Source organism: Triplophysa rosa, unplaced genomic scaffold (assembly GCF_024868665.1).
Source record: "Triplophysa rosa unplaced genomic scaffold, Trosa_1v2 scaffold85_ERROPOS632958, whole genome shotgun sequence".
NCBI classification, from domain to species: Eukaryota; Metazoa; Chordata; class Actinopteri; order Cypriniformes; family Nemacheilidae; genus Triplophysa; species Triplophysa rosa.
This window is the reverse complement of record NW_026634872.1, coordinates 115040-186109: the sequence shown is the minus strand read 5'-3', so window position 1 is coordinate 186109 and position 71070 is coordinate 115040. Positions and strand designations below refer to the sequence as shown.

General features: G+C 38.5%; 5 protein-coding genes, 2 long non-coding RNA genes and 1 pseudogene across 20 annotated transcripts in view; 6 read left to right on the top strand and 2 right to left on the bottom strand.

The window, feature by feature from the left end:
- The first annotated feature begins 5034 nt into the window (after positions 1-5034).
- LOC130551275 (UDP-GlcNAc:betaGal beta-1,3-N-acetylglucosaminyltransferase 7-like) lies at positions 5035-8706 on the top strand. 5 transcript variants are annotated; one of them, XM_057328832.1, is made up of 3 exons: positions 5035-5089; positions 6871-6981; positions 7219-8706. In XM_057328832.1, exon 3 carries the CDS (start codon positions 7220-7222, stop codon positions 8423-8425), a length of 1206 nt encoding a protein of 401 aa, XP_057184815.1. In that variant the 5' UTR covers positions 5035-5089; positions 6871-6981; position 7219; the 3' UTR covers positions 8426-8706. The 5 variants fall into 5 exon arrangements, with proteins under 5 accessions (XP_057184815.1, XP_057184816.1, XP_057184814.1 ...); XM_057328833.1 differs by lacking the exon at positions 5035-5089 and adding an exon at positions 5906-6293; XM_057328831.1 differs by lacking the exon at positions 5035-5089 and adding an exon at positions 5906-6390.
- Positions 8707-19276: 10570 nt separating this feature from the next.
- LOC130551274 (UDP-GlcNAc:betaGal beta-1,3-N-acetylglucosaminyltransferase 7-like) lies at positions 19277-22254 on the top strand. Of its 2 annotated transcripts, XM_057328828.1 has the most exons (4): positions 19277-19292; positions 19506-19631; positions 20394-20527; positions 20828-22254. In XM_057328828.1, exon 4 carries the CDS (start codon positions 20830-20832, stop codon positions 21967-21969), a length of 1140 nt encoding a protein of 379 aa, XP_057184811.1. In that variant the 5' UTR covers positions 19277-19292; positions 19506-19631; positions 20394-20527; positions 20828-20829; the 3' UTR covers positions 21970-22254. The 2 variants fall into 2 exon arrangements, with proteins under 2 accessions (XP_057184811.1, XP_057184810.1); XM_057328827.1 differs by lacking the exon at positions 19277-19292 and having other exon boundaries at positions 20763-22254.
- Positions 22255-24762: 2508 nt separating this feature from the next.
- Positions 24763-41520, top strand: LOC130551270 (UDP-GlcNAc:betaGal beta-1,3-N-acetylglucosaminyltransferase 7-like). The gene is made up of 3 exons (XM_057328823.1): positions 24763-24771; positions 34425-34722; positions 41255-41520. Exons 1-3 carry the CDS (start codon positions 24763-24765, stop codon positions 41518-41520), a joined length of 573 nt encoding a protein of 190 aa, XP_057184806.1.
- A 1292-nt stretch (positions 41521-42812) lies between these two features.
- Positions 42813-44875, top strand: LOC130551276 (UDP-GlcNAc:betaGal beta-1,3-N-acetylglucosaminyltransferase 7-like; annotated as a pseudogene).
- A 5802-nt stretch (positions 44876-50677) lies between these two features.
- LOC130551272 (uncharacterized) lies at positions 50678-51484 on the bottom strand. Its single transcript, XR_008962570.1, has 3 exons — positions 51282-51484; positions 51120-51186; positions 50678-51035 (listed from the first exon to the last, which is right to left on the bottom strand). It is a non-coding gene; the product is annotated as an uncharacterized LOC130551272 (long non-coding RNA).
- A 24-nt stretch (positions 51485-51508) lies between these two features.
- Positions 51509-56290, top strand: si:dkey-23k10.5 (GTPase IMAP family member 8). 2 transcript variants are annotated; one of them, XM_057328824.1, is made up of 5 exons: positions 51509-53028; positions 53187-53846; positions 53956-54660; positions 54770-55438; positions 55553-56290. In XM_057328824.1, exons 1-5 carry the CDS (start codon positions 52995-52997, stop codon positions 55729-55731), a joined length of 2247 nt encoding a protein of 748 aa, XP_057184807.1. In that variant the 5' UTR covers positions 51509-52994; the 3' UTR covers positions 55732-56290. The 2 variants fall into 2 exon arrangements, with proteins under 2 accessions (XP_057184807.1, XP_057184808.1); XM_057328825.1 differs by having other exon boundaries at positions 51510-53028; positions 54773-55438; positions 55553-56287.
- A 4082-nt stretch (positions 56291-60372) lies between these two features.
- Positions 60373-68564, top strand: LOC130551277 (NACHT, LRR and PYD domains-containing protein 12-like). Of its 8 annotated transcripts, none has more exons than XM_057328837.1 (16): positions 60385-60589; positions 60820-60902; positions 61071-61127; positions 61530-61619; positions 62144-62242; positions 62396-62485; positions 62810-62908; positions 63256-63330; positions 63456-65222; positions 65729-65902; positions 66051-66224; positions 66405-66578; positions 66657-66830; positions 66919-67092; positions 67185-67358; positions 67460-68564. In XM_057328837.1, the coding sequence occupies exons 3-16, from the start codon at positions 61078-61080 to the stop codon at positions 67638-67640; spliced, it is 3495 nt and encodes a 1164-aa protein (XP_057184820.1). In that variant the 5' UTR covers positions 60385-60589; positions 60820-60902; positions 61071-61077; the 3' UTR covers positions 67641-68564. The 8 variants fall into 8 exon arrangements, with proteins under 8 accessions (XP_057184823.1, XP_057184820.1, XP_057184821.1 ...); XM_057328836.1 differs by having other exon boundaries at positions 60386-60589; positions 60820-60869; XM_057328835.1 differs by having other exon boundaries at positions 60386-60589; positions 60820-60924.
- Positions 68565-69390: 826 nt separating this feature from the next.
- Positions 69391-71070, bottom strand: part of LOC130551269 (uncharacterized) — a 1917-nt gene continuing 237 nt past the window's right edge. Inside the window, exons 2-3 of the long non-coding RNA XR_008962569.1 lie at positions 70531-70610; positions 69391-69644 (exon numbers count right to left, since the gene is read on the bottom strand). This is a non-coding gene — a long non-coding RNA (uncharacterized LOC130551269). The remainder of the gene's footprint in view (positions 69645-70530; positions 70611-71070) is intronic.

The window sequence follows — 71070 nt, the reverse complement described above, 5'->3', positions numbered from 1 at the left end:
AACACTTTTTGCAAAACACAACACACAATTCTCTATGTAACACACACAAATCTTACAGGAAGTATATTGATTTCATTTTTCAAACACAACCAATCAAAATACCACACTAATTCATCAGTGCTAACACTCATTGCTTTACTTAACATCAACCAATCATGACTTTAGAAGTCAAATTATAGGTTTTGAACAATGGATGCAAACAATGCAGACAGAGTAAGGGGAGTTGGAGGGAGAGCCAGAGGACGAGGTAGAGTTCGAATTAGAGGACGAGTCGGAAGAAGAGGAGGAAGACGAGGAACAAGAAGTGTGGTCTTGAATGAGATCAGGGCTACAGTCATTGATCATGTGATAAACCACGGTTTACTGTAACAACAAGAGAGGCTGTACAGAGAGTCCAGCCCAATTTGAGTCGATTTACAATGGCAGGTATAATTCGAACCTTTAGAAATGAGAACAGGTATGTAACAATCTACTGTTATGTACACATGATCTAATGTACACAAACAGTAGGCTATAATACATCTATTTTACAGTAGTACCCTTGCATTCATTTACTACGATGCACTGCATTGGTCACAGTCTGGTGAGGTATCAAACTGTACAACAGAAGACATTCTGACCATATATTGTATAAAGTAGTATATTATGTTACAGTTTATGGCACATACTCACACTGTTCCTGAATCTTCTACAGAGTGGAAAGGCGAAGGTTTCATGTTCACTGAAGAGCAAGAGACGGCTATCGTGAATTTGGTTTTGGCCAATAATGCTTTTAGAATTCGTGAAATATACGCAACCATATGCTTACTGTAATGATGCCACAATTTTTGCGAACATAAATGCTGTGAGTCCCTCAACAATACATTGTGTCCTCCAGAATTTTTTTTTCCGTACCGTGTACAGTAATACTGTATTCACAACCAGCAAAAACATAAATAAACACAAGAAATAAAAAGTTTGGCTTTTGTTTTTACAGTGAATTTTAAACATCTCTCTGCCAATTTCTTTCAATCTTGTACAGAAATGTACAGAGGAGCTCATGAACTAAGAGCTTTAGGTTTTGAATAACTGTGTGTACATGATATATCCCAAAATATAACATTACGGTAAAAGTGTTTGCAACAGAAGACAAATGTTTGCTTTTGAAATGTGTTTGTGACAGGGCCAGATTAACACTTCACTGTACCCGGGGCAACAATATTCAAGGGCCCCATCATCACGACCCCAGGATCACCATAATCTGCAGGCAAAATACATAATAAATTACAGTAATACAGTAAATATACTCAATATTTCAATAACTAACTGTCATCAAGTGCATTTTGATGTACAGATGTGCAAATGCTCATAGAACTACAAATGCACCACAGTGTTCTCTTGTCAAGGCCATTCACTCATGATGTTATGAAAACAAAACGCATTGGCATCAGTATAATATGGCAAAATTGACCCACTACATAGAGAGTTAAGGAAGTGTCCTCCATTTTCACAAAAAAATAAATAAGAAACCACTTTCAAAGCATCCAATATTTATTTAACAACACCTACTCCCAACACAAATGTATTGAATTGATAGAGCCATCACAGAAGAAGTCCACAGACAAGACACAAACAAAAATCCATAATCTCCTAGAATCAAGTAGCATTTTGGTCCTCAGTTCATTTTAAACAGAAATCACCCTGTCACCTCAGAATTCAACAGGACAATCAAGTTATAGTGCAATATAAACATTTTGAAATCTGCTGTTTTCTCTCAACAACAATAAACAATTTACAGCATTTTCATGGAGCCACCACAAGGAAAAAATAAATAAAATGCAGTATCATCTGCTCCTAAACTCATTTGAACTTGTTTTAAAACAGAAAACAACCTGTCACATCACAGTTCAACAAGACAGGCAAGGGTTAAACATTTTAGTGCAAGATAAACATTTGGAAATCTGTCAATTTCTCTCAATTAGACAAGACAAAAAGAAATGCTACATAATCTGGCAATGAAGCAGATCGTTGGTGAGGGAGCGTGTCCTACTCCCAAGTCCGGACTCCCTCACCGATGCAAGACACTTGGCAGCCCGATTCTGGAAAGCTGCAGGCCCTCGGAAGATCACCTCTTCACGGAGCGGCTCTGTAACCGGCCCCCACAGTGCAGGATCCACAGGGAGTAGAGGCGTTGAGGTACAGGGGCTGCTCGCAGACTCGACGAGCGGCTCAGATGGCGGTGAGACTCGACCATCACCGCTTCCCTCAACGGTCGCACTCGCAGCAGAATCCGGGCCGTCGGTTGAAGATGCTGCCGGGGCTCTTCGCTCTCGGGGCTGTGAACATTAGCTAGCGCCGGCAGTTAAGAAATGTCCTGGCTAGCTGAGCTGTCCTCGTTGACGGATGCTGCCTTAGCAGAACAGTTGCTAACGTTTACTAGCGTGAAGAAATTCCCTATTTTCGGTATATATTTTAAATTTTCTGCGTTCCTGATATCCTTCTCCTTTTTTAATTTCCATTTAGCGCTCCCACTTAGCTTCTCCATGTTTGCATTTTTTGAGTTGTGTTGTGTAGCGGCGCTTGCCGTCACGCGACCGGCTCAGTGCACATTGATTGGCGCCACCGCCCTGGGCCCTTTAGAGGTCGTGGGCCCCTGGGCAATTGCCCAGTTGCCCATATGGTTAATCCGGCCCTGGTTTGTGATATATTTAATGTAGTGCTTCATTTTGAAAGAGATGTGAGGCATTTTGCATTTTGTGTGTGCAATTCTTGGATTTGTGTGTAAAGTTTTGAAAAAAAGAGGCAACTTTTTGAAAATGTGTGTAAGCAGTTGAAAAAAACTGTAAGATGCTTAAGGCATATAATGTACGAGATAAACTGGAGGATGCTGTGAAAGAACCAGGAAAAGCAGTAATGACTGTGACCACTGTGGTTGTGTCTATTGCAGAGGCAGTAGACGATGATTTATTGTTGAGAAATACTTCTCATCAATGTAGTAAGTTGGAGAATTCAGTTATTCTCCATGTCTCGTAGTTAACAAACCTGATGGATCTTGTCGTTTTTGTACGGATTACCATAAGATAAATGCTGTAACCGTTCCTGATTGTTATCCTCTTCCTCGAATGGAAGATTGTGTCGATATCCTCTGTTCCGCTAAATTTGTGAGTAAGCTTGACTTGTTAAAGGGGTACTGGCAGGTTCATTAATGCGGCGAATAAAAGTGAAAATGATAGCGCACTTAGCAGCGTTGTTCCTGAGGCTGATCTACCGCAGGAAAGGTAGCCGTAAGCGTGATGACGTGTGTGACGGAGGACGGTGTGTGACGCGAGCTTCTGGCTTGTTGCTCTCGAACACGCTCCAGAGAATTCCGGAGAAGTAATGGCATTTGAAACGGTTTGCAAACATTTTCAGAAAAGCCACTCTAAGCGTGTGGGCACAACGGAAACGGATGATTCCGATGACTTCGCGTTGATAACACGCCTGATGCACCCGAAACACTCATCAGAGACCTTGCGCAATCTACTCAGACCTGCAGTCTGAATCTGCTGTTGTGGAAAGGAACCCACATTTTTCCCGTGACGAATCTGGAACTTTTATTAGCAACCATATATTTCCATGAACTCTGATTAATGTTACTTGCTGTTGTGTTAAAAACTGAAATTCTCAAATTGTATCCTGAATTACTTCCTTATTTATGGGCACATGCACTGACCGTTGATCATTATTATTATTTTGTTTTTTTTGGGAGGGGAAAATCTTGTGAAATTCTTTCATAATGATTAAATGAATATGAGAATTTAACTTTGTTTGTTTCATATACAGTATACATATTATCTGTTTTGTATGTAACCAGTGGCATAGAGCTATCTGGGAAAAATAATTTTGACAGTTCTTGCTGTCTGGCGCCCGAACATAAAGTGAAGTAATATATACTGTATATTTTTTGTTAAATATAATACCTGGGTGTAGCCACCGTTACAATGTAATGGCATTCGGATTGCGAAAAGCACCTGCCACATTCCAAAGGTTAATCCAAACTGTTTTAGCTGGAATACCTAACTGTAATGCTTATTTGGACGATCTGGTGATCTTTTGTGACAATTGGACAGAGCATATGACATTACTTCACGCAGTGTTCGAACGTTTGAAGAGTGCTTCTTTGACTCTAAATTCAGCCAAATGTGTATTCGGTCAAGCTACTGTTACAGGTTGGGCAGGGAGAAATAAATCCTGTTGAAGCAAAAGTTGTGGCTACTGCTGATATTCCTATACCTACTACAAGACGAGAATTAAGACAATTTCTTGGTATGGTCGGATACTACAGAAACTTTTGTAAGAATTTTTCTACTGTTGTAACTCGTCTAACTAATCTTCTTAGTCCAAAGCGCACATTTGCGTAGACTGAAGAATGTCAGTTTGCATTTGAGAGTGCTAAGGCTCTACTGTATAATACACCTGTTCTGGTTGCTCCGAACTTTAAATGTCCTTTCAAATTGGAGGTTGATGTGAGTGATGTAGGTGCGGGAGCATTTTACTTCAAGAAGGTGAGGATGGGATAGATCACCCGGTCTCCTTTTTCTCTCATAAGTTCACGAAAAGTCAAGTGAATTATTTTACCATTGAGAAAGAAACTTTGGCGTTGTTATTCTCTTTGAAGTATATCTGGGTGAATTTACCTACAGTTGTTTATACCGATCATAACCCCATTGTTTTTCTTTCCCATATGTACAACGCAAACCAACGACTTATGTGTTGGGCTTTGTTTGTACAAGGATATACAAATCTTTTTTGATGAAAGGAAATAAATTCATACTTGATATCATGCGTTGTTTTACTTATTATATAACTGTTTTTATCTTAGATGGTTGTGAATAAAAAAATCATATAGCACGATTTTGAGTGTTATTGGTGGTTTTGCATGGGGTCTCTGGTTAAGACGGTTGGCTAATGTCATTGTAAGTCCAGATATTTCAATCTTTTCTAGAATGTGGGTGTCTTTTACTTTTCTGTAAAGCTGCATTTCCAGTAAGGTAAGATCTCAGCACATACGCTTCTGGCCAGTTACGAATACATGTCTTACTTTAGATGTAGCATCTGAGACTCGCAGACTGTAAGTATATCCATGTGATTTATAATAGTTTTTACAAATGTTAGATTCAATTTGTGTTAAACAACTAAGTTAATTCCCATGAGAAAATAACATACACAGCTGTTTTAAGAGATCCAGTTGATCTTAGATGTTGTTACACCATGTTAAACACTGTTTTACTTACAAAGGGAAACAGATTAATATTGTTTCCCTTTCTGTTGTATTACTTTATTTATTGCTTTTATTAAATCTACTAATCTATTTAAATCTGTGTAGGATTAAATCTAGTTAAGGACACTTTCAAGTACATTTAGAAATATCTGTATTTTATGAGTGTTTTTATTTTGGTAAAGTTGTAGTTCACTACATTATAAAGCATATATCATACTTTTTACTCATCAACATTTCATGAATAAAAGTTTCTTTCTACCTTTTAATGCTGAAGTACATTCAAATTTAGTAGTTTCTTTTTCAAAGTATTTTTACCTTTAAAAGTGGGAAAGTACTAGATTTAAAAAATGGACAGGGCTTGACGCCGGCTGCACCGGGCCGGCTCCCGGCTGCACCGGACTAGGCACGACACTGGACACAACACTGGACGCCGGACTGGAAGCCGGCTGGGACGCCGGACTGGAAGCCGGCTGGGACTCTGATCGATCCCCGGCATACAGCCATATCGCATCAAAGTCCAGCGGTCTCAGCGACCTCATCTCCGCACGCGAGAGTGGCTCCCTGAGACCGGCGTTGAACAGCTTCACCAACTCCTCCTCCCCGAACACAGTCTCCTCTGCAACTTCGAGGAACCGGCCCGCGTAATCATCTACGTCTACGGTTCCCTGGCGAATGCCACAGAGGAGACGAGCCTGGTGGGAGCGAACAGTGTCCATGCTGCCTGCTGGGTTCATAAGTGGCTCGTGTATTCTGTCACGGAATACGTGGAGAGAAGAACCCAGATGCAGGCAGGCAGTGAAGGGGTTAACAAAAACAAGACTAATTTAAACAAAGAACCAAAACACTGCACAAACAAAACACCCACGATGGGGATAACAAAACTAAAAAAATACAAACAAAACAAAAGACTTCCCACGAAGGGGAAAAACAAAAACAAGGACAACAAAAAACTAAACTAAAAGACACGACCAAACATCTAACATCAAAACACGAAAGGGTAAACCACAAAACTCACAGACGACGGGCAAGGCTGGGAACAGGAACACTGGACAAGGTGGATAGCACAAAACAGTCAATACTCAACGTAACAGTACACAGACCAAACGTAATACATGAGCACAGGACAAGGAAACAAGAGGGCATTAAATAGGGTAAGACAAACGAGGGATAATAACAAAGGGCAGGTGAGGGTAATGAAACACAGCCGGGAAACAATACAGGAAACGAGAGGGGCGGGGCCAATGACGAGACACTGGAGAGAACGCATATTATTGTCAAAAGGACAACAATATGTTTCTCTCCACACATAACCAAAGACTTTGTCATGGCTCTGCCTCAGGAGCAGGAAATCCAAGACTAGGTGAGGCAGAACCATGACAATCACAGTATAGAGAGCTAAGTTTTTTTTTTTTTTGAACGAGTAGAAAAGAGATAGAAGTCAGTTAGTGACTTCTAGCTATAGGCTACTGCGTTTTTTTACAAGAAAAAAACATTAAGTAAAAGTAAACCTACTTCACTGCTATATATCTCTGATTTAAATCTACTAATGTGTATAATATTATGTATTAACATTTTTGCTATGCCTTTTGCCTTTGAAAGCAAATTACCTTCTTTGATCTTTTTCTTTACAGACTGTAAAGAGTCTTCACTGGAGATCAGCTGTGTGTTTCTTCTGATTTTGAAGTTCCAGGAAATCGTTCAAATAAAAAGACTACATATAAGGATTACGGCTTTAAATACAGGTGATATGTTTATTTAACAATTACCTGTTTAGATACTCTAAAAATGTACATTAAAAATAATACTTTTTTGTAAGTGCCCTTTTTCTGAAATGATAAAATACAGTAATTCTGCAAAATGGACATTTTTATCAAAAATATTACAAAGTAACGCATTCACGTTTTTTTATTAATATTTTTATTTTTTTATCAAATAACAAAGGGTGGGCAGGAATTGACATATTTGCATTTTTTATCCAGAATGTACACCAACAAACAGCGTCAGGTTTATCACTGCATTGGTCTCATGTTCTTCTTGTCGGTAGTGATGTTTACTATCATCCAGATTGAACACATCAGCTTACAAAAGGCCTCGGAGCCGGAGAGAATTGAAAGACAGACGCGAATGGAGAAAGAAATAGACCTGCAAAATAAGAGCACCCACTCCGTTTCTGTAAACTTCAGTACGGAGATCATGCAAAGAATGGAATTGCTCGCAGAACATCCCAAAGAATCCACAACATGGGATATCATCAGCTCCAACTGCAGCGCCAGCCTCAGTTTCTTATCCACAGAATGGTTCACAAGTCTTAACTCCGATTTTAAGCAATTTCTGCTCTACCGGCATTGCCGATACTTTCCTATCCTCATGAATCACCCAGTCAAGTGTGCCGGAGATGTGGACTTGTTGATGGTCATCAAGTCTGTGATAACACAATATGATCGCAGAGAGGTGATAAGACAAACTTGGGGCAAAGAGCAGACTATCAATGGGAAAAATATCAAGATCCTTTTCCTTCTTGGGACATCTTCCAATGAAGGAGAGAGAGCCAACCATCAAAAACTTCTGGAATATGAGAATTACATTTATCAGGACATTCTTCAGTGGGACTTCATGGATAGCTTCTTCAACCTCACCCTAAAGGAGATTCACTTCCTGAAATGGTTCTCCATGTACTGCAGAAACACAAGCTACATCTTCAAAGGAGATGATGACGTGTTTGTCAACGTTCCCAACATCTTGGAGTATCTGGAGGCAAGCAAAGACTTGAAAGACCTTTTTGTGGGTGATGTTCTTTTTAAAGCCTATCCCATTCGTAATAAGATGAGCAAGTACTACATCCCTGAAGTCTTGTATGAAAAGAACTACTACCCACCGTATGCTGGTGGAGGTGGTTTCCTGATGAATGGTCCCCTTGCGCGTAAACTCTACGGAGCATGTGAAACTCTGGAACTTTATCCCATCGATGATGTGTTTCTTGGGATGTGTCTAGAAGTGCTTCAGGTAAAACCAGTTCAGCACAATGCATTCAAAACCTTTGGGATTGTTAGGAATGAAAACAGTAAGATGAATAGGGAGCCATGCTTTTTTAGGGACATGATAGTGGTACACAAACTGCTCCCACCAGATCTGATCAACATATGGAGTCTGATCTATAGTGACTTAGATTGTTCAAAGAAAATTTGAACAAATTTTGTAGTGAAAGACTGTGATTAATCATGAATAATAATTTTTAACGTAAAGTGGTATGCCTTAACATTTTCAACTGTCTTTGTCATTTGAGCATAAACAGGGCTACAAACTGGTAAATAGGCTTTCTAAATCCTCCAACAATCCATTTTGCTTTTGTTTGTGCAATTTCTCAAGGTTTACAAATGTCTTCATATGTGACTACTGCTCTGTATCCAAGTCATGGCCACGAGGTGGTGTGACACTATCTCTTGTTTGCTTTAAATAAATAATGTGATTTTAAGTAACACATTGTCTCTGAGTTTGTTCATTCCTCCTTTCCCTGTTACCAAAATCAATGATATCAGCAGTGCTCTAGGACTACCAAAAGTTGTCTTTAACAGCTGAAAATCCACTTAAGATATTATCTAAGCTACTTCAATGTGCTTCTTTTGTAAAGTTTATCAACACAGTTGCACAGATATGGTTGAACTCGATTTCATCTTTCTCAGCGGGACTACAACTTAGTATTTTCATTTTATAATTACTTCTCTTTTATCTCAGTTTTGTAGTCTTCATGATGATCTGAGCACATTCCTTGGAATTTCTAAAAGTGATAGACTAATGCTATTGTAATTTCAACAATGAAGAAGTTCAGTATCTGAAACCTATGACTTTTCCGATAACTGAAAAGTGGAGCTGTATTTCCAGAAAGGTGAGCTTTCAGCAGTTTACTGTAATTACACACATTCTTGTGCACTCAGATTTCAATGGCTTATCAGATGTTATGAGACTCCAGGCTACGTGTGATTTACTCTATTTAAGAATACCTTTTACCAGTGCTTATAATGTTACAAATCACACCGTACCTCAACTCAAAATTTTGTAGTGACTTGTTCCATCTAAACTTTTCAGGTGGCACAATTGTCAATTATCACCTATGCCAAGAGTCTGTTGCTTAAAATTTGCAGATTTTTCAGAACTGAGCCAATTGAAAATTTCACATGCAACAAGTCATTAGAAATTTTTGAATTGGAAAGGTTTGAAATTTTCTATATTTGTAATATTTGTTAAAGGGACAGTTCACCCACAAATTCTGTCATTTACTCACCCTTGAGTTTTTCCAAATCTGTAGACCACCTTTGACTACCAGGGAAAATGACAATAGTAGTCAAACGTGCCAAACTGTGCCCCAATGTTTGCTTTTCCTACATTCTTCAAAATTTCTTCTTTGGTGTTCAACAGAACAAAAAAATGTATAAAGCAATTTTTTCTACTAAGGTAGTCAATAATGGCCGCGAGAACTGTTCAGTTACAAGCATTCTTCAAAATATCTTTCTCTGTGTTCATCAGAACAAAGAAATTCATACAGATTTGTAACAACTTGAGAATGAGTAAATTATGACATTTTAATTTTGGGGTGAACTGTTCCTGTTCCAAACAGTTGTTTGTCCAAAGATAAGGTTATGTCTACGAAATTATAACAATAAAAACCAACAATTTGTAATCCCTGGCTTACTACCATGACATTGTGTCATACTGTACGGTATATGTGGTGTATAAGGGTTAATGTTAGTCAAGATACTGTACAATGTAAAGATTACTGGTTAACATACACAAGTGTAAAAGTGGTTTAAGGCTTGACACTGTTTTACTCCTACAGTGGCCTTTAATGGATTGTATTATTTTTCTTTCTGTTTTCTTACTTTTATTTCCTTAAAAATTTAACTATTTTTAAAATCAGTTTTAATCCACTAACTTGTAAACTGTATGCTTGGCTGTTCATTATTATTTTTGTTATGCATTTTTTGTTACTTTTGCCTTTGAAGCACATTGCCTGAAAGCCACAAGTATGTGAAGATGTGCAGTAACCAGTAAAACCAGTTTGACCCCTATATTTTTTATCAGAAATGCACTTTTAAATGCTGAAATGTACACTGTGAATTTTTTTGTGTCGTTTCAAACCATGGACAGGGTTTCCTGATTTTGCCGAGTGGTTGATGTCCTCAGGGCAACATTATGTTGACCCTGGGGTAACATTTCAAACACCCAATCAGATTTCAGAAATAAATTTACAGTTTATTTTAAATTTAATTTTACCACAAGGGTTAGTTGCTTCTAGACCATTGTTTTTCAATTAAAATTTTCCTCTGATTTTAGGGTTTAGTTATGGTCAGGGTTGGGGTGGGTTAAGGTTTTATTTATAAAAATGTTGTCCTTGGGTCAACAAAATACGTCCTTTGAAAATATGCCCTGTGAAACCCCATATATTACAATATTTTTTTGTGATTTATATTTCATCCTACACAATGTAAAGAACATTCAGTGAAAACATTACCTTGACATCTTTAATATTGGCCAAGTAAGGCAAATGTCAAATTCATCATAGTGAAATTAATGTTGAAATCAAACTTTGATCATGGTTAGATTATGAGACAGTCTCGTTTTCACAAGCCGGGTCATATTTTTCCCAGCTGTGGATTTTTGGTCTGTGCTTAGTTTTTTTACAGACTGAAATCTGTACTGGAGGTATGTGTGTGTAACGGTCCTGTCTGCTGCCTTGTGTTCCCCTGCCAGCTTTCTCCGTGTTTTCACCCCATGGACTCATATTCACTGAACCTTTAACAGTCACGGACTACACCCCCCATAATCCTTTGCACCAGTTCGTCACCATCTTTGATTACACCCTCACCTGAGACTCATGATTGCACCCACGTCATTCCCTGGACTCTTTATATTCCTTGTGTTTTGTTTTGTTCTGTTCTGTTCAGTGTCAGGTCTAGTTGTACTATGTTTGTTCTAGCTCAGACTACTTTGTATTCCGTGGATGTTACCTGTTGTCTCTTGGATCATTTACCTGTGGATGTTACCTGTTGTTTTTAGATTTACTTACCCGTGGATGTTACCTGTTGTTGTTTCTGGATTTACTCACCTGTCTTTTGTTCACTTATTCTCTGCAATAAACTATCACCAGTTCCCTATATGGCATCGTCCTTCCGTTTGCTTATGTGAAAGTGTTACAGAAGACCTGACCTAAAATCACGATGTCAACACCACCAGAACTGGACTATATTTCCTCTTCAGAGGCCAGCCTGTTGGACATGAATCAGGATGGCCGGCCTCTGGAGAGTTATGCGGAGGAGTTCATCGGTTTGTGCTAATGGGTTAGTTGGAGAGATCCCTTTCTAAACCGCTTATTTCTGACTGGTCTGGATGATGATCTGCTCGCCCTTATCATGCTCCCCGATGCGGAGGAGTTTCCGCTGGAGTACTTCATTAATCGAGTCCTCCAAGCGATGGGCTTTGAATTCCGTGTCGGGGGTGCTGATTAGGACTTGAGCGATGGTCATCCAGAACCAGTCGATAGCGGGTGATTGGCTCCGGCTCACTCCATATCCGCTCCGCACTCCTCCACAAAGCCTCGCCGCCATGGAAAACAGCGTGGACGCCATAGCACGTCCTCAAAGGGCCTCGAGCCGGTCCCGTCCGGCCTTCCAGAGGTGTTTGAGACGGTCCCGTCCGGTCTTCCAGACGTCTTCGAGCCGGTCCCGTCTGGCCTTCCAGTGTCCTTCCAGCCGGTCCGTCCGGCCTTCCAGAAGTCTTCGAGCCAGTCCCGTCCGGCCTTCGAGCCGGTCCCGTCCGGCCTTCCAGAGGCCTTCAAGCCGGTCCTGTCCGGCCTTCTAGAGGCCTTAGAGCCAGTCCCGTCTGGCCTTCCAGCCGGTCCCTACCAGCCTTCCCGAGGTCCTCGAGCCGGTCCCGTCCGGTCATCCAGAGACCTTCCAGCCGGTCCTGTGTCCTTTCAGCCAGTCCCGTCCGGCCTTCCAGAGGTCCTCGAGGCAGTCCAGTCCGGTCCGGTCTTCAAGACGGTCCCATCCGGCCTTCCAGAGGTCTTCGAGCCGGTCCCATCCGGTCTTCCTGAATCCCCCGAGCCGGTCCGGTCCGGCTTCCCAGAGTTCTCCGAGCTACCAGTGCCTGCTTCGGAAGTGACTCCAGAGATCACCGCTGTGATCCTCATCTCCATGGCTGTGGCGTGCGCCTGGGCGGTACGTATGACTGAGAAGCTTCTCCCAGAGCTCAGCGCCATAGCCGCTTCCCCAGTGTTCCCCGAGCCAGTTCCGTCCGGCTTTCCAGAGTTTCCCGAGCCGGTCCCGACCTCCCAGAGCCCTCGCCTGTGCGCCTCCCAGAGCCCTCCTCAGGACCCTCCAGCTCAGTCCTGGCTGATTTGCCCGAGATCACCGCTGTGGCCACCGTGGCAGTGGCGTGGGTCTGGGCGGTACGGACGACCGGGAGGTCTCCCCTGCAATTTTTTGGGGGGTGCAGTACCGCTCTGTAGTGGCCGTCCCGGTACTTCTGCTCCAGACCACCAAACCGGGGAAGCGCAAGCCTGCTGCTATTGCCGTGGATTTGGTGATGTTAGGCTGCGTCCTAGCCACGGCATTCATCAGCCCCTGCTTCCCCGTTAACACCGCCAAGGCAGCCATCAGCCCCTGCTCCTCGTCTCCCGATTCCGATGTCACGGCCACACTGTCGAAAGTTCTGTAAATTACTGCTGGAGAACTGTCTGTGAGCATGGTGTCACTCGAGAGGCGGGGTCAAGTGTCATTTAATGCCTTTCTATTTATTTTCCATTTAATGCATTTTCATTTTTTTCTGAGGACGTTTAGCCTGTTGCACAAGACCGGATGCTTTTCAGTCTGAGGCCGTTTCGACTGATGCCTTTAGGTCGTTACTGATGCCTAGTTGAATGAGACCTGATGATGCATCATAACTGATGGCGGTGCATGCACACGCTGCGGCTTCTCTCTCAGAACGGTGTTTTCGTGTTTTCTGTCTTGTAAGTCGCAGTGTTTTTGTATGTCTTCATCACGTCAACCTGTCTTTAAGCGTGAATACAGTCATGAGTTCCTTCTCGATGTTGAAAAAACAACATTTTTAGAGCTAAACTTCGCGCAAGCTGCAGAGTTGCGGGACCTCGGTCTGCTCCGGAGGACTACACAATCAGCGACCCCCACTACTGCTTCTTGCCCACTGTGGAGATGCCACAAGCGGCGTGAGAGAAAGCAGAAGAGGGGTAAGCGTGGAGGTCTCCGGGCTAGGCTAGTGGCTAACCCACACAAACCAGCTATCCCCACCATCGTACTGGCTAACGTACGCTCTTTGGACAATAAACTGGACTACATCCGATTACTACGCTCAACTCAAAGGGAGAGGGTTAGTTTTTTTTTCTTCTCATTTGTCTGTCAAGTATTCACAGAAGAGATGGTGTTACGTCCCTCTGTGATTTTAAGTTTGTGTTCTTTGGTGTATGTGTATTTTGTTTCTGCTCTCTGTCATTCTCTGTTTTCCAGGGTCCTAGGTTCATTGGCCGATCACTGATAATGAGTGGGTGGATCCTGAAGCGATCTCTCCAATCATCGCGTTGTTATGTACTCGCTCTCCCATTTAAGGAAGATGCCATCGGATAGTACCAGAGTTGGTTGAGTTTCCCTCTATTTGTTCTAATTCTGATGATGTGGCTAATGTACATCCAGGGGTGTTCTCTGCTTGTGCAGTTATGCGTGCTCAATCTGCGAAGGCTATAAATCATGTAGATTTGTTTTTTCTATGTTTGGTCTTCCTAGGGTTGTCCAGACAGATCGAGGGACAAATTTCCTGTCACGTGTTTTTTGTGCAATCTTTGGAATCGTTGGGGATAGAAAATAAAACTTCTACCGCTTACCATCCCGAAAGTCAAGGCGCAATTGAAAGATTTCATCAGATGTTGAATAGTATGTTGAGAAAATTTTGCATTGAAACAGATAAAGATTGGTATGAGGGAGTTCCTCTAGTGATGCTTGCTATACATGAATCAGTACAAGAGTGGCTAGGATTTAGTGCGGCTGAATGTTTTTCGCGGACCCTTGAAGGTTCTTAAAGATAAGATGATCGAGAGTAATGCAGAAACCAAGGAAAATGTTTCTGACTACGTTCATCGATCTAGGGAAAGACTTAGTGCTGCTTGTGAGTTGGCTCAGCATTATCTGAATGATGCTGAGGGTAAAATGAAAAGACGTCATGATGTGAAAGCTGTTGTACGAACTTTTCTACCAGGTGATAAAGTATTAGTACTAATACCTACTTCTGGATCTGCACTGTCAGCTCGATTTACAGGTCCGTAAGAAGTAGTTCGTAAACTTAATGAGACTAACTGTATTGTCGGTACTCCTGACAGAAGGCGGAAAATGCGAGTGTGTCATATTAAGATGCTTAAGGCATATAATGTACGAGATAAACTGGAGGATGCTGTGAAAGAACCAGGAAAAGCAGTAATGACTGTGACCACTGTGGTTGTGTCTATTGCAGAGGCAGTAGACGATGATTTATTGTTGAGAAATACTTCTCATCAATGTAGTAAGTTGGAGAATTCAGTTATTCTCCATGTCTCTTAGTTAACAAACCTGATGGATCTTATCGTTTTTGTACGGATTACCATAAGATAAATGCTGTAACCGTTCCTGATTGTTATCCTCTTCCTCGAATGGAAGATTGTGTTGATATCCTCTGTTCCGCTAAATTTGTGAGTAAGCTCGACTTGTTAAAGGGGTACTGGCAGGTTCTGCTAACCCATCGTGCATCCAACATGTCTGCTTTCGTGACTCCGGATTGTTTTTTACAATATAATGTAATTGCATTCGGATTGAGAAAAGCACCTGCCACATTCCAAAGGTTAATCCAAACTGTTTAAACTGGAATACCTAACTGTAATGCTTATTTGGACGATCTGGTGATCTTTTGTGACAATTGGACAGAGCATATGTTGTTACTTCACGCAGTGTTCGAACGTTTGAAGAGTGCTTCTTTGACTCTAAATTCAGCCAAATGTGTATTCGGTCAAGCTACTGTTACATATTTGGGTAAACGGGTTGGGCAGGGAGAAATAAAACCTGTTGAAGCAAAAGTTGCGGCTATTGCTGATTTTCCTATACCTACTACAAGACGAGAATTAAGACGATTTCATGGTATGGTCGGATACATTTGCGTGGACTGAAGAATGTCAGTTTGCATTTGAGAGTGCTAAGGCTCTACTGTATAATACACCTGTTCTGGTTGCTCCGAACCTTAAATGTCCTTTCAAATTGGAGGTTGATTCGAGTGATGTAGGTGCGGGAGCAGTTTTACTTCAAGAAGGTGAGGATGGGATAGATCACCCAGTGTCCTTTTTCTCCCATAAATTCACGAAAAGTCAAGTGAATTATTTTACCATTGAGAAAGAAACTTTGGCGTTGTTATTCTCTTTGCAATTCTTTGAAGTATATCTGGGTTCCTCGAATTTACCTACAGTTGTTTATACCGATCATAACCCCATTGTTTTTCTTTCCCGTATGTACAACGCAAACCAACGACTTGTGCGGTGGGCTTTGTTTGTACAAGGATATAGTTTGGAGATTCGCCATCTAAAAGGATCTGACAATATCTTCGCAGATGCTCTTTCCAGAGTCTGAGTTGGTGTTATTGTGAAATTGAGTTATTGAGTGTGTTTATTTTCTTACAAAACAGTAGATGTTTGATTTAAGTGTGGGGGTGTTACATCCCTGTGTGACTTTAAGTTTGTGTTCTTTGGTTTATGTGTATTTTGTTTCTGCTCTCTGTCGTTCTCTGTTTTCCAGGGTCCTATGTTCATTGGCCGATCACTGATAATAAGTGGGTGGTTATTTTCCGGCCGGTTGTACTATGGAGATGTTGTTACACTGGTCAGAGGAAAAAAGGGTAGGTAGTATATCACTTGATTTACATGGTGCACACTTAGGTTTGTTGTTTCTGTTTATACACACTAGGTTTAGGGGTTTGTGACACATGTGTAATTTTGGTTATGATAGTTCAGTGTAGGAAAGATATGATGTCTTGGACATTGAAGATTCTTTTTTTTTGTTTTTGTTTGATTAATTAGATTAGAGGGTTTGGGTTGAGTTAATTGTGTTTGGTTTTTGTTTCTTTCTTTACTTTGGCGCAAACCAATTTTCCCTTTTTGTTCTCCGCTGTTCCAGTTATGTTTTCCAAAGCTCACTTGTTTAAATTCTTTTTTGTTTAAATCCAGTGTAAATATTTAATTCCTTTTTCTCACTGTCATTATGTTGTTTACCTAAGTTTAAAAGACAAGCCTATGGTGGAAATAAAATCCCATTTTTATAAGCTTACTTGTTGGTTGTTGTCTTCTCTCCATCACTTCCGCTGTTTATTGTGAAGATACACAACTGGTCTCATGTTACCCTTCTTTAAATCCCTGGTATATTAACGAGCCAGGAAGAGTTGTAACATAATGGGGGCTCGTCCGGGATTATAATAATCATGATGATGGAATTTATGGCCTCTATAAATTCAAAAGGGGATGAGAAACTGAAAGTTTGTTTGGCACGATTACAATTTGACGCGCAAAAGAAGCTTTCCTGTAGCTCAGTGGTAAGAGCATGGCGCTAAGAACGCCAAGGTCATGGGTTCGATCCCAGGGGATTGCACATACTTAGAAACAAATGTATAGTATAATGCAATGCAAGTCGCTTACTGGATTTGTGACTACAAGTTTGTAAACTTGAGATTGAAGCAGAGACCCAGGTGACAATGCGACAGTTAGAGCTGGAAGCAATGAAAATTGTTGGAGGCTCCGCTGCAAACGTTGAGATTTCTCGGCCACCTGTTGTTTCCCCCACTCCTATTGTGTCCCATACTCCTGTTGTTGCTCCTGCTCCGCTTGCTTCTAGCCCACCTGTTGCAGCAGAGTCGTTTGATGTGAGTAAGCACATTACATTAGTCCCATACTTTAAGGAGACAGAAGTGGATTTTAGCGCTTTTGAGAGTATTGCTATGACACTTCGTTGGCCAAAAGAAGTTTGGTCTCTTTGATTGCAATGCAGGCTAGTTGGAAAGGCGCAGGAAGTTTTCTCTACTCTTTCGTTAGAAGATAGCTTAAAATATGAGACCGTAAAGTCAACTATCTTACATGCTTACGAGTTGGTTCCGGAGGCTTACCGGCAGAGATTTCGATCGCATAAAAAGAGTTCTACACAGACATTCGTGGAGTTTGCAAGAGAGAAAAGCATTTTGCTTGATAGGTGGTGCAATGCAAGTAAGACTGATGACTTCTCTTCCTTAAGTTATAATACACTCACATTTTACCACACCACCCCCCTTAAATTTTATTATGTTGTTTACCTAAGTTTAAAAGACAAGCCTATGGTGGAAATAAAATCACATTTTTATAAGCTTACTCGTTAGTTGTTGTCTTCTCTCCATCACTTCCGCATAAGTTTATTGTGAAGATGCACAACTCATGTTCAACTCTCATTTTACCCTTCTTTAAATGTCATGGTTCTGCCTCTTCTTGTCATGTCTTTCTTGGTCTTGTGGCAGAACCATGGCAGAGCCTCTTGTTCTGTGTGGAGAGAAGCATATTATTGTCTGTCACGACATAATATGCGTTCTCTCCGGTATCTCGTCTCTAAGTCCCGCCCTCTCGTTCCCTCGTTAGCTTCCCCTTAGTGTTTGATCCCTGTCACCTGCCCGTCACCCTCCCTGTGTAATCATCCCTCGTTAGTGTCCCCTATTTATAGCCCCAGTTTCTCCTTGTCGGCTCACTGTTCCTCGTACCTCGTTCGTGTGAGTCCCCGTCTATTATATCTTGTCCTTGCCCTGCCTTGCCCTGCCCTGCCCTGCGTTGTCCCTTAGTGTGAGTTTTGTTTGTTTCTTTATTTAGTTCTTGTTTTGCCCCCTAGAGGGAAGTTTTTGTTTGTCTTTTTGAGAAGTCTCTTTGTTATAGTGTTTGTTCCCCCATCGTGGGTTTTAAAAAAAAAAAAATATCATGGCTGATTCAAATGAATAATTTATACATTTTAGTACAATTTGATTTCGCACCAATATCGTTAGGTTTAGGGGAGGTGCTTCAGTATTGCTTTTCACTAATAATCGTACAGTTTTGTATGATTCACATCTTATGAATTCATACAATTAGCCACCTCATGAAATATTTACGAATTCCTGTGAGATCAGGTTGGAAAGTAATTACGTTTACTGATTAAAAATAGTATTGGTTTAATGTAATGGAAGCAGTATGTACACATACCTGTGCTTCAGTATTGCTTTTCACTAATAATCATCCAGTTTTGTATGATTCACATCTTATGAATTCATACAATTAGCCACCTCATGAAATATTTACGAATTCCTTTGAGATCAGGTTGGACAGTAATTATGTTTACTGATTAAAAATAGCATTGGTTTAATGTAATGGAAGCAGTATGTACACATACCTGTGCTTCAGTATTGCTTTTCACTAATAATCATCCAGTTTTGTATGATTCACATCTTATGAATTCATACAATTAGCCACCGCATGAAATATTGAATTCCTGTGAGATCAGGTTGGACAGTAATTATGTTTACCGATTAAAAATAGTATTGGTTTAATGTAATGGAAGCAGTATGTACACATACCTGTGCTTCAGTATTGCTTTTCACTAATAATCATACAGTTTTGTATGATTCACATCTTATGAATTCATACAATTAGCCACCTCATGAAATATTTACGAATTCCTTTGAGATCAGGTTGGACAGTAATTATGTTTACCGATTAAAAATAGTATTGGTTTAATGTAATGGAAGCAGTATGTACACGTACCTGTTCACACATTTCAAGAATATATTGAAGCAGAGCTTCCAAGGCCCACCTTAATCAGTAGATGGCCCTACAGTTTAAAAGAATTGCTGAGTTATTTTCTAGTTTGGTTAGCATTTCCTCTTTAATCCACCAGATGTAACATTCACAATACAAATGTAATTCCATGTTTAAGATGCTCCCTAACATCAGTAAAGCAAAATCTCCGGTGTCTGATTTTTATTCATTATTTCAGCAGTAAGTTTAAATCTTTTTTGATGAAAGGAACTAAATTCATACTTGATATCATGCGTTGTTTTACTTATTATATAACTGTTTTTATCTTAGATGGTTGTGAATAAAAAAATCATATAGCACGATTTTGAGTGTTATTGGTGGTTTTGCATGGGGTCTCTGGTTAAGACGGTTGGCTAATGTCATTGTAAGTCCAGATATTTCAATCTTTTCTAGAATGTGGGTGTCTTTTACTTTTCTGTAAAGCTGCATTTCCAGTAAGGTAAGATCTCAGCACATACGCTTCTGGCCAGTTACGAATACATGTCTTACTTTAGATGTAGCATCTGAGACTCGCAGACTGTAAGTATATCCATGTGATTTATAATTGTTTTTACAAATGTTAGATTCAATTTGTGTTAGTTGTTTTTGAAGTTAATTCCCATGAGAAAATAACAACATACACAGGTTTTTTGAGAGATCCAGTTGATCTTAGATGTTGTTACACCATGTTAAACACTGTTTTACTTACAAAGGGAAACAGATTACTATTATTTCCCTTTCTGTTGTATTACTATATTTAATACATTTATTACATCTACTAATCTATTTAAATCTGTGTAGGATTGTCGTTGACTATATTTACTTTCAAGTACATTTAGAAATATCTGTATTTTACGAGTGTTTTTATTTTGGTAAAGTTGTAGTTCACTACATTATAAAGCATATATCATACTTTTTATTCATCAACATTTCATGAATAAATGTTTTTTCTACCTTTTAATTCTGAAGTACATTCAAATTAAGTAGTTTCTTTTTCAAAGTATTTTTACTTTTAAAAGTGGGAAAGTACTAGATTTAAAAAATGTACAAGTACTTAAGTATTATATTAAAGGTAAAAAAAAACATGTAAAAACGTATGTGTGAAATGGAGTAAAACTAATGATGTATGCCTGTAGGCTACTGCATTCTCATAAGATACTTGAAAAATGTACTTGAGTAAAAGTAAACCTACTTCCCTGCTATACATCTCTGATTTAAATCTACTAATGTGTATTAACATTTTTGTAATGCCTTTTGCCTTTGAAAGCAAATTACATTCTTTGATCTTTATTTTCTTTACAGACTGTAAAGAGTCTTCACTGGAGATCAGCTGTGTATTTATGAGGCGTGACAGGTCTGACAACTTCTGATTTTGAAGTTCCAGGAAATCGTTCAAATAAAAAGACTACATATAAGGATTACCGCTTTAAATACAGGTGAAATGTTTATTTAACAATTACCTGTTTAGATACTCTAAAAATGTACATTAAAAATAATACTTTTTGTAAGTGCCCTTTGTCTGAAATGATAAAATACAGTAATTCTGCAAAATGGACATTTTTATCAAAAACATTACAAAGTAACGCATTCACGTTTTTTTTATTAATATTTGCTTTTATATAAAATAACAAAGGGTGGGCAGGAATTGACATATTTGCATTTTTTATCCAGAATGTACACCAACAAACAGCGTCAGGTTTATCACTGCATTGGTCTCATGTTCTTCTTGTCGGTAGTGATGTTTACTATCATCCAGATTGAACACATCAGCATACAAAAGGTCTCAGAGCCGGAGAGAATTGAAAGACAGACGCGAATGGAGAAAGAAATAGACCTGCAAAATAAGAGCACCCACCCTATTTCTGTAAACTTCAGTACGGAGATCATGCAAAGAATGGAATTGCTCGCAGAACATCCCAAAGAATCCACAACATGGGATATCATCAGCTCCAACTGCAGCGCCAGCCTCAGTTTCTTATCCACAGAATGGTTCACAAGTCTTAACTCCGATTTTAAGCAATTTCTGCTCTACCGGCATTGCCGATACTTTCCTATCCTCATGAATCACCCAGTCAAGTGTGCCGGAGATGTGGACTTGTTGATGGTCATCAAGTCTGTGATAACACAATATGATCGCAGAGAGGTGATAAGACAAACTTGGGGCAAAGAGCAGACTATCAATGGGAAAAATATCAAGATCCTTTTCCTTCTTGGGACATCTTCCAATGAAGGAGAGAGAGCCAACCATCAAAAACTTCTGGAATATGAGAATTACATTTATCAGGACATCCTTCAGTGGGACTTCATGGATAGCTTCTTCAACCTCACCCTAAAGGAGATTCACTTCCTGAAATGGTTCTCCATGTACTGCGGAAACACAAGCTACATCTTCAAAGGAGATGATGACGTGTTTGTCAACGTTCCCAACATCTTGGAGTATCTGGAGGCAAGCAAAGACACAAAAGACCTTTTTGTGGGTAATGTTCTTTTTAAAGCCTATCCCATTCGTAATAAGATGAGCAAGTACTACATCCCTGAAGTCTTGTATGAAAAGAACTACTACCCACCGTATGCTGGTGGAGGTGGTTTCCTGATGAATGGTCCTCTTGCGCGTAAACTCTACGGAGCATGTGAAACTCTGGAACTTTATCCCATCGATGATGTGTTTCTTGGGATGTGTCTAGAAGTGCTTCAGGTAAAACCAGTTCAGCACAATGCATTCAAAACCTTTGGGATTGTTAGGAATGAAAACAGTAAGATGAATAGGGAGCCATGCTTTTTTAGGGACATGATAGTGGTACACAAACTGCTCCCACCAGATCTGATCAACATGTGGAGTCTGATCTATAGTGACTTAGATTGTTCAAAGAAAATTTGAACAAATTTTGTAGTGAAAGACTGTGATTAATCATGAATAATAATTTTTAACGTAAAGTGGTATGCCTTAACATTTTCAACTGTCTTTGTCATTTGAGCATAAACAGGGCTACAAACCCGTAAATAGGCTTTCTAAATCCTCCAACAATCCATTTTGCTTTTGTTTGTGCAATTTCTCAAGGTTTACAAATGTCTTCATATGTGACTACTGCTCTGTATCCAAGTCATGGCCACGAGGTGGTGTGACACTATCTCTTGTTTGCTTTAAATAAATAATGTGATTTTAAGTAACACATTGTCTCTGAGTTTGTTCATTCCTCCTTTCCCTGTTACCAAAATCAATGATATCAGCAGTGCTCTAGGACTACCAAAAGTTGTCTTTAACAGCTGAAAATCCACTTAAGATATTATCTAAGCTACTTCAATGTGCTTCTTTTGTAAAGTTTATCAACACAGTTGCACAGATATGGTTGAACTCGATTTCATCTTTCTCAGCGGGACTACAACTTAGTATTTTCATTTTATAATTACTTCTCTTTTATCTCAGTTTTGTAGTCTTCATGATGATCTGAGCACATTCCTTGGAATTTCTAAAAGTGATAGACTAATGCTATTGTAATTTCAACAATGAAGAAGTTCAGTATCTGAAACCTATGACTTTTCCGATAACTGAAAAGTGGAGCTGTATTTCCAGAAAGGTGAGCTTTCAGCAGTTTACTGTAATTACACACATTCTTGTGCACTCAGATTTCAATGGCTTATCAGATGTTATGAGACTCCAGGCTACGTGTGATTTACTCTATTTAAGAATACCTTTTACCAGTGCTTATAATGTTACAAATCACACCGTACCTCAACTCAAAATTTTGTAGTGACTTGTTCCATCTAAACTTTTCAGGTGGCACAATTGTCAATTATCACCTATGCCAAGAGTCTGTTGCTTAAAATTTGCAGAACTTTAACTGAGCCGATTGAAAATTTTACATGCAACAAGTCATTAGAAATTTTTGAGTTGGAAAGGTTTGAAATTTTCTATATTTGTAATATTTGTTAAAGGGACAGTTCACCCAAAAATTCTGTCATTTACTCACCCTTGAGTTTTTCCAAATCTGTAGACCACCTTTGACTACCAGGAAAAATGACAGTGGTAGTCAAACGTGCCCAACTGTGCCCCAATGTTTGCTTTCCTACATTCTTCAAAATTTCTTCTTTGGTGTTCAACAGAACACCAAAGTTTTACTCCTACAGTGGCGTTTAATGGATTGTATTCTTTTTTTTCTTTCTGTTTTATTACTTTTATTTCCTTAATTAAAACCAGTTTTAATCCACTAACTTGTAAACTGTATGCTTTGCTGTTCATTATTATTTTTGTTATGCATTTTTTGTTACTTTTGCCTTTGAAGCACATTGCCTTGAAAGCCACAACTACGGGAAGATGTGCAGTAACCAGTAAAACCAGCTTGAACCCTATATTTTTTATCAGAAGTGCACTTTTAAATGCTGAAGTGTACACTGTGAATTTTTCATGCGTTGTTTCAAACCATATACAGGTTCTCCTGTTTTTAATCGAACATTATGTTGACCCTAGGACAACATTTCAATCACCCAATCAGATTTCAGAAATAAGTTTACAGTTTATTTTAAATTCAATCTTACCACCAGGATTAGTTGCTTCTAGACCATTGTTTTTCAATTACAATTTTCCCCTGATTTTAGGGTTTAGTTATGGTTAGGGTTGGGGTGGGTTAAGGTTTTATTTATAAAAATGTTGTCCTTGGTTGCCCTGAGGAAAAATACTTTGCCTTTGAAACCCCAGATATTACAATATTTTTTGTGATTTATATTTCATCCTACACAATGTAAAGAACATTCAGTGAAAACATTACCTTGACATCTTTATTATTGGCCAAGTAAGGCAAATGTCAAATTCATTAATGTTGAAATCAAACTTTTATCGTAGTTAGATTATGAGACATTAGTCTCGTTTTCACAAGCCGGGTCACATTTTTCCCAGCTGTGGACTTTTGGTCTGTGTTTAGTTTTTTTACAGACTGAAATCTGTACTGGAGGTATGTGTGTAAATTCAAACGTGGTAGAAATTCTAAAACATGTATTTACAGACGAATCAAAATAAATCAAACTATTTTTAAACTATTAATGCTTCAACAATTTGACATGTGAAATCTTTCTGAAATTAATATAATCTGATTTGGGTGCATGGGGAGTGGATGAGGGGCTGATGGGATGGAAAAAACATACAGTATACCGGCGCGGAAAAAATGAAGAGAGCATTACAACTTTTCATTTCAAATCAGCATTTCTAGATGTATTGTGGTCATTCCAGTCCAGGGTTTGTTGTATTTCAATAAGGTCAAACCTCAGGAGTGACAAAGGCATCCAACAGCAATGTGAAAGACGTACGGCATGACAAGACGCATGAAATCTGCCACACCAAATACAGGTTGTCACATAAAAAAAATTGTGGAACTTTTCCTAAATACATGTACTAATATTACTATTGTATTGCTTAAAAGTGAATATGAACTTGTTTTCTTTGCAGTATTTCAGGTAAGATTTTTTTTTCACCTGTTTTTCCAGTTTTCATTTTCTTCAAATAAATTAAAAAAGAAATAATATTTTACTTAAAATTTGGGAGAAATATTGTTAGTAATTCACAGAATCAAACAAAAATGATTATTTTACCTAAAGACATACCTTTAAATAGTCTCTGAAATGGTCTCTTAATTTTTTCCGCAGCATACAGCTTCCGGTCTCGTGCAACAATGCATCAACAATGCATCAGGTAAAACGAAAGGCATCAGGCGAAACGGCCTCAGACTCTTTGAATTAGCGCATTGAGTGCTTTGGTCCATACTGCGGTGCGTCACCGGCCATATTACTCCAGGCAAGACTGTACTATAAAAACATAGGAGAGCTGCGTTTTCCTGGATAAAAAAGCACAATAACGATTACATTTCTTTACAAATTATAATGTTTCACAATCTAGCCTACGTGGAGAACAAAAACGTTTTAGCTTAAGTTATTTGTAATCTTAATTGTTACCTGGAAAATGAATCCATTTCATAAGGAATTGTGATTTTTCCTGTTATTCAACTCACAAGCCTCTAGGTGACACCATGTTAAGTGATATGTGGACATGTTAGTCCAGAATAAAACAGAAATGTTGAAGTTGTGTGAAGATGTATTTTATTTGACCCATCAAACAAAAACACCTGAGGTAATATTATATATGTACATTGTGTAGAGAAAATCTTCCCATATATCATTCCCGTCAAGGTCATTTTTATTTATATAGCACCTTTAACAACATTAAATGCTGACCAAAGTGCTTCACAGTAACATACTACAATGATAAAATAAAAACAGGAAAACCAAAATTTTAAAAGGAACAACATTAAACCAGGTTAAAAAAAAAGAAGTGAGAAAATTAAATTAATTAAGACCAACATATCCAACAACTATGAAAAGGCCTGAGAAAAAAGATACATTTTCAATAATGATTTGAATCCAGATAAGGAAGATGAAAACCTAACAGATTGAGGTAACGAGTTCCACAGCTTAGGGGCAAAAACAGAAAATGCTCTATCACCTTTAGATTTCAAAGAGACAAAGGGACAGTTAATAGATTTTCAGAGGATGATCTAAGAGATCTCCGAGGTGAGTATGGACAAATAAGGTCTGAGATATAAACTGGAGCCAAACCATGCAAGGCTTTAAATACAAAAGTTAAAACCTTGTACTCAATTCTAAATTTAACTGGTAGCCAATGCAGATGTACTAAAATAGGAGTGATATGCTCCCGCTTCTTCTTCCCCATTAAGAAATGGGCTGTAGCATTTTGAACCAGTTGTAAACGTGAAAGGCGAAAACTGGTTGACACCAGCATACAGAGCATTACAATAATCAAGCCTTGTAGAAATGAAGGAAAGATTGCAACCCCTAAGTTGGAAAAAACTAGCACTCACAGCAGAGTTTATTTGCTTGTTGAATTTTAACTCTGAATCGAAAACAACACCCAAGTTCTTTACATGAGTACGGATATTTGCTTGCAAGGGTCCTAAACTAGAGGACAGGGCGTTGACCAAATGAGGGGAGCCAAATAAAATGACTTCAGTCTTGTTCTCGTTTAACTGAAGAAAATTATCACCCATCCAGCTTTTGATGTCGTTTACGCAAGCAAGCAAGCCGAATAAGGACTTTGACCCAGGTTTATTTGACATGTACAATTGGGTATCGTCCGCATAAATGTGATATGAGACCTTGTGAAACTCAAAAATGTAACGAAGAGGGAGCATATATAAAGCAAACAAAATTGGACCCAAAATGGAGCCCTGCAGTACCCCACCAGTAACCAAAACAGGTGATGAATGAGTCTGACCTAACTCCACAGAGAAACTCCTCGCAGTAAAATAGTCCTCGCCACAGCCGTGCAGTGTTGGCTTGCTCACCGGGAGACTGCATTTATTTATTTATTTATTCATTTATTTATTAGATATTATTAATTATAATGATCTTGCTTGGTCTATAAACACCATGCACTGTGCTGTGTTTTACCTTTCTGTGTTTTTCTTATTTGCTCCTGTAAAGCTGCTTTGGAACAATGCACATTGTGAAAAGCGCTATATAAATAAAAGTGAATTGAATTGAAAATAGGATTCAAACCACTCTAAGGCTGAATCACAGATACCAACCTCGGTTTTTAACCTGTTTAAAAGAATGCCGTGATGTACTGTATCGAATGCCGCACTTAAGTCCAACAGTACCAAGACTGCACAATTTCCAGAATCCACAAATAATAACAAGTCGTTTACCACTCTTAACAAGGCCGATTCAGTGCTATGCTTAGATCTAAAACCTGACTGAAAGGGATCCAATATATTATTCTCAATTAATTAAGGAGATAACTGATTTAATACAACTTTCTCCAGTACTTTTGATAAGAATGGCAATTTCGAAATAGGTCTATAATTGTTAAAATCAGCTGGATCTAGATTTGCTTTCTTTAGCAGCGGATGAACCACTGCATGTTTAAAATAAGATGGCACTAACCTTGTCTGTAAGGAACTATTAGTCTCAGCCTCAGACGTCACGCCCACGATCCGTTGGCTGAACGTCTGATACATTTGGCACACTTTTTTGGAAACACTTCAACGGGTTCGAAGTCGTTGTCTGATTGGTTAAATTCCACAGGATTTCCGGGAGACGTGTGTGTCGCATTCTTTAACGGTCCACCGGGAAACAAAACAAAGCGGTCTGATCGAATTAGAAAGCTTCCGTGTTCATCAAGACCGACTAAACGCTGCTTTTTTAAAAGTATGCGAGGTTCATAGTATAGATTCTTTGAAAGACGTCCAAGAGTTTTGTTTGAGGTACTTAGTGGAGTCTAAAAGAGATGTTTTAACGTGTTTGCTGACTGGATATGGGAAAAGTCTTATCTTTCAAGCCTGGCCGACCGTCTCCCAGAATTTGGAGGGGTACCATTGAGATGCAATTTTGCTTGTTGTTTGCCCTCTCACATCTATTATGGAAGATCAAGTAAAATACCTCACAACGAGAAGGGGATATCTGCCGCATATGCAGGCCAAAATGAAAGAACAGACGCTGACATAGCAGTTGGACGGTTTAGTTTTGTGTTACTAAACAGCTGTTTTATGCTTACATTAGTTTGCTTTAGTTACATGTGTGTTTAAACCGGTGGTCTAGGAGACGCGCGCCATTGTAAAAGTGAATTTGGAGACGATCGTGAATGAATGATTTACTAGTTGCACATCGGTCTGTAATTGTGGGGACATTTCCACGCCACTAAACATGACGCAGCACAAAACTATACTGGATTGGTAGCTTCACCTGTCAGTCATATTGTCTTTTGGGCGGCCTTGACCAATAAAAGTGGCCAAAGTTACCAGACCTTCAGCATGAAGGTCTGGCTACGCGAGACTAAGGAACTATTGACAACGGAAATAATATTCGGAGCAATTGCCTCCAACACTTCCTTTAATAGTGAGGTTGACATAACGTCAAGAGAGCAAGTGGTTGATCTTAAACTGGACACTATGTTCAACAACTCCGAGTGCGAGATAGGATGAAAATGTAAAATTTAGCAGGACTCGTGGGTAAATACCAAACCTTCTGAGATGGATTTATAACAATCTGTGATTTAATACAAGCAATTTTGTTTATGAAAAAACTGCAAAACTTCTCACACAGCTCCAGGCTATGACCAATACCGATCCCAGGAGGATGATGTAACACAGAATTTATGGTAGAAAACAAAAACTTTGGACAATGAGACTTTTGAGAAATCAGATTAGAAAAATATTTAGACCTTTGCAGGGCAACTGTTTCTTGAAATTTAACCAAAGAATTTTGCAATAACTGATAAGAGATTTGTAATTTGTCCTTTTTCCATTTTCTTTCTGCCCTTCTACACTCTTTCCTTAGAACACGAACTACTCTATTAAACTAAGGCTGGGATTTTTGCTTCCTGACCTTGAGGGGGGCAATTTCATTTAAAATCCCAGTGCATGATATATTAAAACTATCGACCAAACCATCCACATCAGAAAACTGTGCCGTGACACCTGCAGAAAGTTCTGCAAAAACCTTTGTAAACTGTACAGCAGTAGAAGAGTTAATAACTCTGGACAGATATGTAGAAGGCCTGCTCTCGGGTTTTAAAACAGCAATAGAACATTCAAATATTATTGGCAGGTGATCAGACAGCCCAGCATCACGGACCTCAATGCTTGTTATAGGAAAACCTGATGACATAACAAGGTCAAGTGTATGGCCCTGCATATGTGTGGGATCAGAAATAAATTGTGTAAGGCTCAAGGAATATAAAAGTTGAGTAAACTCTCTTACAAGTGGCTTTTGCGGACAGCACACATGTACATTGAAATCACCTAAAAGCAGAAAATTATCAGCTCTTGTAGCCAAAATAGATAAAAAATCTGAGAACTCTGTTAAAAAATCCTTATTGGATTTTGGTGCTCTATAAATCAAGGCGCAAAGAAAAGGTTCAGATAAATCTACTTCAAAAACTAAAGCCTCAAAACTAGAATAAACATCTATAGGAAAAGGCCTGCATGAAAACCCATTCTTAGAAATCACAGCAACCCCCCCACCCCGACTAAAAGTTCTAGGGCAACTGAGATAATTGCAGTTCGTAGGGCAGAGTTCAGACAGAGAAACACGATCCTCTTGTGCAAGCCAGGTTTCAGTAATGAACAGAAGTTATTTGCTGAGAAAAACTCATTCAACAGAAAAGTTTTGTTTGTAACCGATCTAGCATCAAAAACAATAATTTATATATATAGCCTATATATACATAAAACATAAAATTACAACAAAAAAGTAATAATTTACAGATCCTGTTATAAATGCACTTTGTTATTAGCCAAATAGACGGTCAAAGCTACAACAACATACAGCGTTAAGAAACACAAGTAGCCTAATGAAAAGTACTTTGTAGTCTACATCCAGCAGAGGTTAGGCTAATCATTACATACTGTACATTTAAAAAGATCATATTATATCCTGACAGCTTTTATTATTTGAATGTCTTGACGTACATCCAAATATCTTTTTTTAATAGCCAAAACAACGTGTGGTATATTACAAATCAAAAAAATCAAAATAAATGACTGCGGCTGTTTCGCATGATGCCTTTTTGTCCGAGGCCGCTTAGCCTGTTGCACGAGACCCGATGCCATTTAGTCTGAGGCCGTTTCGACTGATGCCTTTAGGCCGTTTCGACTGATCCCTTGTTGCATGAGACCTGGGGTGTATTCAGAAAGCTGGTTATGTGTGTCATGGTTCTGCTTCTTTTAGTCTTGGATTTCCTGGTCCTGAGGCAGAGCCATGGCAAAGCCTTTGGTTATGTGTGGAGAGAAACATATTATTGTCCTTTTGACAATAATATGCGTTCTCTCCAGTGTCTTGTCATTGGCATTTGTATTGCTTTCCTGCCGTGTCTAATGTTTCCCACCTGCCCTCGTTAATTATCCTTCGTTTGTCTACCCTTTAAATAGTCCTCATGTTTCATTGTCTTGTTGCTCGTGGATTACGTATGTTGTACTGTGTATGTACTTGTGGTCAGTGGTCCTGTTCTTTGCCTTGTCTGTGGATTATATGTTTGTGAGTACCTTGCCCTGCTCTTGTTTCCCCTTCTGTGGGGAAATATAAGACGTTGTGTTGTTGTTTTATAGTTAGTTTATTTTGTTCCTGTCTTTTTGTTTTGCCCCCACGTGGGAAGTCTTTGTTTTATATATATATATATATTCTTCGTTTCGTTTTTTCCCCATCGAGGGTGTTTTTGTTAATTATTTAAATAAAGTTTTGTTTAATTAACCCCTTCCTGCCTGCCTGCATTTCTTCTGCCGCGACTCGTGACAATGTGACATACCCGGGTAAATTTAAGGGTTAGTTAGCGGATAACCCCAACTTTCCGTTCCAAAAACGGAGATAACTTTCAGGGTATGTAAGTAACCATAGCAACTTACTCTCTGAAGATAACCTGCACCGGACTCCGGAGCAGGTTATGTTCCAGGGTTATATCATTTTAAGGAAATGTTAGCTTTAGGGGTTGTCTGTGCATGTGTGTGTTTTTGATGAGCGTCAAGTGGGCGTGGAAGCACAGATTATGTATAATATATATTATAATTTTACAGCAATATTACAATTACATTCACAATCTCACCCATCGCAATTTAGCATTCACAACTTTTTTTTTTAATTAACTTTATTATTTAACCTTTTAAAATGAAATAATCTTTAAATAAAATAATGTAAACTGTTATTGTTAAACTTTATGTAGGCTATTTATATTAAATACTGTATATACTTTGAATTAGGTTCATTAAAACTATTTCAAAATATCACTGGATATATATACACATCTTACAATTTCCAACAGTTAAAGGATGTTAATAGTTTTTTGATGCATTGGGTCAAAGATAGTTGTGGTCTAATGGTTAGAGAGCCAGATTTAAAACTTGAAGGTTGCGAGTTCGATTCCCAGGCTGGCAGTTTTACAATCTTAACCATTTACATAAAAAATTCATAAGAGACTTAGGTTTTTCATACTGACTGTATTCCTTAAAAATGTCTTTCTGATCCTCAACCTCCTCCTACTGTTTAGTATTGGAAGGCCTTTCTCCAAATTGCAATTAGCCTTTCAGGCCGTTTCCACCTCTTTTAACATTTGGAAAGCCATGGCCTTTTAGCAAACAAAGTCAAAAGATACAAACAAAAAAACAAAATGTATGTGCATTTGGGGTATATAAAGGCTACATGATTATTATGTATATATGACTGGGCCTAACATTTTAAACCTCCACCTCATGTCACAGCAGACCTTCATCCTCTGCTGTAAATTAATTATCATACATAGTGTAGTGCAAATTGCAAATTGAAGGCTGCACTGTTACTCCAACAAATACAGTTAAAGACCTTGGCGTTATATTAGACAGCAACCTGTCATTTAAAAATCACATCTCAAATGTCACAAAAACAGCCTTCCACCTTAGAAATGTTGCCAAATTGCGAAATATTTTATGTGTGGCTGATGCAGAGAAGCTTATTCATGCATGTGTGACCTCAAGACTTGACTACTGTAATGCACTACTTAGTGTTTGTCCTGCAGCATCAATAAACAAACTACAGTTAGTTCAGAATGCAGCTGCCAGAGTTCTAACCAGGTCCAGAAAATACGATCACATAACCCCAATGTTATCAACCCTTCACTGGTTACCCATTAAGTATCGTATTGACTTTAAAGTTCTTTTAATTACTTATAAAGCCTTAAACGGTTTAGCCCCTACCTACATAACAGAGCTTCTACCACACTACAACCCATCACGCTCTCTAAGATCTCAAAACTCCAGACTTTTGATAACACCTAGAATAACTAAATCCACCAAAGGGGGTAGAGCTTTCTCATAAGTAGCACCTAAACTCTGGAATAGCCTCCCCGATACTATTCGAGGGTCAGACAAACTCTCCCAATTTCAATCTAGATTAAAGACACATCTTTTCAGCCAAGCATTCACTAATACATAGCTAATGAACAGCAGCTACGCTAATTATTCTCTTTCTGTTTCTGCCCTCGCCTCGGGATGCCCATCCCGAGGTAGGGAGAGATTCCGCCAGGCCCAGATGAACGTCATATGCCCATCCACAACTAGAGATTACGCCAGCTACATCTGAAAATCCCGTGCCATCCTCCTGCGAGAGCCTGCGGACTGACTGACCATCCAGCTCCATCCAAGGCAATTCCATCACCACCCAAGAAAAAGGCGACCATCTGGCCGGCCCAGCTCAGACAATTCCATCCCCAACCGAGAGCAAAGACGGACTACCTGTCACATAAATGCTAAATTTACAATACTTGGTATTTAATGCTAAACTTACATCACACGACAGCAGTTTGAAGTTATGGCTGCACTCAGTGACTTTGATTGGAGGTAGCTGGGTGGGTGTTGTAGGGAGTGGGGGGGCTTGTTGGTTGTGGTTCGGGGCGTTTCATTTGTTGGGACTGTGTGGGTCTGGTCTGGTTGGTCTTGTTTTGTGGTCGATGTCGGACAACAGAGGAATAAAGTTAATTATGCCATTACTACTTTTCCCTGGTTGTTCCTCTGTTGTCTGTTGTTGATCGCGGAATGGGACCGGGTTGGACCTGCACGGTTTCGGCGGGTGGGGCTTCCTGGGTCGCGGCTCGTGGGCTCTCCCTGTTCTTCGTGGACGTTGCTCGGTGGCTTTGGTCGGGGTCACTGAGTGCAGCTATGACACGTCAGAGGAGATCTGGCCCTCCCGGCTGAGCCTGGTTTCTCCCGAGGTTTTTTTTTCTCCATTATTCAGCATTGGAGTTTGGGTTCCTCGCCACAGCAGAGCAGTGCAGTGTTGGCTTGCTCACCGGGAGACTGCATTTATTTATTTATTTATTCATTTATTTATTAGATATTATTTATTATAATGATCTTGCTTGGTCTATAAACACCATGCACTGTGCTGTGTTTTACCTTTCTGTGTTTTTCTTATTTGCTCCTGTAAAGCTGCTTTGGAACAATGCACATTGTGAAAAGCGCTATATAAATAAAATTGAATTGAATTGAATTGAATAGTGTACTGAAAAGCATTGCACGTTTTGTTTTCCAAAATTATGACCAATGTAGTAGTTTCTAGAATTAAAAGAGTCTCAATTAATATGACTACATCAGCAGCTGTTGCAAATAAAGCTGATACAATGCAAAGGCAGTTTTTAGAAAACCAAATAAAGGTATATTTTTTAAGGAACATACAGAGAAGGAACAAAAAAGAGGTTTAATACTGCACAATTTTGGTAAAATACCATGGTAAACACGTTAAAATTATAGTGTTACGTCCCCTGGACGTATTATCTTTTACTTTATTTATACTTTTTATTTGTTATCAAATTGTGTTTTGCATGTTGATATTTCTTAGCATTATGTTTGTACTGGTTTTCCTTTCTGTGTACTTTTGCTCCTCCTACTTCTCTGCGCAGGTTTCTGATTGCACACAGCTGTTCCAAATTACCTTGCTGAAGGCTGCCTGCATAAAAGAGCTGAGGAGAAGGCACAGTCGAGAAGCTTGTCTCTAGGCAATGTGTTGATAGTTGAATACATTTGTTGTATGGTGAAAAAGCAGCCGCCACCGCCTCCGCCACATATAGTTTATAGTTTTATAAACGCATAACCTAAATTACATTTTATGATTTTTATCCTGCACTTTATACACTGATGCAGATTTAAGTCTGTGGAAAAAAAACTCTGATTTATAACGTTGTTTTACAGTCAAGAACTTTAAGCTTCCTGGCCGTTTCCATGGTGACTCGTGAAATCTGTGATCCATTGACAAGGTCTTCATGTTGTTTCTGTGAGCGCGGGTTAACTCTGGGTATCTTTCGGGAGGTTGATTAAACTAACTCTTCTCAGGTGATTTGGAACCGACATACCCTGAGTAAGCAAGGTTTGGGTTAATCAACCTAGAGTTCAGGGTTTAGCTGACGGTAAGTTAACCCTGCTTTCTGGAATACACCCCTGATGCCTATCATGTCAATCTTACTGGCTTTATTCCTTGTCGGGGGGATGTCGTAGCCTACTTGTTCTTATAGCGAGTGGGAAAGGCTTTGAAGACAAACCATGCTATTTGTGGAGCAATCATGTCAAAAAATGATAATGTAATTTATGAAATTTATGATTGGGGAAGATCTGGTCTCATTGTATTTAATTGCATGTTTACAGAAAACACAGATATTTGTGATTCAGACCACATGGTGGGATAACTTAAGTACAGCGAGCGTGGAAAGAGTAGAATCGCCCACAAGACAAAAAACCCACAACATGGGATAGCATCAGCTTCAACTGCAGTTTCTTATCCACAGAATGGTTCACAAGTCTTGACTCCAATTTTAAGCAATTTCTGCTCTACCGGCATTGCAGATACTTTCCAATCCTCATGAATCACCCAGAGAAGTGTGCCGGAGATGTGGACTTGTTGTTGGTCATCAAATCTGTGGTAACACAATATGATCGCAGAGAGGTGATAAGACAAACTTGGTGCAAAGAACTGACTATCAATGGGAAAAATATCAAGAGCCTTTTTCTTCTTGGGACATCTTCCATTGAAGAAGAGAGAGCCACCCATCAAAAACTTCTGGGGCCTCATGCATCAACGCACAAAAACGTTGCGTACGCCAGCTTTCACGCTCACGGTTGGATGTATTAACAGTGAAATTAACGTGAGAATGTGCGTTCCTCCACGCCAACTTCATGTCTGGCGTACGTACATTTCTCGTGGTTTTAGAGGCAATCAAATCATTAGACAAGTCTATCGCACCACCGCCTGTGAGAAACATTACGATTAATTTGTAATTGATAAAATAATTGACACACTATTGTCACACGAGCCTTATGGGAATATGCTATCAATTATGCAATTAAGTAGGGCTGCACGATAATTTGTCGCGATACCACTAAATCCTATTGAAATCAAGCTGGCTGCGATATGCAATGTGTCGATATTTGTTTTAATGCGTAGCTTGTCTGTGAAGCACGTCTTTGGGATCAGTAGGAAATGCTGCTCGATCTAAAATCAGTGCGAGTTTGAGTCGCTTATAATGTGCATTTGAAAAAGCAACACCCGTCAAACATGATCATTATAAATATACTTTTTATCATAAAAATACCTGATGAGGCTTGAGTAACGGTGATAAAAAGATGTCCATAGGCATTTCCCAGATTCTAGACCGTGTTATGGTCTTCTTCTGCAGTGCGTATTTGGAGTTTCCGCACGAGAGCACCCTCTGGCTTTCGGATGCAGCAGCATTTTCCCGTACTTCACTCAAAAGCTGTGCATAAATCACGTGATATTTATCGTCGGTTCATCGCGACAGCCCTACAATTAAGTAAGAACATATAAAAGCATGAGCAAATTAATACAACCCTTAGTCTATGACAATGGCAGCATTAGCCTTGTTAGAGGACATTGCCAATGGTAGAATCCGAAGAGAACGAGTTTTTAGGAACCACAATGATTTTCTGGCCCACGATGATGACTGGCTTATTAGCCGTTTAAGATTTCCAAGGGCTCTTGGAGCTCTGTGCTGTGTTGGGTCCGAATTTGGAGAGAGAGACAGCGAGGAGCCACGCATTACCCGTTCCCTTACAGGTGCTGCCAACACTTGGTTTCCTGGCACGTGTTCAGGGCTCCCCTGTTTTTCGGAAACAATAGCTGTTTCTGTCTTTTATAAATGTGATCAAACGAAATACTCTTCGAAGATACAAAGTATGCAATACTACTCTATAGGTAGGTACTCAAGATTAATATGAGATTGGCAGAAACTGCGTGTGTTACATCCGCTTTAAGATCAACCAGTCTCGCGTAGCCAGACCTTCATACTGAAGCTCTGTGGGCGTGACATCTGAGGCCGAGACTAAAGAACAACTGACTCTTCTGATCTACTCTCTCACCCTGCCTCCCAATTTGCATACTACTTGTCCTAAATAGTATTGTAAATTAAAATTAGTATGGCCCAAATCATACTATGTTTAAATAGTAAGAAATAATGAATGATCTGTGTGTATTTAGCGAATAACCTTGGCATTATAAATCACATCTTTAGATGGCTTGAAGAGTTCTTTAAAGATCGATACAATTGTAAAAACATACGATCGTGATTTAGTATGAACCCTTACTGTTAAAATAAAATAACCTAAAAACATGACATTTTGTTAGACTGTTACCTCAAACATTGCAGGGCAAAAATATCCGCTTCGGTTGTTGCTAATATTACCGTAAACACTGTGATAGTGCCGCACACTCTTCAGTTGACCTGATAATACCGCAATGATAGTATACAGCACACTCTCACTTGTCCACAGTCAATTTTATTTATAAAGCACATAAGACAAAACTAGATAGTACATTTTCTAAAGAAACTGTGAGTGATGCTTTTGTGGCAAACTGCGGAACTCGGCACTAGGGTGATGACACTTTAAGTACTAATGAATCTAACCAACCCCCATGACTCTAAGATGTTCTGATAAAGATATATAGGTCTTGCTAAATTGTTGCTAGGCTAATGTGTTTGGTTGCTATGGGCGTGGCTTAGCATCTGCCAATTGATAATACTCTAACCTATGAGTGAAATGAACCAACTCCCATGTCTCTACAATGTTCCTATGCATAGATATTGCTGCTGCTAAATGGTTGCTAGGCTAACCTGTTTGGTTGCTATGGGTGTGGATTAGCATCTGCATTTGATAGTACTCTAACATATGAGTGATACGAACCACCCCCCGTATCTCTACGATGTTCTGATGCAGAGATATAGGTGTTGCTAAATGGTTGCTAGGCTAACCTGTTTGGTTGGTGTGGGCGTGGCTTAGCATCTGCCAACTGATGATGCTTCAAGCTACAAGTGATACAAACCATCTCCCATGTCTCTACGATGTTCCTGTGCATAGATATAGGTTTTGCTAAACGGTTGCTAGGCTAACCTGTTTGGTTGCTATGGGCGTGGCTTAAACGGTTGCTAGGCTAACCTGTTTGGTTGCTATGGGCGTGGCTTGGCATCTGCAATTGATAATACTCTAACCTATGAGTGAAATGATCCAACCCGCATGTCTCTACGATGTTCCTATGCAGAGATATAGGTTTTGCTAAACGGTTGCTAGGCTAACCTGTTTGGTTGCTATGGGCGTGGCTTAGCATCTGCCAATAGATAATGCTCTAAGCTATGAGTGTAACGAACCAACCCTTGTGTCTCTACGGTGTTCTGATGCAGAGATATAGGTATTGCTAAATGGTTGCTAGGCTGACATGTTTTGTTGCTATGGGCGTGGCTTCGAAGCTTCATGATGATCCTGGGACACCGATTGGTTGCCTGAGTAAAACGAGCCCACCCCCTTGTCTCTATGACACTGTGTTGCAAATATATCCACATGGACTTTATATAATGGAGTCTATGGGATCGGTTGCTAGGTTGCTGTAAATGGTTGCTATGGGCGTGGCTTAATAGCTTCAAGATGATCCTGTGACACTGATTGGTTGTGTGAGTCAAATGAGCCCACCCCCTTGTCTCTACGACACTGTGTTGCAAAGATATCCACATGGATTTTATATAATGGGAGTCTATGGGATCGGTTGCTAGGTTGCTGTAAATGGTTGCTATGGGCGTGGCTTAATAACTTCATAATGAACATGTGACACTGATTGGTAGCCTGAGTAAAATGAGCCCACCCCCTTGTCTCTAAGTGGTTGTACTGCGAAGATATTCAACACGGGACGTTTTACGCCTTATATGGGCATGCTTCCTGTGATTGGGAAATTTTGGGAGGCTCTAACACCCCAGGGGTACAACTTACACCCCATTGTGAGTGATGTTCTTACAGAGCCTGATAACCTCTTCAAATCGTGTATTATTTTCATGTTTCTACGATATCCTCACTCGGAGCTACGACCTGTCAAAGTTGGGCGCAATGTTAAGTCAATGGGATTTTTCGGGTTTTTATTCGCCCCCCTATCGCACCCCCTCCACCCGATCGCTTCCAAAAGTCATCACACACCATTCCTCAATGGGCCGCTCGATTTGATGTAGTCATTCATGGGTCCAAAGCGAAAAAATAACGCGTGAATATATAGGTATCTATATGGGAGTCTATAGGCCCCATTATATGTATACAGAAATTTTGGGAGGCTCTCACACCCCAGGGGTGCAACTTACACCCCATTGTGAGTGATGTTCTTATAGAGCCTGATAACCCCTTCAAATCATGTATTATTTTCATGTTTCTACGATATCCTCGCTCGGAGCTACGATCCCTCAAAGTTGGGCGCAATGTTAAGTCAATGGGATTTTTCGGGTGGTTTTTCGCCCCCCTATCGCACCCCCCCCACCCGATCGCTTATAAAAGTCATAGCACACCATTCCCGAATAGGCCCGTCGATGTGATGTATTCATTCATGTGTCTACGTCAAAAGCTGCGGGACAAGTAGCGTGCCAAACTTTTGGCGGAACAAGAATAATTATAAGTATGTACAGTATGTTCGAATAACAATAGTTATGCTTTTTCAAAGCATCACTAATAAATTGACGACAGTGATGTACAGAAATAGATAGAGCGATAGGTGAAAATAATAGAAAAGATGTGCAGAATTTTTTCAGATGTCAAATACTGCAGAGACAACAAGTTCATATTCACTTTTAAGCAACACAGCTGAATATTTGTACAAAAAAATGTATTTAGGAAAATAATGTGTCGTTTTGAGGTTTGATTTAGTTTAAATCCAACAGACTGAAATGGCCACAATATCTAAATGATGATTAAATGAAAATTTGGAATGGTCTCTTAATTTTTTTCACGGCTATGTTTATTAACAGTTGGTTTTCCAAAGATACATTTATTTCTATGAGAATATAAAAATGAAAATGGAATCCCTGTCTGACTACCATGAAATTATGTACGTGTATGTGGTTAATGTTAGTTGTATGACAAGCTACAATGTAAAGATTGCTGGTTAACAGTGAATAGAGCTTGACAGTGTACTCCTACCTTTGTTTTGCTTTGTTTTATTACTTTATTTGTAGCATTGAAAGACATTTGGAGCTCACGAGAGACGTGGACATCATGCAAATCGTGGAATCTACCGCTGTTTTCTTCTTTTCTTAAAAAAACATTCTAATCCACTAATTTGTAAACTGTATGCTATGCTGTTTATTGATATTTTTGCTGTGCATTTTTTTACAGGCCTACTTTTGACTTTAAAGCACTTTGCCTGTAGGCCAAAAATGTGCAGGAAGATGTTCAGAAACCAGTAGAACAGATTTGAACCCCCACAGGCAATTTTCTATTACATGTCACTACTTTCAAATGCAGAAATGTACACTATGAAAAAATGCTGTGCTGTTTCAAACCGTGGATGGTTAAAATAAAAACATTTCTAGTTTCAGTTAAACCAGTGGTTGGGTTTGTTTAAATGTGTGACCCTGCCTGTGAAAAACCACCAGTTATTTTATGTGATTTACTGTTTTCTACATACAGTAAAATCATCCTAAAGAGCATTCTGTGAAAATAATTGTTGAATTCAAACTTTGATGCTTCTGATCTCAAACTTACACTCACCTAAAGGATTATTAGGAACACCTGTTCAATTTCTCATTAATGCAATTATATAATCAACCAATCACATGGCAGTTGCTTCAATGCATTTAGGGGTGTGGTCCTGGTCAAGACAATCTCCTGAACTCCAAACTGAATGTCAGAATGGGAAAGAAAGGTGATTTAAGCAATTTTGAGCGTGGCATGGTTGTTGGTGCCAGACGGGCCGGTCTGAGTATTTCACAATCTGCTCAGTTACTGGGATTTTCACGCACAACCATTTCTAGGGTTTACAAAGAATGGTGTGAAAAGGGAAAAACATCCAGTATGCGGCAGTCCTGTGGGCGAAAATGCCTTGTTGATGCTAGAGGTCAGAGGAGAATGGGCCGACTGATTCAAGCTGATAGAAGAGCAACTTTGACTGAAATAACCACTCGTTACAACCGAGGTATGCAGCAAAGCATTTGTGAAGCCACAACACGCACAACCTTGAGGCAGATGGGCTACAACAGCAGAAGACCCCACCGGGTACCACTCATCTCCACTACAAATAGGAAAAAGAGGCTACAATTTGCACGAGCTCACCAAAATTGGACAGTTGAAGACTGGAAAAATGTTGCCTGGTCTGATGAGTCTCGATTTCTGTTGAGACATTCAAATGGTAGAGTCAGAATTTGGCGTAAACAGAATGAGAACATGGATCCATCATGCCTTGTTACCACTGTGCAGGCTGGTGGTGGTGGTGTAATGGTGTGGGGGATGTTTTCTTGGCACACTTTAGGCCCCTTAGTGCCAATTGGGCATCGTTTAAATGCCACGGCCTACCTGAGCATTGTTTCTGACCATGTCCATCCCTTTATGACCACCATGTACCCATCCTCTAATGGCTACTTCCAGCAGGATAATGCACCATGTCACAAAGCTCGAATCATTTCAAATTGGTTTCTTGAACATGACAATGAGTTCACTGTACTAGAATGGCCCCCACAGTCACCAGATCTCAACCCGATAGAACATCTTTGGGATGTGGTGGAACGGGAGCTTCGTGCCCTGGATGTGCATCCCACAAATCTCCATCAACTGCAAGATGCTATCCTATCAATATGGGCCAACATTTCTAAAGAATGCTTTCAGCACCTTGTTGAATCAATGCCACGTAGAATTAAGGCAGTTCTGAAGGCGAAAGGGGGTCAAACACCGTATTAGTATGGTGTTCCTAATAATCCTTTAGGTGAGTGTATAGTTTGTGTTATTAGTGTGGTTTTCTCAAGCGGGGTCACATTTTTCCCAACTGTGGATCTTTGGTCTCTGCTACAACATACAGTACATATTATTATATTAATTTGGTTAAAGTTGATCAAAGATTGTTCATCTAAACAGGGTCGGCTTGCTTTGCTTTTTTTATCTAGAATGTCCACCAGCAAGCACACAACTAAAAGACAGATGCGAATGGAGCTCATGAGAGAAGTTGATCTGCACTTCTTGAATTGGTTCTCCGTCTACTGCAGAAGCACCAGCTAAACCTTCAAAGGAGATGATCAACGGGTTGTCAACATTCCCAACATCTTTGAGTGCAAGCAAAGGCCTTTTGAATGACCTTTTGTTGGTAATGTTCTTTTCAAAGCCATTCCTATTCTCCATAAGTGGACATGTGCTGCATCCCTGAGCCACCTGTTGGTGGAGGTGGTTTCCTGATGGGAAGTTCTACACAGCATGTGAAACTGAAAATTCCCATTGATGATGTGTTTCTTGGGATGAGTCTAAAAGTTCTTCAGGTAAGCCCAATTAAACACGATGCATTCAAAACCTTTGGGATTGTAAGGAATGAAGCCAGTAAGATGAATAGGGAGCCGTGCTTTTTTAGGGACATGTTAGTGTTGCACAAACCCTCCGGTGCTTTAAAGGGATAGGTCTCCCAAAAATCTAAATTCTGTCAGGATTTATTCATTCTCATGTCATTCAAAAACATGTATAATGATAGCTTCTTCTGTAATACACAATAGAAGATATTTTTTGATTTTTTTTAGAAGAGGTTTTGTGTCCATACAATGGATGTCAGTGGGGCCAACTGTTTTTTTGGTCACCAACATTCCAAAAATCTTCTTTTGTGTTCTGCAGAAGAAAGAATTATGTGATTGTCCCATGTAGGAACACATACCTCACCAATTTTCAATTTCAGTCTGCCCCTCTGGATAAATGTTGTCTTAACATCACAAAAGGATAATTTCATTTATGAAATTTATGACGGGGGGAGCTGGTCTTGTCGTATTTAATTGTATTTTAACAGGTAACAGAATACACAGATATTTGTGACTCACACAACATGGTGGAATTGTGTAAAAAATAAGCAAAGTGGATTTAATGTCAATTCATGATCATTTCATGGTGATTTTAGTATTTACTAATACATTTTAAAAAATGCTTTGAAAAAAAAAGATTAATATTGAATTAGTTTTGTGTTGCCATGACAACATTACCAAAATTACATGTATTACATTTACCTTGTTTTTAATAAATGTCTTGTGAAAACGTGAGTATACACTTAAATAATGTAAAACACAAGATGAAAACATTTGGATGACACAGATCTTGTCTGGTTGTAAACCGTAAAACTGTCACATATCTGTTCCCTGCCACCAGAGGTCGCCACACACCACACAGACTGTTTCACCCTGGACTCCATTTCCCAAGATCCCTTCTGATTACACCTTCACTTGTTGCCAATCACCCAAACACTGTACATGCTGTACTCACTCCATTGCACACTGCTCAGTATTGTTTGTCTAGCGCTTCATTTGTAGAGTTCATCATTGCCATGTTTTTGACCCTTTGCCTGTTCCTGTTTTGTGACTATTTGCTGCCAGTCTCAACCTTTTGCCTGTGTGATGGATTATGACTTAGAATACACCTGTTAATAAAGCTGCTTTAATAAGACACTGCCTTCCCCACCCATTTGTTACAAAAACAGCAGGCGCTGTATTTCAAAACTAGTTTCAGAAATATGCTCTCTATATATAGACTATTTGGTGTATTTTACAGTAGGCTGCATTCCCCATTTATTTACCCTTCTTCCCTACGGGCCAACAAAGAGGTAACATTGCCCAACGTAATGCCAGATTCTCTAACAATGAAGGGCGTCTCCAATTTTAAACTTCCAAATTACATTACATAAAACAACAGTAACGCTGCATTTCCAGAATGACAAGATCTCAGCTGTAATTTCTCACGCTTGCCTTTGTAATTTACTACCATGTCAGACGTTACGTGTGAAACTATAATAGGTAACTGTAAGTATATTTGTGTGATTTACACTATTTTTATTTTACAGGTGCAAGATTAAATCTGTTTGTTTTTAGAGGATAAGCTGATTTCCATGAAAATATAAAAGCAAAACGAAAATGCAATGCCTGTATTTTCTCCTTTCTGTTTTATGACTTTCTGTTTCCTTAGCCTCGTTTTTACATCAAGTCTCATGTACTAATTTATACTGTATGCTATATGCTACTGTATGTTGTGTGTTAACAATGTGTTTATTCGTGTGATTATGAATCTTATGAGTCTTTACTGTTTCAGACCAGACTAATGTAGGAAAAGGATTGGCATGTTGATCTTAAACATGTAAATTGATCACAGACATTTTATTTTAATGATGTTTGTATTTTGCATTTCATTGCTATACAGTAATATCACATTGAGCTGGATTCTTCACTGGAAATCTCATCTGTTTGTTTCTGAGGTGTGACGGGTCTCTTAATGTAACTCCTGTTAGAGTTACCTCTCCAGAGTTTTGAAAACAGGTATTTATAGACAGTAATTCAAACTATAACAGTAAATTTGCTCTTACTTTAATTGATCTGTTTACTCAAATTTCAACTCAAAACATATGTGTTGTACAGATTTGAAAACCAGTGTTTTTCAACCATCGGCCCAAATAGTTCTGAGAAATTGTGCATTTCTGTGTTTAAAAACAGAAAGCATTACAAACATGCATTCACTTTATTTATATTTGTATAATTTAAGTCGCTCAAAGATTGGTCAGTAAAAAGTGTGGGAAGGAGCTTACATTGTTTGCTTTTCTCATGTTGAACTAGCATGTCCATCAGAAAGCGATGGGACATTTACCGATGCATTGGCCTCATGTTCTTCTTGGCGGTAGTGCTTACTGTCATTCACATCATCTCACTACAGCACTTACAGAGCATTGAAAGACATTTGGAGCTCACGAGAGACGTGGATATCATGCAAATCGTGGAATCTACCGCTGAACATTCCAAAATCGCCCCAAACCGAGGACTCACAACCTGGGATATCATAAGCTCCACCTGCAGCGCCAACCTTCATTTTTTATCCTCTAGGAGGTTTTCACGTCTCAACTCCAATTTTATGCAATTTCTGTTCTACAGGCATTGCCGATACTTTCCTATCCTCATGAATCACCCAGAGAAGTGTGCTGGGGACGTGGACTTGTTGATGGTCATCAAGTCTGAGGTAACACAATATGATCGCAGAGAGGTGATAAGACAAACTTGGGGCAAAGAGCAGACGATCAACGGGAAAACAATTAAGATCCTTTTCCTTCTTGGGACATCTTCCAATGAAGGAGAGAGAGCCAACCATCAAAAACTTCTGGAATATGAGAATTACATTTATCAGGACATCCTTCAGTGGGACTTCATGGATAGCTTCTTCAACCTCACCCTAAAGGAGATTCACTTCCTGAAATGGTTCTCCATGTACTGCGGAAACACAAGCTACATCTTCAAAGGAGATGATGACGTGTTTGTCAACGTTCCCAACATCTTGGAGTATCTGGAGGCAAGCAAAGACACAAAAGACCTTTTTGTAGGAAATGTTCTATTTAAAGCCAATCCCATTCGAAATAAGATGAGCAAGTACTACATCCCAAAAAACTTGTAAAAAAAGAACAACTACCCACCGTATGCTGGTGGAGGTGGTTTCCTGATGAATGGTCCTCTTGCGCGTAAACTCTACGGAGCATGTGAAACTCTGGAACTTTATCCCATTGATGATGTGTTTCTTGGGATGTGTCTAGAAGTGCTTCAGGTAACTCCAATTAAACACGACGCATTCAAAACCTTTGGCATTGCAAAAAATGAAACCAGTAAATTGAATAGGGAGCCATGCTTTTTTAGGGGCATGATAGTGGTACACAAACTGCTCCCTCCAGATCTGATCAACATGTGGAAACTGATCAGTAGTGACTTAGATTGTTCACAGAAAATGGAAATGTTTGATCCAAATTAAGACTTGGCTTTGGAGCATAAATTATCAAAGAAAATGCAATTAAGAATGTCAAAAGCAACACAACGCATACCATTTTTGTGCAAATATCTGGACAACTTTAGGCAAAAAATAAAGGAGCATGTCATTGTGTGATTGATGGACGGTTTTCACAAAAAATCATATCTCCATATAATTTACGAAAGGTTTTCTGTGCAAAAATATGTCAAGGTTTTTGCAGGTTGAAATTAATTTATGAAATTCTTGGGGGGGGTCAGTGAAGCTGGTCTTAGTGTATTTAATTGTATGTTAAAAGGTATGGAATACACAGATGTTATATGTAAAAAGTACTAGATGTAAAAAAGTTATGTAAAATTATCAGTATTTGTAAATTCACATTTCTTTTAAAAATCAATGTGTTTATCTCCTATCATAAAAAATAATTTCATAATTTCTATATATACCTTTATTTGGCGGATGATTTTATCCAAAATGTCCAACAAAATTAATAGTTATTGAAATGTTTGTTTGATATTTACAAGTAGAAAATATTACACAGTATATATTTTGTATCGCTACCGTATGACAAGCTAAAACAAATCTGAATAACAAAACAACAATGTAAAACATCTTATCTGTGTCCAGCATGAACACGGAACACAGCTGGAATGTGACCACCTACACTTCAGCACACTATTAATGATAAATGCAAGATGACAAACTATTCTGTTTTTTTCCCCCTTGTACAGCACTTTGGAAACCTTGTGTTTGTTAAAATTGTGCTATATAAATAAAGTGGATTGGATTGGAAACTAGAAACTCACCTTAACAAAAAAAATGTTTTTTAACCCTGGTAAATCTATTTGTATAGTTTTTATTATAATTTCACTTTCACTTCGAAGCTATAAAGCCATGTTTATTGATAATTTATTATGCCGATTCATTATACAGTAAATAATATATTTATTTGTTGACTTCTTTTTCAATTTGTTCAGTATTACACCAGGAACCCAGCTATAATTTCAAAATTTACAAGTAAATCACAGAACACACCGCTCTTAAAGGGACAGTTCGCCCAAAAATGAATGTATGGCTTTGTTTCTTGTGCAGAACACAAAAGAAGTTATTTTGAAGAATGTTGGTAACCAAACAACGGCGGTACCCATTCGCTTCTACTGTATGGACACAAAACCAACACAAGTCAGTGGTACCGCCGTGGTTTGGTTACCGACATTCTTCAAAATATCTTCTTTTGTGTTCTGCAGAAGAATAAAAGTCATGCAGGTTTGTAATGACAGGATTGTCATTTCAGGGCCTGATGTGTCACATCCCAGTGTTCTGCTGGATTACAGCCATCATTTTAGATCGAGTGTTGAGCGAAGCTGAGAGTCAAGGCATCCCCACGACTCTTATAGAAATGTACACACTTCCTTCTCATTCAGATAAAAATAAAAAATGAGAAGAACTATGAGATGAAAGTGAATGATGAAGAGATGATCTTCAAACTTGGGAAACTTGCATTTGAGCAGCTTGTGAAAGGCATGCTGATCTTCTACGAGGAAGACTTGAGAGCGTGTGGCATTGATGAGAGAGATGCCTTTGTGTACTCAGGATTGTGCACTCAGATCAGAAAAGAGTTTGTTTTGTACCGGAGAAATGTCTACTGCTTTGTTCACCTCAGCATTCAGGAACATCTGGCAGTATGTGCATCATTCCTTCAAAATAAAAACATCAATGTGTTTGATGGTGTTACTGAACCCACTCATGAAGCAGAAAATGAAAAAACATCCATATCAGTCTTACACCAGACAATTCAATTCAATTTATTTATATACCGCTTTTCACAATGTGCATTGTTCCAAAGCAGCTTTACAGGAGCAAATAAGAAAAGCAGAAAAACACAGAAAGGTAAAACACAGCACAGTGCATGGTGTTTATGGAACAAGCAAGATCATTCTAATAAATAATATCTAATAAATAAATAAATGCAGTCTCCCGGTGAGCAAGCCAACACTGCCCTGCTGTGGCGAGGAACCCAAACTCCAATGATGAATAAATGGAGAAAAAAAAACCTCGGGAGAAACCAGGCTCAGCCGGGAGGGCCAGATCTCCTCTGACGTGTCATAGCTGCACTCAGTGACCCCGACCAAAGCCACCGAGCAAACGTCCACGAAGAACAGGGAGAGCCCACCAGCCGCAACCCAGGAAGCCCCACCCGCCGAAACTGTGCAGGTCCAACCCGGTCCCATTCCGCGATCGACACCAGACAACAGAGGAACAACCAGGGAAAAATATGAATGGCATAATGTAACTTTATTCCTCTGTTGTCTGACATCGACCACAAAACAAGACCAAACCAGACCCACACAGCCCCAACAAATGAAACCCCCCAAACCACAATCAACAAGTGCAAAGTGGGGCATTTCAGGTACATTTAAACTGATTTGTTGAACTTATTTAAAACTATTATTTTACTATTTTTAACTATTATATCAAATTATTTTGCATAAACATGTAGTGCATGTCTGTCTAAGTTTTGAATTACTGTAAATCAAATGCACTTTAAAATAGCTTTCGTGTAGCTCCACTCCGTGGTGCTAATAATGCAAAGGTCATGGGTTTGATTCAAATGTACTGATAATGTAAAGCCTAAATACAGTACACTATACATTGCCTTGGATAAAAGCAGTTGTCAGATGCAAAAATGTAATATTTTGTAATATTATTTTGTATTTTTTTCAGTTATCACAAAGGAGAGCATGAGTCTGTCTCAGAGGGCTCTAAGGATGAGCAGAGACAAGATTTGCAGTAATTCTGCTCAAATTAATCGTTGTATTGTATAAGTCATATAACAAGTTGATTGTACATTGACCAGTACTTTACTGATTTACTCTTTACTCTAAATATTCCACAGTTTATATAATAGTCATAAAAAACACTGCCAATGTTTCATATTTGTTTCACGGCAATCATGTGTTTCATAAACTGCTTTTGTGAAGTATTTCTATTAAAGGGGTCATATGGTGCGAACACGTGTTTTACTGTGTCTTTGGTGTGTTATAAGTTGCCCATGCATGTATTAGACACGTAAAATTGCACAAATGAAAGTGTCGGAACAAAAGATGCATTCTATCTAAAAGCGAATGCTCACCCAGACCTGCCTGAAACGCCTCGTGTAACCACACCCCCACAAATCTACGTCAGTTGGTGGTATGATTTGACTAAGACCGCCCAAATGTATACGCAAGTAAGGTGTTTGCTTTGGAACCTGATGTTCCAAATATGGTAAGAGGCGTTACATTTCCGTCACACACTTGCAGTATTCGACCAATCACTATGCACTGGTTAACTGGCCAATCATAGCACACCTCACTTTCGGCAGTCGTAGCCTAATGGTTAGAGAGTCGGACTCGTGACCAAGCTGACTGAGGTGCCCTTGAGCAAGGCACCTTACCCCTACTTGCTCCCCGGGTGCTGCAGTGATAGCTGCCCACTGATCCGGGTGTACGTGTGTTCACGTTGCGTGTGTTCACTACTCTCTTGATGGGTTAAATGCAGAGGTCACATTTCGGGTATGGGTCACTATACCTGACAAATAGGTCACTTTCACTTCACTTTTCAGAGCGATGAGCTTTGTAAAAAAGCTGCACGTTTCAGAGAGGCGGGGCAAAGAGGAGATACAAACATGCACGGTATGTGGAAAATACAGCGTTTTTTAACCTTAAGTCGTGTATACACCTTGCATTACATCTAAAACAAACGAAAATATTTGTTTTAGCCGTGTCATGACCCCTTTAATCATAATATAAAAGAATCAAATTAAATCTTTGCAATTATAGCCATTCATGTTAACACGTTATTCAAGTATCATAGGCTCGTATCAGCTGTAAGGTCACTTTAAGCAAAGTGACTATGTCTGACAAATCCCCAGCTAACCATATCACATGATTGTTACGTAACTGCAACGTAATATGACGACCAAACTTTCGTTGTGGCAACGTAAGTGACAACCGGAAAAGTGAAATTCCTGGATTAGTTTCAACCATGTAACTCCGTGACGTTGTTAGTAAGTAACCTCCACGTTGTGACAATGTTATGGAAGGCCAGAAGGGCCAAAACGTGTGAAACTAACGTGTTAACACGCAATTTACGCGTTAACGCGTACTCCGTGTTAACTCAACTCAAATCAACTTTATTTATATAGCGCTTTTTACAATTGTCATTGTTACAAAGCAGCTGTACATAAGACATATTGACTATAAGCAAACAAATTAAAGTTGTACCTGCAAAAACAAGAAAAAGGTGAAAACAAAGAAGACAGACATACCCACATACAAAACACTGCACACACACAATATGCACACGTACTAACACACAGACACACACACAAAGACACGCACACACACACACACACACACACACACACACACACACACACACACACACACACACAGTGAGAGCACAATTTAAGAATAAAGGAGAGAGAAGCACAGGTCAAATATATACAGACTATAAATTTCTATATGCAATATTAATTAAGTAAAACTTTAAAATTCTAAAGCAGCCCCCGGCCAGGCAGATGCAAAACAGTATGCAAACGGTGGCGAGGAACCCAAAACTCTAATCGAGAAAAAAAAACTCAGGAGAACCCAGGCCCAACCAGGGGATTCAGTTCCCTCTGGCAAAAGCTGCTGCCTCTGCACAAGCTCCAGAGAGCTTGCACAAGGCTAAATAATAAATAATAACTTTAATAAGGTAAATTATAGTTTTAAGATTATCATTAATAATCTAATAGCATTTTGAAATTTTGTGGTGAGGACGTGTCAGGTGACCGTGTCCTTCTTTATCCAGCTCTATCATCTCAGCTCTTGTCAGGTCGCCACTTCCCATTCTCCGCTCTACCATCAGGTCAGGCCATGAACTGCATCCTGCTCGCTGTGGTAACCTTGGAACAATGAGACAAGACTGGCTGAGAGTAGAGTACTGTTCTACACTCTTTGATGCAACAAGTACATCAGTTGTGTTTTTGGTTCCGGTTGATCTAACTAGTGCAGCCTAAACCCTCAGAAGATTTAAATTATGGAAGTCTAGTGTATGCAAGATTAAAAAGATGCGTCTTTAGTCTAGATTTAAACTGACAGAGTGTGTCTGCCTCCCGGACAGTGCAGGGAAGACTATTCCAAAGTTTAGGCGCTAGATAGGAGAAGGATCTACCACCTGCACTTGATTTTGAAATTCTAGGCATTACCAACTGACAGGACGCCTGAGAGCGTAATGCACATGAAGGACTGTAATACAAGAGGAGTTCACTCAAGTACTGAGGAGCTAAACCATGTAGGGCTTTATAGGTAATAAGCAAGATTTTAAAGTTAACGCGATGCTTTATATGTAACCAGTGCAAGGTTGACATAACCGGGCTAATATGTTCATACTTTTTTGTACGTGTAAGAACTCGAGCTGCCGCGTTTTGGACCAGTTGGAGTTTTTGTAATAAGCCGGCAAGGCAACCACCTAACAGTGCATTACAGTACAGTAATGTTAACACGTTAGTTTCACACGTTTTGGCCCTTCTGGCCTTCCATACAATGTCCTCTTCGTTACATTGTCACAACGTGGAGGTTACTTACTAGCAACGTCACGGAGTTACGTTGTTGCAACGAATCCAGGAATTTCACTTTTTCAGTAGTCACAACGTTACTAAATTACGTTGTCACAACGAAAGTGTGGTCATCAGATTACGTAATCATACCGTTGTGACAACGTCAGATAGTTATTAATATATTCATATATAAATGACAAATGCATACTCAAAATTCAGTTCGTTTATTGTACAACAGTACACAATAACATGTTATTATTTTGCTTCAACAACTGTCAAAATAATAAAAGAATAATAGCTTCAAGAAACGTGGAACAGGTTTATATCAATTAACAGTAATTTGTATAACAGCTATTTAAATACATAATAGCTATATAATAGTTATGAAACAGCATAAAGACAGTGTACATAACATATGATTTAAGCATGCTACAAAATAATTTACAGATAAATATTAACAAAAACACTTTGAAATGAGTGTTACTTAATCTGACGTTGTTGGTCTTTTGTCCTTATTTTGCTGTTTTCAGTCTTCAGTGCATATTCCGGTTGCCATGGTCACTCTGCTCTTAACAGCCACTAGTGCTAAATAATATAAAAATAAAACCAAATAATTACTTAAAGAACAGTTTATACATTTCATACAAACCACTATAGGCTATGTCTTACCTGAATGAATTGTTTAGTCAGAGGAAACTTTCCTATCTTTGTGATGATCCCGCCGCTGTATAAATACCTTAAAAATAAACAAACCTTAAACAGTGCTTTCAGGCACTTACTCTCATTTTTTTCATAAACGCCATTTGTTGAAAAGCAACTGGAGTCTCTCACCTGATAAAATAAATTTCCTGTCAGAGGAACTTTGTTCCAGTAAAGAAGCACCTCAAAAAAGCGTCGTTACTCCTGTCAGACGGCGTTCTGTCAGCCTACGAGTAAATATTTCATTTAAAATGCGATTTATACAACTCTCTAATCTCTTAACAGTGGTTGTAATAAGTGTGCTCCCATATGTGCATGTCATTTGAGTAAATGAAACGTGATGTACCTTATATGGTTATATGCAAATAAAAGAAGGAAAAAGATTCTTTTCTTCTTCCGGTTCAAGTGAAACTGATGTGTGTGAGCATGTTTGTTACCTCCGTATAATATTAAGTTATTGCCGGTTACCATACGCAAAAATGTCTTCGCTAACATCCACTGTTGTGAAATTAGAACCGAAGAAACGAGCGGTCCTGTCAGGCGCAGTTCAGCTGTGCGCGCGCTGCTCTGAACTTGAGCCAAGGCGGTGTTAATATTCCCATACAACACAGAGCAGCCTGCATAGCATAGCGTGTTAAATCTCTTGTAAATCTGGCAGATTTACAATGTTCAGACTAACAACGTTTTAAACAAGCATAATAATTGTCGTGTGAATCGTCAATGTTAAGCGTGGGCTAATATATATGGTAATGAAATTACGTGCTTGAGACCTGGCAGTTACGTTACCAGCAGGTCATGTTGATATCAAAATTATATTACGTAACTGGACCGTTCTTGGTTATCCTGCAACGTTAGGAGACGGTAAATGTGACGTTATGAATTGGTCATTTATTGGTAATGAAATTACATGCCTCGGACGTGTACTTTACGTTACCAGTAGGTCATGTAACAAAATACTACGAATATAGTACGTAACTGGACCGTTTTTGGTCATCGTGTAACGTCAGGAGTTCGTGCAGGCGACGTCGTGAATTACGTGCCTGGGACGTGTCAGCTACGTTGCCAGTTGGTAAATCATGAAATTATCAAAAATGACCAGTAAATTACCTAACCGGTACGTCATGTGTTAGCTGGGATTACTTAACCCTTGAATGTTAATAAAAAGTAGAGTCAGCCTCAGACATCACGGCCATGCACGGACCGCTGGGTGAACGTCCGATGTATGTGGCACACTTAACTGGAATATTCCAATATGTTGTAACATAAACTCTAAAAAACGATGGGTTATTTTTAACCCAACTATTGGGCTGCAGAGATATTGGTTCGTTTTGTAGGGTTATTTCTGACGTTCATTGGGCCATTTAACAAACCAGCCAGTTTGGTTCAAATTGAGCTGCTGGGCGATTTGGGACACAGCCAAGATAATATTTTGTTCCTTGTCCTCTGTTTTTTTCTTTATCTCAGCATACAAACATTCATAAAGTGGATACTCTCCATTTTAGGTAATCCCTAATTCACTCAAATATATAAAAGGTCCGTTTCAGTTTTTTAGAAGCTCCTTTTATGTTCCTCACACAAATAGTTTTTTAAATAATAATATTGAAGGTGTTTAAGTAATGATCGTGTTGTTTAAGTAACTACCTCGAGAGGGCACCAAACCCTTTCGCTACAAGCGAATTTTCTCTCATGCTTTTGCTTTCGTTTTAGGTAGGCCACTGTAACCGTCTTTATCGCTAAAGCCGTTTGTATCTTTAATAACACTATCGCGTTTTTAAAATCTTATATTTGACTGCAATTGATACTTTATTCAATTGATGCTTATAATTTCCTGTCGAAGAACCGAAGATGGAGACGTCAGGTGCTTCACGTTGTAGATCAGGTAAACGTGACGCATATTTCTTCTCGATATTTAGATCATATTTTGTTTTACACTATAAAATCCATATGACTACTTTTTGAACTACAGATTGAGAGAAAATGTTTTGGTTTATTGTTGTATTTCTTTGTAAAGCTTACATTTTCTGTTGTCTTTGATAGAACGGAGGATTGTACTTTTGGGTCCAAAGAATTCTGGGAAAAGTTCAACGGGAAATATTATCCTGGGAAAAAAGGAGTTTGACCTAAAAATTCAATTTCAATGTCAAAAGAAATGTGCTGAAATATCAGGCTGGGAAATCACGGTGGTTGATACACCTGGCTGGTGGGGGACATTACCTCATGAAGAAAACCCTGAACTACACAAACAAGATGTTGTCTTGAGTTTTACTCGGTGTGCACCAGGACCCCATGCCATTCTTTTAGTTTTAAATGTGGACATGCCATTTAAACAAAAAAAGAGAGATGTTCTTTGTGAAAATATGAGATGTTTCGGCGAGGATGTGTGGAAACACACAATAGTGTTGTTCACTTGTGTAAATCAACCTGGAGTTGAACAATTTATAGAGAGGGAAAATGAAACATTCCAGTGGCTCCTCGACAAATGTGAGAGCAGGTATCATGTTCTTAACATTAGAAATAAAGGTGATGGACCTCAGGTCACAGAATTGCTAAAGAAAATAAATAATATGGTGGAAGGAAACAAAGGAAGACATTATGAAATACACGGAGAGACCCTACAGCGTCTAGCAGAGAAGAGGAGAAACCAGGAGAAGAAAGCAGAGGAAAGAAAAGTAAAGATAAATCAGAAAAAAACAACTGGTGAGCATTATATTTTTGTATGTTTATATATTAATGCATGTAAAAACTAATAAACTAAACTAAAATTGAGCACAAATGATAATAAAACAACAATGTCTGTATGTCACAGGACTTAAACATCCTCTCTCAGAGATAAGGATTGTGCTTCTTGGTTACAATGGAGCCGGGAAGAGTTCAACAGGAAACACCATCCTTGGAAAATCTGCATTTGATTCCAAAAGATCCATTACATCCGTGATGAGGCAAGGAGCTGTTGCAGGGAGACACATCACTGTGGTCGATACTGCAGGCAGAAGGCGAAATTTATTTTCGCAATACACCCCCAGACTCTATAAAGACGAAATCATGTTGAGTTCCTCTCTTTGTCCTCCAGGACCTCATGTCTTTCTTCTGGTCATACGTGTGGATGTGGCATTCACTGAAGTGTATAGACGAGCCGTAGAGGAACATGCTTCTTCTCTCGGTGTCAATATCTGGGATCACATGATCGTTCTGTTCACCTTTGGTGACTTGCTGGTGGAGACAAGCGTCGAGCTGTTTATTGAGAGTGAAGGGGATGCTCTTCAGTGGGTGATTGATAAATGTGGAAACAGGTGTCATGTTTTCAACAACGTGGACAAAGGTGATGCCAATCAAGTGACTGAGCTTTTTGAGAAAATAGAAGAGACGGTTGCAGGAAATGAGAGACAAATGTATGTGACAAGCGATGAAAATTTACAAAAGGTGAAAGAAAGAAGACGGAAGGCAGAAGAAAGAGTAAAAGAGATGAAGGACCAAGAGCAAAAAAGAAATGAAGCAAGACGATTAATGTCTGGTGAGTAAGCAGTTTAAAAACACGTTTTAAAGATAAAATAGAAGTTAATGCTCAATGTACTTTTATTAAAATGTTGAATATTTAGCAACTGTCATTTTTTCTTTTTAAGCAGATGGAAATATGGAAAAAATGGGTTTGGTGTTGTTTGGGCCGCACTGTTCCGGCAAGATTTCAGCAGGGAACACAATTTTGGGTAGAGAGACATTTGTCAAAACTTGGTCAGGACAGAATCTGAAAGAAAGCTGGGAAGTCGCAGGAAGGAATCTCACTGTGGTCTGTACACCAGGATTTACCAAAAATGATCCTCTTAAAAAGACACTTCAAGATGCTAAACTTAACCTATTGAGAAGTGTTACAGAGAGCTCCTCTGAAACGCACGCTTTCATTTTAACCTTGTGTGTCGACTGTTCGTTTGCCGAGGAAGACAAGACCGCAATAACAAAGATCCTGGAGCCTCTAGGTGAACAAGTCTGGAAACACACTCTGGTCCTCTTCACGGATACAGATCAGCTCGGAGACACTCCAATCGAGTTATTCATTGCAAGCGAAGGTGATGTTCTCCAGTGCCTCATTGAGAAATGTGGGAACAGGTATCATGTTCTCAACGTCAAGAACACGGGCGATGGATCTCAAGTCACAAAACTGCTGGAGAAGATAGAGGAGATGGTGGCAGGGAACAGAGGATGTTATGAAATGGACAAGGAGACGTTAAAGGAGGCAGAAAGACGAATCGCTGTGCCTATGAAAAGAGCAAAGAGTATGGAAGATCCAATCAATCGTAAGTGTAACTTTTTTATTTGCTTACAATGCAATATAAACAGTAAAAGACATGCAGACAATACAAAGTAAAGTTTTGACTTGATACGTGAATTTTGCATTTCTTCTTTCACAGTTGCTAAAGACTGCACTCCTACCTCGGGGGTAGGTTCAGAATACATGTCCCTAAGAGAGAAAGATTCAACCACAGAGGATTTCAATATTGCAATGGAATCGGAAAAGAAATCCGAAGAGACCTCAGGCTTGGAATCTCTTGGCTCTATTCCTGAGTTGGAAGTATTTAATTTGGATTGATTACGACTGATATACAGAACCTGCCTTAAATCTTTACTGTATGATTTTTTTAAATAGTTCGATAGATAACGAATGGTAGGTAGAAAAAAAACATAAACGTTTTGAAGATTGTGGCAAGCTCTTTTGTAATTATTAAGAAATTATATTAAAAAAATAGGGAACAATCAAATATCAACAATTTCTTATAAAAACTGTACTTATCAACACTATCATGATCCATGATCTTCATTTTCATATTTTACAAATATGATTCAGCAAAGAATGTAAGTAAATATAAGTACATCTGTTGGGTCCTAAAATCAGTCTTCTTTGAGTTATATTGCCTTTGTTGTTTTATACTTATTTAAGTAATTTTATAAATTAGTCTTGTATTATTACTGACTTTAAAACTAATATCTCTCATCCTACAATTTACTGTATAAATATGTGCGACAGTATAAAATAACAATAAACCAATTAAGATGGAGAATCACCTATTTTACCTACAGTATTTACCTCTTTTCAGGTAAGGCCAACATAAACAAAATTATGTAAAGCAAAAATAATGACAAGATTCTTAACCTCTCTCTTAACGAAAACGAGTGGTGGATACAATGAAGGGTGGTGTCTATGTGTAGGCCTAATCTCTCTGCCAATCACTACCACCTGTTGGAGGTAACTTTCACGTAATGAACTTTGTACATAAGCAAAGTTAATACACAGTTGATTTTATTGTGGACATAAAAAATTATTATATGTAGATACACTGAAAGGAATTAATTCAAGACTTATTTCAACAGTCAGAACAGGATGTGCACATATCCGAATCCAACTCATACAATCTTATTTATTTTAGATAATAATATTATTTCAGTGTCCATCATTGTTTAAGAAGAGTCTTGGTTTGATTTTGAGATAAAAATGCAGGCATTCAAATCATAATTTATGATCATATATTCTTATCTGTGAGCATGATTAACTTTCATTGTTACAGACCTGTCTAGCATTCAGTAGGACATAGTGTTCATGAAATCCCCTGCATTTAAAGAGAAAGTCAGTACTGTGTTACGTTGTTAAAATGTTGGGGGAGTTATTAGTTATCAAATATATGAGATTTGGCTGGGGGCTAAAGAAAGTTAAATATCAAACACATTTAAACGTGTTCAGATTGACTGCCTGTTATGGCAAACTCACACTACGTGACTTTTGGCTGGATTTTGCTGTCCCGGACAGATTTCCAAGGTCTGCGACAAAACCTTCAGATCGCGACCAAATCGGTGCTCGTTTCAGTCACCGAAGCTCGTTAAGTATAAGCAGGTGTGCAACGTGATCTGGACTTGTCTTGAGCTATCCCAGACGCTACGATATTTTCAAACCTGTTTGATATTATCGCCTAGTGATCTCGTCGTGTGCGCGATTGAACGACCACGTGGAACTAATCCAGCCAATCACAGTGCAGATGATATAAACGGAGGAAAGAAGATGAAATTAAACGTATTTTCGCTGATGGTCGGGACCACCTCTTCACCGAATGTTTTGTGGTGTGTGCACCTCGTCAGCGGTGTGTTGTGTAGTATGCGCGCAGCTATGACAAGACGACGACAGATGAGAAGAAACTTTGTTGTGTAGTGTAAAAAGCTTTAAGCGCCATAGCAATTCAAATTGTCTCACAGTCCCGTAGTGTCAGCTGACTCAGCTCGGCTTTAGGGCTGTCACGATAAACCGGCGATAAATATCACGTGATTTATGCACAGCTTTTGAGTGAAGTACGGGAAAATGCTGCTGCATCCGAAAGCCAGAGGGCGCTCTCTGTTTAACTTTATCCAGCTCTGCGCAGACCGATCGCCTTATGACAAAAAGCATACGGCATTAGAATAGCATTTATAAAGCATACAGAGCAGTCAGTTCACAAATAGCTCTCACTGTGCTTTGATGTCATATGCTGTTCCGTCTGCGATAAAACATCTGTTTGGCACGAGGCGGTACGAGTTTTCACCGGTGTCCTATAGCGCCACAGGCGGCAATTTAAAATAATGGATCGCAAGAACCTCTCGACTGTCCCACTGGAGGTAAGTAAAGTAAAAATATATACATAACTTAAATATATTAACTATATACTATTTATATAAATGTTTACTCTGACACGTCTAATTGTATTGCCGTTTTTATCTGTTTAAACCGTTTATTTATTTTACACAGTGTAGAAAGCGCTTGTTTTAGCCGAGATGCTAACGAATATAAGTTAATGAAGAAGCTGGTGGGGCTAACATTAAATGGGTAACGTTAGTGTTAAATGACAATGACTTTTAGCCACTTTTAGCTATTATGTTCACTTTTAGTCAGTGTTGGGTGTAACTAGTTACTAAGTAATTAGTTACTGTAATTTAATTACTTTTCCCTTGAAAAAGTAAAGTAAGGGATTACTCTTATTTTTCTGTAATTTTATTAGTTACTTTTGATGTAATTAAACTAAATACTTTGTGTAATATATGTGTGTGAAATAGTGGAATTGACATCAAAATTCAGAGTCTAACTTTAAAATCTGTGCTTTAATGTATAATTCTCACATTTGTAATACTGCAGTTAATAAGAGTACTTTATGTAGTTTTATAGTATTTATTTGAATGAATTAAATAAGCCGTTTCATGTCTATCCTTGAATCACTTAACTAATCAAGGTTGATAGGATATAAAGTAATTAGTAATAAGTAACTAAATAATTTTTGGAGAGAGCAATTTGTACAGTAATCTAATTACACTATTGAATATGTAATTAGTAACTAGTAATTAATTACTTTTGAGAGTAACTTACCCAACACTGCTTTTAGTGAATGTATAGCTCTTTTTTTAACTTATTGTTGTTTGTGTTGAATGGTTTCCCCACCCATGTTACATAAATGGTCTGTAATTAAATATTTTTATTACACGGCTCATTTGAATGCTTGATTCTGATTGGCCAGTCGCGACATTCCAAGGGTTGTTATTTTCAAATAACCTTGGAGAAAGATATATGCCTGTAAGTTTATTTACTATCTGTAAGCGTTCATATTATGTGTTAACATATTGATTCTGTGATCGATATAATGATAATGAAAGAAAGTCCCATCAAAGCACAGCGAGAGCTATTTGTGAACTGACTGCTCTGTATGCTTTAGAAATGCTATTCTAATGCCGTATGAATTTGTCATAAGGTGATCGGTCTGCGCAGAGCTGGATAAAGTTAAACACACATTCCAACGAAAGCACCACATGCATTGATGCTGCGACATTGGGCCAACAGCGCCACAGTACTGTGGAGGGCGAGACTGCACAATAAACAGAGCAGCTGCAGTTTGTTTGGATGGAAAGCACAACAACGTTTACATTTTCAAAAGATTTCAGTGGCTTAGGATCGACTTATAAAATAAAAATGTTTAGTCTCCAATTAATATAATATCAATAGTAAGAAATATAAAATAATTAAAAGCTTGCTGAAATTTTTCAAAACAACATTTATGATTTTAAAATGTGTGTTCACATAGCAGGGGCCAAAAACCAAACTTTTTGGACTACTCGTATTCTTATAAAACATCAAAATGATCAGATACTAAAAATTTCATGCAGAATTTTTGGGGGTTCCTCTAGATTGTACAAGAGAGATTCTCCAGAAACCACTTACAAGATTACAGATCTTACAAGAACCATTTTTTAGAATTTGAGTTCCTTCAATATCCCGCAAAGCACTTTGAGGTCCTAGTGAAAAGGTGACTCCAGAACTTCAGAACTGAATATGGGGTTATTCGAGAATCTTATAAAAAAAATCTGTCTGAAAATAATTTCGGAGATTCAGGAGTGGAGCTACTCGCTGATGGACTCAGGAACCCTCACTGTAATCTACACACACTTAAGATAATGCTAAATTCACCAGGAGTTTGACATGTTAAAGAATATTATTCCAGGTAAACATATGGAAATTTACGATTTACTGAATTTTCTGTTGTTAGACCCAGTCACATGCCTAAAAGTTTTTACTACTAAATATTTTGTCAATCAAAATGTGTCATTGTTCTTTCCATAAACTGAGATTTTGTAACATTGAAGAAGGTTGTGCTGCTCTGGCTTCAGCTCTGAGATCAAACCCCTCACACCTGAAAGAACTGGATCTGTCGAGAACGCATTAGAATATTCAGGAGTCACGCTGCTCTGTGGACGCCTTGAGGATCCTCTCTGTAAACTAGAGATACTCTGGTAAAACCGTCTTTCTGGGTATTTTTACTTGTTTAACCAAAAAGCAATGCAAATTAATTCAAATCTATTTCTTAAATTCTGATTCGGGTACATGCATGTTTAAAAAGCAATGCAAATAAAAAAAAACATATTTTGGTAAACAAAGAAAAATGTATTATATTTTTGGTTCTGTTGAGTTATGAAGATATGCAAAAATATACAAATATACAACTATGATTGCTTACCAACAATAGGCTTTATAATACATTAGCCATACGATTTTGACTTTGATACCCTAAATGCATGTTACTTTAATTAATTTTGTGTTTAAGTATCTACCAAAAGCATAAAAGTCCCAGTTCTCATCTCAGTTTGTTCGTTTTGTCTTCTTGTAACAAGCATGCAATACTGGATCAGTAAATTGTGTCTGAATTATCATGCTTCAACATGTTCTTTGGGGAGTCCTATATCATTCTGTCATATGTACAGAAAAAAAAGAAAAACTTTTGAGTGCATGCTAATGTGATGTGGGCGGAATGTTCACTTCTCACTTCCGATCCGCCCGTCAATGTTGTCAGACTCATACGAGAGTCAGAAATGAAAGCTGATCTCCTCCGAATTAGACAAAATATCTGTTTACAATAAAGGAAGTGCCCGAAACAAGAGGAATCAAAGTGAGTAAACACATTTGTAAATGTGTGTTATGTTTAGCTTTATATGTCAAATGTTGGTCTTTCTTTCAAATTGTCTTGCATTCTCTATTGCTATATGTAATATCAACTCTTGTTTATTTGAGACATGCAAAAACAAAACTTGTTGATTTAGACGCGGTAACAATGAAAAGTTTGACCTTTTACGTTATAAAGTTTGACGTTATTTCCTAAATTTGTTTGCCTACTTTCAGAAGCAACTGTGATGTATCTGGAGATTTTCTCTATGTCATACTGAAAACAGGTTACCTTTCAAACAGTCTTTACACAAGAACCAGTAAGGCCACATACTGTTTCATGTGAGCTCTGAAGTCATTTGGTTGTTTATCTCTTTCATCTCACACAAACATATGAGCTGTCTTATATTTTACAGTAGTATTTTACAGTAGTAGGTAAATATTGTACATTTAAAGGATAAATTCAGGTTTGATTAATCTTGTTTCAGAGCCAGTATGACTGATGAGCATGACGTGATAGATCGCTCCTCTCTTAAAACCCACTGGTAAGTATTGAAAGCAACGAGTATCAGTACAGACACTAATAAGTCATTTTTCTGACGAACCGTTTAAAAACGTTTAAACAGCTGACAAATGCATAAAGGTTAAAAGAAAGGCTTTACTGGTTTCTTGGCGGCAACTAAATATATTGGCTTAAGCCACAACTTTGGTCTCTGAGAGATTTAGCTTTTTGATCTTTACTGTAGTTTAACATAAGTGCGTGTTGAAATGTGTTTCACTGTAACGCAGTGTTTCAGGATCCAGTTTGTCAAGTCTTAGCTATGCGTCTAAAAACAAATCTTTAGTGTTTGATAGACTGAGAGCTTTGAGAGAGTGTTTAAGTATGCAACTAACACCAATGATAAAAAAAGATAGAAAGTGATTTCATTGTTTGTATTTTACTGTAGTTTACTTCAACCAGACTCTCTAAACCCCAGTCATGAGCTCAAGACGAGCAACCAGTCTTTAGATCACCTGGTGGAATTTAAAGGATCCAGGTAAAGATGATCACTAGTCTCTTCGGGTAAACTTAATGACTGTAATTTTTCTAAATACTGCACAAAACACTTAAACAGATACAATCACATAATCAGTGAAGTTCATTCTCCATAACGTCACATGAGTTTCAAAATATCTGTGTTTTACTGAGCCCAGTCTCGTGAATTGCGTATAAATAACGCGCGTTGCATTATCGTGAAATACGTACGCCAAAGTTCGATTTTGCGTGCATAAATACGCGTATTTTTGCGTGCATATAATACGCCAATTTAGTGCACGTGCATATTAACCGGCAATTTGTCTTATTAACCTGTCCCCTAACTCAAACCCTAACAGTATTATTTTAATTATTTCAGTGTTTCCTCTTCATGTACGTTTCAAAATGGCTGCTCTCCAGCGAGGTGCACGCAAACATTGGCGTATCATATGCACGCAAAATCGAACTTTGGCGTACGTATTTCACGATAATGCAACAGCGTGTTATTTATACGCAATTCATGAGACCGGGTTGGTTTTACTATAGTTTAGAACAGCAGGGGAGATCTGCTTCTCCAAACCCCAGCCATGACTCCGTGAAGAGCAGTCAGTCAATAAACCATCCACGGGATTTTAAAGCATCCAGGTAAAAAAATAAACATATTTTAATAATAAACCTGTTAAAGTGTCCATGCAGAAATTGGTGCTCCAGATCATAAATGTGAACTCAATTGCCACACAGATGAAAATATTTGGAAACTCCACTGAACTAATGTTTCAATATTTGTATTTACTTCAGTTTACTTCAGCCAGGAGGATCCGACCCCGGTCATGAGCTCAAGACGAGCAACCAGTCTTTGGATCACCTGGTGGAATTTCAAGGGTCCGGGTGAAAATGTTCATTGTTTTTTTTTGGATACTAAACTACTAAGGATATTGCCTGCTTTTTTTATTTTATTTTTTTGCATGGTGCACAAACCACTTAAACAGTGCCACCTCGTATTAAAGAACATAACAGTAAACAGAGTGTAGCACATGGGTTTCAGTGTTTTATAAAGTACTATGCTAAAGTAGTTTGCATTTTGTTAGTCAAAGGTCTTGGTTTATATTTAACAGCTCCACAGATATAAAAAAAACAATGTCAGCAAATAAATGTACAATACAATATCATTAAAACTTCACTGAATTACGTATGTCTCTGTTTTACTTGTAGCTCAGTACAGCAGGGGAGATCTGCTTCTCCGAGCCCCAGCCATGACTCCACGAAGAGCAGACAGTCAATAAACCATCCACCGGATTTTAAAGGACCCAGGTGAAATATAAACATAACCAAACTCTTATTTCTGTCACCTTTCAGTGAGTAGTTTTACATGATGTCCGTTAGAACAGCAGGGTTAAAAGACGGAGAGAGATGGATCACGGTAATTGAGTCTGCACACACGGGTATACATGCACAAAGGTTGTTAAGCAAACAAAAACATCCTCTTGAAAGGTTACACAAGGAAGGGATCCTAACCACAGGTTGCTATGTTGAAATAGTTTGTGTTGTTCTAGAATGTGACGTGACTGAGGTGAATAGATTCCTGATAATATCAACATTATCAGGACTGCAAGCATGCACCAGCAAATTATTGTTTCAATATTTGTGTTTTTCTGCAGCTTACTTCTGCCAGTTGGATCAGATTCTCCAAGACAAGAGCGCAAGAGTTCTATGGAGCATCTGGAGGAATTAAGGTAAAAATGAGATGACATGTACATGTATAACAAATGTGACATTCTTTTTGTGTAATCGCAGGAACTCAAATAATAATCTACTCTGTGAGCAAATATGAATGACAATTTGTATCTTGATCTTTCAGCACTATCACATCTATTAAATCAAGGAACCAATTGCAGTGTTTGCATGAAGGAACATCAAACAGCCTCGTACCTCTCGATGACACCTATACTGAGCTTCACATCACAGAAGGTGGATGTGGAGAGGTCAACGCTGAACATGAGGTGAGACAGATTGAAGCAGCGTTCAGGAGAGCAGCGAGAGAGGAGGACAGACCGATCAAATGCAACGATATCTTCAAACCTTCCTCCGAACAAGACAAACCCATCAGAACTGTGCTGACAAGAGGAGTCGCCGGCATTGGAAAAACAGTCTCTGTGCAGAAGTTCATTCTGGATTGGGCTGCAGGGAAAGAGAATCAAGATGTTCACCTCATATTTCCACTGCCTTTCAGAGAGCTCAATCTGATGAAGGACCAAAAAGTTAGTCTCAAAGACGTTCTTCATATTTTCCTCCCAGAATCAAAAGAATTGGACATAAGCGGTGATAAATATAAAGTGTTGTTCATCTTTGATGGTTTGGATGAGTGTCGTCTGTCTCTGGATTTTCACAGCAGCGTGAGGTTGCGTGATGTCAATGAATCGGCCTCAGTGGGCGTGATGCTGACAAACCTCATCGCGGGGAATCTGCTTCCCTCCGCTCTCATCTGGATCACCTCCAGACCGGCAGCAGCTGATCTCATCCCCTCTGAGTGTGTCCATCGAGTCACAGAGGTACGAGGCTTCACTGACCCACAGAAGGAGGTATACTTCAGAAAGAGAATCAAGGATGGGAGTCTGGCAAACAAAATCATCTCGCATCTAAAGTCATCGAGGAGTCTGTACATCATGTGTCACATCCCAGTGTTCTGCTGGATTTCTGCCACTGTTCTCGAGAGAATGTTGAGCGAAGCTGAGAGTGATGAAGAGATCCCCACGACTCTAACTCAAATGTACACACACTTTCTGCTCATAAGCATATATAAACATGAGAAGGATTATGAAAGAAAGATGAATAATGAAGACATGATATTTAAACTGGGGAAACTTGCTTTTCAGCAGCTCGAGAAAGGGAATTTAATCTTCTACGAGGAAGATCTCAGACAATGTGATATTGACGTGCAAGAAGCGTCTGTGTTTTCAGGATTGTGCACTCAGATCTTCAGAGAACAATCAGGACTGTTTCAAGGAAAGGCTTACTGCTTCGTCCATCTAAGTGTTCAAGAACATCTTGCGGCTCTATATGTGTTCCTCACCTTCATAAATGAAAATGTACACGTATTAGACAATCCGAGTGGTTTGTCCAGCATTCTGGCTTGCGCGTTCGCTTCACATTATTCACTTTCTGCCCTGTATCAAAGAGCAGTGAGTAAAGCTCTGCAGAGTCCCAATGGACATTGGGACATTTTTCTTCGCTTCTTTGTGGGTTTCTCACTGGAGTCCAACCAGTCCCTCTTACAAAATCTGTTCACAGAGCCAGAAAGACTCTCATACAGCAAAGAGATAGCCCAGCTCATCAAGACGAAGATTAAAGAAAACCTGTCCCCTGAGAAGTCCATCAATCTCTTCCACTGTCTGAATGAACTGAATGATCATTATCTAGTGGAGGAAGTTCAGAATTATCTTAAATGTGGCTCGGTAGTCAATAAAACGCTCTCACGCTCGCAGTGGTCGGCATTGGTTTTTGTCTTGCTGACCTCAGGACAATCTCTTGATGTGTTTGATTTAGACAACTATGTTGAGAAACACATCACAGCAAATGCAGTCATTCAATGGCTACGGCCCGTGATTGAAGCATCGAAAACAGCAAGGTATGTCATACTAGAGGCAACTGTTAAACTCTTAAAAATAAAGGTTCTTCACAGCGATGCCATAGAAGAACCATTTTTGGTTCCACAAAGAACCGTCTCTTTCTTACCTTTTTATAATCTGAAGAACCGTTTTCGCCACAAAGAACCTTTCGTGAAACAGAAAGGTTCTTTATAGAACCATTTAGACAAAAAAGGTTCTTCGATGGCATCGTAAAGCACCTTTATTTTTAAGAGTGTACAAGATCATTTGAAGATGTTTGTAGCAGATTAAAATATACTGACATTACAAAAAGTGCCTTTGGATTCTACTATGTGATTATTTTTCATATAATGCATATCACAAAATGAAACGATGATAAATTGTGCAAATGAATAAAATTGCTATTACTGGATTATTTTGTATCGTCCAAATAGACGTTATTATTTCTACTATTTTTTTCCCCACTTACATGTTGTTTTGTTTTATTAAGGAGACATTTATTATGCAATCAAATTATTTTTTGCAGACTTTGTGAACACAGCCTGACACAGAAAGACTGTGCTACTTTGGTTTCTGCCCTCACCTCAAAGACTTCGTGTCTGAGAGAACTGATCTTAACAGACAGCAATATAAAGGATGCAGGAGTGAAGCATCTCTGTACAGGACTGGCGAATACTCACTGTCCGCTGGAGGCATTGAGGTAAGATCCCGTTTCTTGAACTATTTTTGGGATTTATTTTTACAGCATTTCAGCTCTTATAGCCTTATCTGCAATAAAACAGACAAAGTAAATATCAATACTCTACCTTCAATGTTGCGAAACTAACTAATTTTAAAACTTTATGCAGACTGAAGAGCTGTGGCATCACTCATGAAGGTTGTGCTGCCTTGGCTTTTGCTTTAAGATCAAACCCCTCGCACTTGAGAGAACTGGATCTGTCAGGAAATGCAATAAGAAACTCTGGGGTGAAGCTGCTCTCAGATGAACTGGGGAATCCACTTTGTAAACTTGAAAAAATATTGTAAGATTACTTCTTTAAGAATTAAACATAACATGAACTCTACTCTACATAGAAATATTTATCTGTATATTTTTTTCTAATCCCCCCAGCTCTGAGTTTTTGGTTATTATTTTGCTTCCATAAAGAAACACAAACTGTGTCAAACTAACTGCTCCTTTTTTTCTTCTTTTTTCTCTGCAGGTTGAGAAATTGTGGTATCACACATGAAGCTGATGCTGCGCTGGTTTCACTTCTAAGTTCAAACCCCTCACACCTTAGAGAACTAAATTTGTCTAAGAATAAATTAGGAGATATAGGAATCAAACTGCTTTCTGGGGCACTGGGGTCTTCTAACTGTGAACTGGAGATATTACTGTAAGTTAATCACAGAGTAAGAAATGCATTGAGAGTAATAAATTACTCAAACTGCTATTGAGCTTTTTTTTTTTGCAGGCTGGAGAATTGCTGTATCGCTCATGAAGGTTGCGCTGTGCTGGCTTCAGCGCTGATATCAAACCCCGTACACCTGAGAGAACTGGATCTGTCTGCAAATAATCTTACAAACAACGGAGTAAAGAGACTCCTTGTCAATCTGGAGAGCTCTGGTTGTAATCTCGAAATTCTAAGGCAAGATTAAGAAATTGCTCTGATAGAATTTGTGTGTGTGTCTATGTAAAAGCTTGAGACGGAAATAAATGTGTCATACTTCACGCAGGTTGGATAATTGTGGTGTCACAGATGAGGGCTGTGCGACTTTGGCTTCGGCATTAAAATCAAGCTGCTTAAACCTAAAGAAGCTAACTTTAAACTGGAACAAAATTGGTGACTCAGGAGTGCAGCCGCTTTTTGCAGCTTTGGGAGATCCTAACTGTAAATTACAAGTTCTGCGGTAAGTTTAAAAGCATGTCATATTTTGTGATGGTTTTTTTTTTTTCAAAGTAATAGTAATATGAGGGTTTGTTTCTTATTATTAATACACAGACTGAGAGATTGTAAAATTACAGATGAAGGTTACGATGCTCTGGCTTCAACTCTAAAAACAAACCCCTCGCACCTGAAAGAACTGGATCTGTCTCAGAATAAACTGACTAACCCAGGAATAAAACTGCTCTCTTCTGCACTGGCTTATCCTAACTGTAAACTGGAGATCCTCCGGTAAGGACATGGTTTTAATCCTCATGCTTTTATCCTCATTGTTTCACACAGTCCTCAGTCAAAGACCCTGGTGTATCACTGCTTCACTGTTCTCTTTGCAGTCTGGAAACTTGTGGCATCACAGATAACGGTTGTGCTGTTCTGGCATCAGCTCTGAGATCAAACCCCTCACACCTGAGAGAGCTGGATCTGTACATGAACAATCTTGGATGTTTAGGAGGCCAGCTGATCTCTGAAATGAAAGATGATCCCAAATTTAAACTAGAAATACTAAAATATTAGCCAAATGGTTACTCCTTGATACTAAGAAAGAAAGAAAGAAAGAAAGAAAGAAAGAAAGAAAGAAAGAAAGAAAGAAAGAAAGAAAGAAAGAAAGAAAGAAAGAAAGAAAGAAAGAAAGAAAGAAAGAAAGAAAGAAAGAAAGAAAGAAAGAAAGAAAGAAAGAAAGAAAGAAAGAAAGAGAGGAATTTTGAACGCTCACTCGATGTCTTTTTGTAGACCAGTTGCTAATTGTTTACTAATGGGGAATTTGTGCTGATGTAAATATTCAATATTATACAATAGCAATGCACATTGAAATTAAGTATAGGTTGTATTATACTGTAGAGATATCAATGTAGTTTTCCAGATTCTTACACACTGTGTTGCATAATAATCAACAAACGAAACTAAACTTACTTGGGAAACTATACCTGAATTAAATTTATTCATTGGATGATCAGAGTGATCACTCATCAGAAAACTGTAAAGTAACTTGTATGAAAAATACAATTTCCACGAAACAATTTCAGTTACTACTGTAAAATCATGATAAATGTATTCAAATAAGTGATTACTTTCAACTACTAACAGCGCCCCCTGCTGTCTGCTGCTTTCTTCCGTTTTCCATCAATAAAAACGAAAGAAGACAGGCAAACTTTGTAACATTTAAATCCATGTATTTTTTTTCTTATAGTTTTTGTATTTGTCTTATTTTTATTGTATTTTTTTTGTATGAGATTGATATATACAACTGCATTGCATATGTTCTGTTCTATGATCAGTATATTGCGACAGAAAATTCTGTACACGAAATTTAAAGTTATTTTTTCGTTAATAATATTTATCGTCACAGACTGTTTTTACTTTAAATGTCTTTTGTCACAGTCCGCTCTGTTTTATTTATTATTCAATTGTCCTGTTTAAACTTTTCTAATAAATTCTGAGACATCGCATGCGGTTATTGTATGGTTATGTCGTAATGGTAAGGAGTTGTTTTTCGTCTATCGTCTTAAAACGGTTTACATATATTTGGGTTGGAAACGGATTTTTGCCTCTTTAAAGGAAGAGAGCATTACTTTTGTTTGGAAAGCCGTTCATACTGAAGGTCTGGAATAGTGATGCGCGGATTGCGCCCAGCTAACAAAATTATGTTCTGAGAACGTTTTCCAAACGTTCTGTTTTGATTGTGGGAACGTTATTTAAAATGTTCCAAAAACGTAAAAATGTCCAGTTTGCTTAACGTTGCTGGAACGTTCTTTTATGGTTTGCATAATGTTCCCATAACGTTCTTGCAACCAAAAATGTATTGAAAATCTAACGTTCCAAAAACGTTTATTGGTAACATTAGAAGAACGTTAAAAAGTCCAGTTTGCTTAACGTTGCTGGAACGTTAATGTATGGTTAGCATAATTTTCCTATAACGTTCTTACCACCAAAAATGTATTGAAAATCCAACGTTCTAGGAACGTTTATTTGGAACAAAAAATAATTTAGATTAGGTTATTAAAATGTTATTTTAAGATGAGCAGTGCTGCAACCTTCCCTTTCAACATCATGTTTATTAACATCATTCCAGTAACAAAAAAGTATACAACAGTTACATGTGCAATCAACAGGTATTTTAATTATAAAAGCTTTTTAAAAACTCATTAACATTAATGAGTTTTAAAACTCATTAATTTTTCAAAAATCTTTTTTTATTACGTTATCATGTTTTTGTGTTAGTTAGCTGTACTTTTTTAGTCACCATAGCTTAAATCAAAACAAACCAGCTGCACTTTGATTTATATGAATTGGAGTGCTCAATAAAAAAACATGTTTTTTGAAAAAAAAAACGTAGTTACCTCATTTTGGAACCAAACTCTTAATTTAGATTTATGACAATGAATTATAACTTGACCACCAAAACGTAACAAACTTTCATATGAACATTTAATCAGTGAGAAATCTTATCTGAATGTGTGTGTGGGGGTGGGTGCGTAAAAACTAGAGATGTGGTCCATGCCCTGTCTCTTCATGCTCCATCTGTAAAGTAAATAGATAGATTGTAAATAGATGTTACTAACTTATTTAACACAGGTAAGAATGTTCACAGATTTAACAGTTAAATTGTTAAAAATAATTTGTCAAGTAAAACTAAAATAAAAATAAAACTATTTTACATTAATTGAATAAGTGTTGTTGACTGTAAGTTAGTAAGTATTGTTGAGCAATGCTAATCCATCAATCACACGTGATTTAAAGTTGATGTTTTTACACTATCAACAACATCCAAATAGACTGATGAGGGCTAAGAATCTTTCCCATTTCCCTAAATTAATAAAATATTAAACAAAATAAATAAATGTTGTTTTGAAATGTTAACTGTCATACTTGTAACAATGTATGCACACATTCCATAAACTCTACTTTACAAATAATAATGCAGCCAGGAAAGGGTGAGATGCAGTGAGTTCTTTCCACATTTTTAACATGCATGAAAATAAATATTTTCCATCACTTTGTGTATCACTCTTTAAATGACCTCTACACTAAATAATCTAACCCTCCTACGTACATAACAACAGCAGTCTATTTATTTTGAGGTCCATACAGGTTGATCAGTATGCATATAAATGTCAATATGAAACAAGTATAATGTCATTTAGTTGCGGCTGGAGCTGCGCGCTGCCAGTATATGTACAGTCAAACAAAACAATGTGCACAGTTACCAAAGACGCGAGTGCACGTACATTAAAACTTTGTGTTCGGCAAGACGAGGCGCGACCCGTCTGTGCAGTGCGCATACAGTCAACAATGTGTTTGGCAAAGACGCAGCGCAAGGTATCTGTGGGGTGCACACACAGTCATTGATGTCATTGTTCAGTAGTTAAAGAAGCAGCGCAGCGTTTCTCTTTGGTTTGTGACATACTTTATGCAAAACGGTGGCACAAGTCTGCTCAGTGTGGTGTTCTGCAGGTCAACATCTGTCAGGCCTCTTGATCTCTTCATCTGGGTTTCACAGAAAAAAAGACCAGCAATAACAACCATAGAATTTAAACCCATTACAAATTCATGCATTCACAAGCCTATTCACATAACTGTAACTACGCAACAGAACAAAAATCTATTGTGTACATATTGGAACCAAACTGAACTAATAACTGTTGTTGATGGAACAATAATGTAGTGGATTCATTCCTGCATTTTAAAGGAATAGTTCATCCAAAAATGAAAATTTTGTCATCATTTGCTCATCCACCAGCCTTAGAAACCTGTATAAATTTATTTGTTGTGTTGAACACAAATGAAGATATATTAATGAAAGTCTGTAACTAAGCCGTTTTGGGTCACCACTGACTTTAATAGTAGTCTTTTGTCCTACTATGGGAATGGCCCAATTTGACCCAAAATTACTTTGAAACAAACTTATTAAAATATCTTAATTTGTGTTCAGAATAACAAAGAAATT

Excerpts from the sequence above, each read along its gene's own strand:
- si:dkey-23k10.5 (XM_057328824.1), top strand. The coding sequence starts at position 52,995 with ATGGAGACGTCAGGTGCTTCACGTTGTAGATCAG. Across the intron at positions 54,661-54,769 it reads AGCAAGACGATTAATGTCTG|CAGATGGAAATATGGAAAAA; the intron begins GTGAGTAAGCAG and ends TTTCTTTTTAAG. Across the intron at positions 55,439-55,552 it reads TATGGAAGATCCAATCAATC|TTGCTAAAGACTGCACTCCT; the intron begins GTAAGTGTAACT and ends CTTCTTTCACAG.
- LOC130551270 (XM_057328823.1), top strand. Across the intron at positions 34,723-41,254 it reads CGCCAGCTTTCACGCTCACG|TGGACATGTGCTGCATCCCT; the intron begins GTTGGATGTATT and ends ATTCTCCATAAG.
- LOC130551275 (XM_057328832.1), top strand. The coding sequence starts at position 7,220 with ATGTACACCAACAAACAGCGTCAGGTTTATCACTGCATTGGTCTCATG.
- LOC130551274 (XM_057328827.1), top strand. The coding sequence starts at position 20,764 with ATGTACACCAACAAACAGCGTCAGGTTTATCACTGCATTGGTCTCATG.
- LOC130551277 (XM_057328838.1), top strand. The coding sequence starts at position 61,078 with ATGACTGATGAGCATGACGTGATAGATCGCTCCTCTCTTAAAACCCAC. Across the intron at positions 63,331-63,455 it reads GAGCATCTGGAGGAATTAAG|CACTATCACATCTATTAAAT; the intron begins GTAAAAATGAGA and ends TTGATCTTTCAG. Across the intron at positions 65,223-65,728 it reads GAAGCATCGAAAACAGCAAG|ACTTTGTGAACACAGCCTGA; the intron begins GTATGTCATACT and ends TATTTTTTGCAG.